We start from the raw sequence: 69776 nt of genomic DNA on the forward strand, positions 1-69776 counted from the left end.
TAGCCAGTACTAAATAGTTTTAATGATTGCTGCTCTCTAATATAGTAGGTCTGGTATGACTAGCCCACCTTCTTTTGCATTTTCCCCCCATTAATTTCCTTGATCTTGATCTTATGTTCTTCCCGATAAATTTTGTTATTATTTTTCCTAGCTCTATAAAATATTTTTTGGTAGTTTTGTATGGCACTGAATAAGTAAATTAATTTAGGTAGAATTGTCATTTTTATTATATTAGCTTGGCTACCCATGAGTAACTGATATTCTTCCAGTTACTTAGATCTGACTTTATTTGTGTGAAAAGTGTTTCATAATTGTGTTCATATAGTTCCTGGTTTTGTCTTGGTAGGCAGACTCCCAAATATTTTATGTTGTCTACAATTCTCTTAAATGGAATTTCTCTTTCTATCTCTTGCTGCTGGGCTTTGTTAGTAATATATAGAAATGCTGATAATTTATATGGGTTTATTTTATATACTGCAACTTTGCTAAAGTTGTTAATTATAGCTTTTTAGTTGATTCTCTAGGATTCTCTAAGTATATCATCATGTCATCTGCAAAGAGCGATTGCTTTGTTTTCTTATTGCCTATTCAAAATCCTTCAATTTCTTTTTCTTCTCTTATTGCTAAAGCTAACATTTCTAGTACAATATTGAATAACAGTGGTGATAATGGATAATGGATAATCCTTGTTTCACCCCTGATCTTACTGGGAAAGCTTCTAGCTTATCCCCATTACATATAATGCTTGCTAACAGTTTTAGATATATGCTATTTATTTTAATGAAAACTCCATTCCTACGCTCTCTAGTGTTTTTAATGGGAGTGGGTACTGTATTTTGTCAAAAGCTGTTTCTGCATCTATTAAGATAATCATATGGTTTCTATTAGTTTTATTATTGATATGGTCAATTATGCTGATGGTTTTTCTAATATTGAACTAGCCCTGCATTCCTGGTATAAATCCCATCTGGTGTATTATCCTAGTGATAAATTGCTGTAATCTCTTTGCTAATATTTTATTATTGCATCAATATTCATTAGTGAAGTTGGTCTACAATTTTCTTGTTTTGGCTCTTCCTGGTTTAGGTATCAGCACCATATTTGTATCATAAAAAGAATTTGGTAGGACTCCTTCTTTACCTGTTTTCCAAATAGTTTATATAGTATTGGAATTAATTGTTCTTTAAATGTTTGGTAGTCAGGGCTCTTTATATCATAGATTTCAGTTATCTTCAGGATAAATTTTTTTGCAAATACTTATTCTGGGCATGACAATATGAGATGACTGACATTGCAGAACTTACAATGAGCTTGGTCCAGAATTGAATAGATGGAGAAGAGCAAACTTGATTGCCTTTGGGAAATTGCATTGTACTTTTTCTTTCTTTTAAAAATTAAAAAAAATTTGGAACTTAAACACCAAAAAACCCAAACACTAAAACATTTCCATACATACCATGTAACATAAAATACAATTCTTTATGAAACTGTGAATCTCCATTTTATCCTGTTCTTTTTTTTTTCCCAAGTATATAATGAATTGTACTCATTTCTTTTAAAACTTTCCTATTTGAACTCTAAGGTTCTACATCATACTCATCAAATTGGTAAAAGTGACACAAATGGAAAGTAACAAATGTTGGGGGGTTCAGAAAAACAGGCACATTAATGCCCTGTTGGTGGAGCTGTGAATTCATCTAGCTATTCTGAAAAGCAATTTGGAAACAATATACCCCAAATTAGCATACCCTTTGACTCAGTGATGCTATTATTTGGCCTATACCCCAAAGAGTTAAAAAAAAATAAGAACAGGCCCCCTAAATAGAAAAATAGAGCAGTACTTTTTGTAGTAGCAAAGAACTGGATACAAAGTGCCCATCAATAGGGAGTGGCAGAACAAATTATTCTATGTTAATGTAGTGGAATACTATTGCATTTTAGGGAATGAAGAAAAGGACACTTTCAGAGAAACCTGAGAAGACTTGTATGAACTGATGCATGGTGAATTGAGTAGAACCAGCAGAACAATTTATACTACATCAATAACATTGTAAAAATAAATGTCTTTGAAGGATTGAAGAACTCTAATCACCATGTTATCAGTCATGATAAATGATTCCAGAGGGCTGATGATGAATTGTACTGTTTACCTCCTGATAGGTGATGGAATCAGGGTATAGAATGAGACACATTTTTGGACATGGCCAATGAGGGAATTTGTTTTGTCAAAGTATGAGAATGATTTCCCAGAGTGGGTCTCCCCTTATTACAAAGGCTCTTTGAAAGCACAGATATCAAGGACAGCCTTTAAGAAATAATTTATTTTTAACATTAATTTTAGAAGAAATTTGAGTTCCAAATTCTTTCCCTTCCTCCAACTCTTCCCTCACTCATTGAGAAGGCAAGCAATATGATATCAATTATGCATATGAAATCATGCAGTAGATATTTCCATATTAGCCATGTTGCAAAAAAAGAAAAATAAAGTAAGTAAAAAATTATACTTCAATCTGCACTCAATTCATCATTTCTCTCTCTGGAGATGGATAGTATTTTTCATTATGAGTCCTTTAAATTGTCTTGGATCATTGTATTGATCAGAGTAGCTAAGTCTTTCACGGCTGATCATCATTACAATATTGCTGTCACTCCTGGTTCTGCTCACTTCACTTTGCATCAAGTGTTCCCAGGTTTTTCTGAAAACATCTCATGGACAATCCTACTAGTATACCATAAGCAATTTGATGGCAGAGGCTGTGTCATTTGCCAGGGCCTAGCTCAGTGACTTACATGTAGTAGGCACTTAATGAATGATTTTTGACTTAAATTCAATTTGTTAAGTAGGAAATATAAATAATAGAGAAATTATAACTTAAAGGATCATAGATTTAGAGCTAGAAGGTGATCCTGAATTCATCTATTCCAACTCCTTCATTTTATGGATTAGAAAACTAAGTCTAAGGGAGTTAAATGACTTTTCCAAGGTCATGCAGGGAATAGTTAAGAGGTCTGCCATTTGAACCCAGAACTTCTGACTCTAGATGTAGTACTCTTTTCACTGTAGCACGCTGCCTGGATCAGCAGAGGCCAAGCAGTAAATCATCAACAACTGTAAACAGACAAATTTCTAGTCCTGTTCTCAGATGTCTATTCTTGGTAGTTTTCTCTCTTATATAAAACAGACTTCCACTGTTGTTTTGTACATTAACCTTAATCTAGAACAAACTATAATTCTTGACTTTTTTTTTCTTCTAGAAATACAGATTGGGGCTCAGATTCTTACAATCTAGCCACTGCTCAGATTCTTATAATCTAGACAATAGCTCACTATTGTTCAGACTCTTTAAGAATCTGGCCAATATGATGGATGTTCTAATAAACCTTGTCTTTGGCTGAAAAAAAAAAGAAAGAAATAGGGATTGATTTATTCAAGTTCTCCTTGGACTTTGTTTTGGTTTAATCAATATTTCTGGGTGTTTAGAGGCACTGATGGAGGAAGATGAGACATTTAAAAACAACCAGATTAGTAGATACTAGTTGAACCAATATAATATAATTACTAATATAATATATATTATGTAACATATACAATATATTATATGTGATGTAGTATTATATAACACATTGTATAATATACAAACTACTATTAAAGTAGAAGATGATCTATTTTAAAAATCTTTTATTCAATCCCTAGGTTTTTCTCTTTTGTTCTCCAGAAGACCAAGTTCAGTCTTTTGAATATTCTGAAGAGTTTACTATAAAATATAGGTGAGAAAAAAAGTATTTGTCTTAGATCAAAATTTTAGGACAAGTGGTAATATGAATATCAGAAGCATTACAATTTCTTAAGATGAGTTTATGGGAAATTTATTTATATTTATTTATATATTTAGCATATAGCAAGTTTTAGTCCCAGCTTTACTTCTCTGGTCCTCAGTTTTTTCATCTATATCTTTCTTTCATATATAAAATGAAAGGGTTGGACAAAATGATTTCTAAGGTTCCTTCTAACATTCTGACATTTGTAATATTAAATTTTTAGTACATAGTGAGAATTTTGCATCTAATATCAAGTGAACAGCGGCAGCTTCGATAGTAGACATATATCTGGCCTTGGAGTCAGAAAGACCTGGGTTCAAGACTTACAAGTCACATAACATCTTAGTGCCCCAGGTTAAGTCTCTTAAGAATATATGTTGTGGAAGAGTTGCTCATTTGCATTTATGGAGAGAATTTCTACACTGAGAGAAGCCTACACCAATGAAATTTCAGGCTTAGACAAGAAAAAATTCAAATTAATGTTACCTCTGCCTTCCAGAAGTATTACTATACAAGATATGCTGTATAATGTTACTATAATTACTGTGTCCCAAAGATTTTGCTATTTTGTAGATATGCTATCTATCCTAATATTAAATCATTTTAATTAACATTTATTTTCCTTGCATTGTACATTTCCAGAATTCTGTAAATAAAAAATTTGCACACATCCTTTCTGTGCTAAATCTTTTTGAACAAACAGGGCCTTCCTGTGTAAACACCTGGTTCTCTCTTTTGATTTGCTGCTCTTTTTCTGTGGATTTATAAACAGTAAAAATTTGTTCAGTAAGATAACCAGCATTGTATACACAACCAAATGAAATGGTGTGTTCTTTGTAACTATTCACTGGAGACAGAGATTAGCATTTATAGCAAAATTTGCTGATGGACAAAAGCAAATGAGTGACACTGAGGCTCTTTTTGCCTGTTTCTTTTTCATATCTGCTGAATGATGGCTGTGAGTGTTGAATTGATATGATCAATTTTAATAAGACCTTCATGGATAGGACTAATTTTGATTTCCCTTCTCAGTCAGAGGGAAATTTACAGTCTTTTAGTAACGATAACCTGGGATATTTGAGATGAGTATGTGGAAATCTTCCTTCTCCACATGTCTGCACACATGTACTTCAGAGGATTAACATTTGGTTACATCATTGGCTAAAAGGCTGGGATGGGACATTCTGCTATTCACATAATACCTTCCAGAATAAGAAGGATTTCAGGACTGAGTTTTTCTTTGAAGTGGGTAGAGGAAGGGAGGAGGAAAGGAGAAAAAGAGTAAGAGAAGAAATGAACAGAACTGCAGCTACCATGGGGTGACTATAGCATCGCCCCAAGGCTGTGAAATTCAGAGAATGCAGACAGCATTTGGACTCTTTCTTCAGGCAGAAACAAATGAATAAGTGTAGAGCATCTAGTCAGTATAGTTGTATAGTTAAAAATAGTTAAAACAGGAATTTGCCAAAAAGGCACTTACCCTCCCATATCTTTATAGCCATATTTCAGATGAACTCCTCCCCTAACCAATCTTTTCACTGCTTCCCTAGAAGTTTGCTCAGTAGCAGCCTCAAGACATTTCCTCCACAGGGGACATAGTACTACTGCTTTTCACTGTCTCTTCTGCATCAGAATTAGGCTAGAGCCTCTGCTCCTTTTTGACCTTATGTCCATAGACAGTCCGCAAGGTCTCTCTTCCCCTCTACCCATTTTTTTTTTTAGGCAATTGGACTTGTCCAGGTCACACAGCTAGTAAGTGTCAAGTGTTTGGTCTGAATCCGGATTTGAACTCAGGTCCTCCTGACTTCAGGGCCGGTGCTCTATCCACTGTGCCACCTAGCTGCCCCACACTCTACCCATCTTAATTCATTAACTTGACCAAGGGGACAGAATTGCTAGTTATAACGCTGGCATGGCCAGTTATTTTGGTTGTAGCTTACAGACTCTCCCTGCTTTTGTTAGGGTTTACTAGCTGATTTATATTGTCTTTACTGTGATTGAATCAGGGGGCAACTGTTCTCAGAAAAGTGGCAGGGAAGGGGGAAACAACATGAAGTGAGGGAAGGGGGAAGCAAGAAAAAGGAGAAACCATTCTACGTGTAGTGCCGACTGATAAGGTACTGAAGGCAATATTTTGCTGAGAGCCAAGGAGATTTATGGTCAGAGAACATTAAAACTGGAAAGGGCTTTAGAGGTCATTTAATAAAATAAAATAAAAATAAAAATAATAAAAATTCCTCATATTATTGAAACTTTTTAAACTTTTTGTTATTCTGAACTTGATAAACACCAATAAACATAAACACTTTTATATAAAAAAAACAGAAAAAGAGGCTTGTATATGAAACCATGGATCTCATAAGGTGGTTTAAAAAAAAAGTATATACTCAATTCAACATGGTAGCTCCAATTCTGAACTGCCTTTTCATTTCTTGTATTTTTTTAAATGCTTCATTGAAACTCTTTTCTTTCTTCCTTTAATTGACAGCACTGTCACTAGCTCCCTTTGTCTCCTCAATCCCTGCCTCCCCTCCCCCCAATTCTCCCTTGTAACAATTTAACATCTTCAAAAAAACAAATCCACACATAGGCCAAGTTGAAAATGTATGCCATATTCTGTACCTCTTTTCCATCACCCCTCTGTCAGGAGATGGGAAGCATTCATTATTTATTATAGATTCTCTGAATCATGGCTGGTCCTTTCCTTAAAACAGAGTTCTCAGGTTATTTTTCTTTTACAATGTTATAGTCATTATACAAATCATTCTCCTGGTTCTACTAACCTCAGTCTGCATCAGTTCATACAAATCTTCCCATATTTCTCTGAATCTTTCTTTTGTCATTTCATATGGTACAATAATATTTTATTACAGTCATATACTGTAATTTATGTTCATCTATTCCCCAATTGATAGGCATCCCCTTAGATTTCAATTCTTTCTTTAACAAAAAGTGCTGCTATGGATATTTTTGTACATATAGGTCCTTTCCCTCTTTCTTTTACCCTTTTGGGATATATGCCTAATAGTGATATTGCTAGGTCAAAAGATACTCAGTTTCCAATTTGCTTTCCTGAATGGCTGTATCAATTCACAGTTCCAACAAGAGTGTAGTAGGGTGACTGTCCTCCCACAACCCCTCCAATGACTATTATTTCCCTTTTTAATCATCTTTGCCATTCTGATAAGAGCAAATTGGAACTTCAGAGTTGTTTTCTATTTCTCTTATAATTGGTGATTTGGAACAGTGATGTCAAACTCAAATAGAAATGGGGGCAACTAAAAATATCTGGTGAGCTGCATTTTGACTTAGAAAACCACATATGAACATTATATTCTGTTGTATTTTTTTTATTATTTCTCAATTATAGACCCTGAACATTTTTTGCATGGTTGCTGAAAGCTTTAATTTCTTCTTTTGACAATGCCTGATCATATCTTTTGATATGGCTCTTGTTTAAATATATTTCAGTCAGTTCCCTATATGTTTTGGTTATCAGGCATTTCTTTGTCAGAGAAACTTGCTTCAAAGATTTTTTTTCCCAGGTAAGTGTTTCCTTTCTAATTTAACTGCATTGATTTTATACAAAAATTTTTGTGCAATCAAAATTATCCATTTTAATTCCTGTGGTCCTCTCTATCCCTTGTTTGGATAAAAACTCTTATACACATAATTTTCCATTTCCACTGTCACCACCCCAGTATAGTCCCTGATCACCTTATACCTAGATTACTTCAATAGTCTCCTAAATGACCTCCCTTCCATCAGATTTTCCCCCTTCCATACCTTACATAGATGCCAAGTTAATTTCCTCAAGCACAGACCTAGCTGTGTTATACTTCCAATCAGTGTGGTATTTTATAATGAACTGTGGATTTGGGATTAGAGGACCTTGGTTTCAGTTTAGGCTCTTCTACTTACTACCTATTTACTACTTACTTGGCCAAGTCACCTCACCGCTTCTCTCTAGGTTTTCATAAAACTCCTTTTTTCCTGGTTCTCCTATTATCTGTCTGACTGTTTCTTCTCAGTCTCCTTTGCTTGGTCTTCATCCAAGTCAGGCCCATTCACTCTGGGGGTCCCCCAAGGCTCTGTCTTGGGCCTTCTTCTTACCTTCCTTTATACAATTTTGTTTGGTCATCTTATCAGCTCCCATGGATTTTATTATCCTCTTTATGCAGAATGGCTATTTATCCAGCCCTAACCTTTCTCCGTATCTCCAGTCTCACAACTCCAACTGCCTATTAGACATCTCAGTCTTAAACTCAACATATCCTAAACTAATTAACTTTGGCCCCTCACCTTTCCCTCTCCCAGACTTCCCTCTTCCTGTTGAGGGTACCATCATCTACCCTGTCTCCCAACCTGGGTATTATCCTTGACTGCTCACTCTCACCCCTCATATCCAACCTGTTGCCAAGTTCTGTTGTTTCTACCTTTGCAACCTCTCTCATATAAGTCCTCTTCTCTCCTCTGACATTGCCACCACCGTGATTCAGGCCCTCATCATTTCACATCTAGACTACTGCAGTAGTCTGCTGGTTTGTTTTCCTACTTCAGGTTTCTCTCCACTTCCAAGTTCCATCCAGCTGTCAAAGTGTTCTTTCTAAAGCACAGGTCTGACCATGTCATCCCCCAGTTCAGTCAACTCCACTGGCTCTCTATTACCTCCAGTATCACGTATAAAAACCTCTGTTTGGTTCTTAAAGTCCTTCATAACCTGGCCCCTTTCCAATAGTTTTATATCTTACTCCCCTTTATGAAATCTAATTAAAAAATTTTTTTGTTAACTATATTTCAATATAATCGGTTTACTTTGTAATCCTATTTTGTTTTATGTATTTAAAAACATCATTCTGAGGAGGTTCATGAGATTCCCCAGGCAATCAACGGGGTTCATGACACAAAAAAGTTTAGAATCCCTGCTATCTCATTAAGCATGAAATGTTAATAATAGATTCAGGGCACTGTTCTGGCACAAATATACAAAGGTAATAACTAACATTTTGTAGTGATTGACAGTAATAACTCAGCTATTTAGACAGTCCATTATAGTTTACAAAGCACTTTCCTGCTTTCCCTAGTCCTGAGACAGGTATTCTAAGTATTGTTATGCCTCATTTATGAACTAAGGAAACTGGGGCCCAAGACTTGGTCAAGGTCATACAGCTATTATATATCAGAGCCAGGACTCTAAGCCAGGTCTCTTGATTCCAAGTAACTGCCTTATTTTCTCCAATCTTAAGTTAATTTGTGCAAAAATGGTTCTTTAAAAAAAAAATTCAAAATGTTGTCATTAATGTAGTTAAATTCTGTTTTCAGTGAGAGGCAGTGCGGTACAATGGAGAGAGCCCCGTCTCTCAGTTTCCTCATCTGAAAATGAGGAGATCTAAAGTCTCTAGGGTTTCCAAAAGCGCATCCCAAAGGTACTCCTCCTTCTCCTCCTCCACTACTACTACTACTACAATCACTACTACTACTGCTGTTACTACTGCTACCATTACCACTACCACCATCACCACTACCACCACTCACATTTCTATAGCAGAAAGCGCTTTGCAAATTTTATCACATTTTATCCTCACTACAACCCTGTATGGGAACATGCTATTATTATCCCCATTTTACAGATGGAGAAGAAACCGAGGTGAAATGATTTGCCCACACTGGTCGTATCTGAATAGGTCTTTGAAATGTGGACTACAGGTCTAGCCTTCTGGCCACTGTACCTCCTGCGGGAGAGCAGGTGAGTCCCCCGGGCGGGAGGGTCGTGGGAGGGGGGTGGGTTGGAACAGGGCCCGGCCCTCGTACTGCCTCGGGATTGGCGGGGGAACCGAGGAGGCGGAACGGATGTTGTGGCGGTCCGGGCGCCCGTCCGGCGGAAGGCAGCGATTGCAACGCCGGCGAGACGGAAGGCGCTTGACAGCGGAGGGAGCAGGGGGCGGCCATCGCTTTGTGCTTGTCGGTGGCTCTCGGAGGCCGAGGCCGGGAATCGTGTTCTTCGCCGTCAGGTGAGGGACCGGGCCCGACCCGCGTGCAGGGCCGTGTGTCCGTCACCTTCTGTTCTCGGGACTCCCGGGCGGGAGCCGGCGCCGAGGCCCGGCGCGAGCGGGGTGGGACGTGCCTCGGACCCCGAGCCGCCCTGGGCTTGGGCCCTGGTCCCCGTGTCAGGCCGGCGTCTGGGCGTACGTTGGGGCCCGGGCGCGCTTCTCCGAGCCCCGGACAGCGTGGGCTCGGGGGCCGCTGCTTTGTAGCAGCCCGGGGCGCGGCAGTGACCAGCGGGGCTAGGGAGGTGACAGCCTCTGTCACAGGGGTAGGGATAGTCGCAATTGTGGCAAGTCACTCCCCGCTCCCGGCTGCGGTTTCCCCCGCACCGTTTCTGTCGCAGGACGTTCGCGGTGGAGCGCTTCTTAAGCGTTTCAGCGCTATAGACGTGTTATTAATAAGCGTGACATCTGACGCTGCTGTGGGCTTTGCAGAGCGCATCTTATTTCGTTTTATCCTTAGTAACACGGAAGTTGCTTTCTCTGATTACATTTATTGTTAGTTGTAGAGTACGAATTTCATATCAAAGGATTTATAGAACAAGAAAGGAACTTAGACATTGTCTAATGTTTTTATTTTTCAGGAAATTAAGGCGCAGAAAGATTAAATGATTAGCATAAGCTCACACAAGTGGTGATAGACCTCGACTCACGATTCCAAATCCATGATTGTCTACTATGCCACCCGTTTTAGCCCAGTCTCTTGCTGTTGGATTTGGTTTTTGTTTTAGATACTTGTGAAGGTTGGGGGTGGGGTGGGGCGGGTCAGGGATCAGGTTTTCAGACCTGGTACAAAAGTTTTTGTGACTTTACTTGACACATTTAGTTGGAAGGAAACAGACTTTTATAAAATGCTGTAAAGGTTTTAAAGCACCAGAGTTTCTCAGACTGAGCAGTTGGGAAACTTGTTTTGAAACATATTGTGTACTGAAACCATGATATTATTTTCAGAAATGAACCTGGTCTGGAATTTCAAATGTTTTCCAAATTAAGGTAGAAAAATTATTTGAGTTAAGAAATGAGACCAGAAATTTTTTTGGATGGTCCCATAGTAAGGATTTTATTTCTAACATTTTCTCCACCTGAGGAGAGGCATGTTCATTTGAAAAAAAAAAGTCATTTTGTATCAGTGAAGAGTAATAAATCTCATTGAAAAATTTATAGGGGATGAAGTTATTTGAAGTTAAGACTCAGTGTCTCTGTGTATATTCCAGCTGTGTCTGGTAAATCAGTTTTTCCATAAAATTAAAGTTAGTTCATTTTGTTTTGTATACTTACTTTTTTTTATATGATCATTGATTTTTTGCAGTAGCACAGAATTTTTTAGTTGGAACCTCAATGACAGGCTGCCTCCAACTCCCCAAAGATCTCTATTTTAACAAATCCAACAAATTTTCCTCAGTTTGCAGTTAATAATTTTAATGAAAAGGACCAGTTTTTTCAATTTGGAAAATAGTGTAAAACTGAGGCAAATAATGCTTTCTGTAGTTTTTTTTTAAATTACTTTAGTGTTTGTGGAGTTTTATGTTGTAATAGAAATTTGGGCATGAAATATGACTCCAAAATTCAGCTTTTGGTAATTCACTTTGTTATCATTTGAAGTAGTGGTGTTGTTTTGAATCTTAAGAATCAGTATTTCATCCTATGATTCACTTTTTCTCTTCATCTACATTTCTTTTAAAATTTTCTCTGTGTGGGAAAAAAATCCCTCAACAAGAAGTTTTAAATCATTTTTAGAGATTCTTTTCTTGTTTCATATTTTTCTAATACATTTCTAGTTGAAAAGTTTTTTGATTTAACTTCTTTGTGTAACTGTTTTTTCCCACTCAGCATGAATAAGTACTCATTAACAATAGTAATGATGATAACTGACATTTATGTAAGGCTTTAAAGTTTTCAAAGGGTATGTGTGGTATCTCATTTGAGATGGACACCAACACTATGAGGTTAGTACTTTAGGTATTTATAGATAAGGAAACTGAGATAGAAAGTTCAAATGACTTGGTCACACAGCTAGTAAGTATGAGTCATACGTGAACTTTCCTTATTTCCAAGTCCAGCATTCTATTTGCTATACCACAGTACTGCTTTGTAGAGCTAGACAATTTATTTTTCTTAGTACTTATTTTTATAAGCTGCTGTTCGCATTTATGGTTTGTTTTTTTCCTATGTACCTAGTTTGTAAAAAATTATTTAACAAACATTTATTAAGCACTTTGTGTGTAAGTACTTTGTATAGTAGCATAAAAAGTACTTTATGTATTGCAGTTTATATTGTTAGATTCTTCCATTCTTATATATGAGAAATAATCTTAATGTAATTTCTTTAAAACTTTAAGTTGCAGAATAGGTACTGATCTACTTTAGTAGAAGTTGTTTCTTAATGAGAGTTTCCTCTGCTGATGAAATGACAGGTCTAGTCCTAAAAAGAATCTTAATATAAATATGCTACAGGAAGAATATTGTTGGGGTTTGATATTGACACAGACTAGGTGAGCTGAAGCAGTTTAGTTGCATTCAATCACAGTGTCTCTTCAGGTTTGAGAACAGTTGCTTCTAGTAATTTTTTGGGGCTTTTTACTTACTTCAGAAATTATATTAATCAGATTGAACTAAATTTTGGAGAAATGTTATAAGGTAGCAGTATCTCAAGCCATTTAACATCATAACAGTTTGGACATGGTGATCAGATATGTCATTATTGAACACTTCAGAATATTGGCCTACTTTACACTTCTGCTGTTTTTGAATTGTAGCCTTTTATCATAATGCTTGTTCTGTCATATTTAAACAAGTTGTTTGAAAGAAATTTATTTTGAATGATCATGTCTTTTTGAGTTCAGTTGCATTTTAAAATGTTATTCAACTATAGTAAAATACTTTTTCCTTTGAAAGTTCTAGAAAAATATTCATTCTTTTGAAATTTGTAGTATGTCACTGATGTATTAATAGACATCTCATTAATGAACTAACTAACATGTTATACATGCAATTAAGTCAAAACACCTAAGTGATTTTTGCAGGTTAATTCTTGAATGTGGAATAAATCCATCACACTAATTAGCTATTGCTTTAATTCTAATGATATGAAGTTGGCTTTAATCACCTTTACAAATTGTGAATGGAAAGTAATCCAGATTTTTATGATTGCCTCAGCATTTATAGCAGTACCAAATTCAGTTTCATAATCTTACAATGAAATGTTTGTAGAAATTGTCATGCAAAATATTGATTATAACTTTAGTCAGAAGGGCAGTTATTCATACATCTGTGTTTAGACACAGAAAATGCTGACATATACACTATCCCCAAACTCTTAATTTAGTTTCAATCTTCAATAGCTTAAAACTTCACCAATATTTTTGAAACACCCTGTATGTCATAGGGTTTCAAAGTTTCAAAGCCTGGTTATCTAGGATCTTCTTTATAATATATCTGACATATAGTCATCCAGCCTTTACTGAAACACCTTGAATAAGGGGGAACAGACTGCTTCTACAGGCAGCCCATTTTTCTTTTGGATAGTTGTGTTAAAAATTTTGCCTTAAGTTAAGCCTAAAGCTTCTTCTCTGCAACTTCTACCCATTTCTACTAGTTTTACTATTTGAGACTAAGCTAAACAAATTTAATCCCTTCTATATGATAGTTCTTCAAATACCAAAAATTCCCTATAATTCTTCTAATCTTCATACTTAAAATCTTTAATTACTTAAACCAGTCATCGCAGGGCAGCTAGGTGGTGCAGTGGATAGAGCATTGGCCATGGAGTCGGGAGGACCTGAGTTCCAATTCGGCTTCAGACACTTGATACTCACTAGCTGTGCGACTCTAGGCAAGTCACTTAATACCAGTTGCCTCACCAAAATGAACAAACAAAAAAACCCCCCGAAAACCAATCATCATTTAGCCCTTTACTTATTCTGGTTAGCTGCTTTTGACACATGCTAGCCCAAGAGTTCTAAACCATACCCCTTCTAGAATAATATATTTTTTAATTGCACAAAATAAAATACTTGGGATGTCAAAAGAAATTATATTGAAATAGTTATCAAAATATTTTTTAAAAGTTCATGAACTCCAGACTAAGAATGCTTGCCTAGCCTATCAGAGCACTTCTGTGGCATCCAGAACTGAACACATTATTCCAGTAGAGAACAGTGGCTTGTTACCTTCTTATTCCTAGACACTCTACCTTAGCTGTCCTGGCTGTCATATCACCTTGTTGATTTATGTTAGGTTTATAGTGCACTAAAATGCCCATATATTTTTCACAGAATCTGCTTTTTAGTTATTCTTCCCCATCTTATATTTGTGTGTTTTTTGGGGTTTTTTTGGTGAGGCAGTTGGGGTTAAGTGACTTGCCCAGGGTCACACAGCTAGTGAGTGTTATGTGTCTGAGGCTGGATTTGAACTCAGGTCCTCCTGACTTCAGGGCCAGTGCTCTATCCACTGCGCCACCTAGCTGCCCCCCATCTTATATTTGTGAAGCGAATTTTTTTAACTGAAATGTAATGCTTTACATTTATGACTGTTAAACTTCATTGTAATAGATTTTGGTCAAATGTTTTAGCTTGTTAAAAATCTTGAAATTTGACTTATTCAGATTGTTGGTGGTCTCTCTTAGCTTTGAATTATCTGAATATTTGATAAGCATTCCATTATGCATTTATCCATATCGTTGTTAAAAATGTATCTTTCTAGTTCATGTCTCTCCACTTCATCACAAGAATAGCATGAAATACTTTATTAAATGCTTGATTGCAATCTTGCAAAGCTGTATCTACAGCATTCCTTTCTTCTGCCAATTTAGTAATCCTATACAGAAAGGAAATAAGGTTAGTTTGGCATGACATATCCTTGCTGAAGACACATTGGTTCTTTGTGATTACTGCTTTCTTTTCTAGAAATTCATTAACCACATCTTTCATAATATGTTCTAGAATTTTGCCAGAAATCAAAGTCAGTTTGCAGACCCTATTCTCTTCCCTTTTTTGAGAATTGGAACATTTACCTACCCCATGGTATTTCTGTTCTCTACAATCTTTTAAAAGAAAATTTTATCACTCTCTTTTTTTAATATCACCTGATTTCCCAAATTATACTTCTTCCCCACAGAGAAGAATAACAGAGTAAAAGAAAGAAGGGAAAATAGTTAAGTGAAACTAACCAATATATCGACCAAGTCCAATATTATGTGCAGTTTTTCACATTCTGCAAAGAAGGAATTGAGGTTCATTTCCATTTCTCTTCTTTGGTGCTAAGCTTGTTTCTTATAATTTCTTAGCATTCAGGTTCTGTTGTTTTTGTTCCATTATTGTCCTAGTTACGTTGTAGTCATTGTATGTGTGTGTATACAAACACAAACACACATATATATATATGTATTTCTGTTTCTGATTTGCTTCTCTTTGTATCAGGTCATGTGTCTTCCCATTTCTCTGTATTCATAATTTCTTACAGCATGGTAATATTCATGTAACATTCTTTATGTTTAGCCATTCCCCAATTTATGAGCACTTATTTCTGGTTCTTTGCTACTTCAAAAAAATATTTCTCTTAATATTTTGGTATAGGATATGTCTTTTTATCATCGATGTAATTAATATTTTAAAAGTAATCAACAATGGCCCAGTAATCACATCTAACATTACTTTCAGCACCCTATGATGTAGCTCCAAATTATAGAATTTTAGATATTTTATGGTATCTAAATATCTCAGTTTATGAGAATACTTTTGGTTCATTTTCCAAAAGGAAATAATTCCGTTTCTAGTTAAAATAATTTTACTTTCAGCCCTTCATTTTTCATTTAAACCTTTACTTAGAAGTTTGAAGTTGTTACAATTAAATTTAAAAAATTGAAACTTCAGTTTAATTAAAAACTATTGCTTTCTTATACCATAGCTTGTTCAGCCATTCTCCAATTGGTGGGCATCCCCTCAACTTCCAATATTTTGCCACCATGTAAAGATTGTTTCCCAGCTTTCTGCTTTCCTTCTAATTTTGATTGCATTGGTTTTGTTTGTGCAAAAGCTTTTTAATTTAATATAATCAAACTTATCTGTTTTACATTTTGTAATGTTCTCTATCTTTCTTGTTTGGTTATGAACCTGTAACTCATTTAACTTCTTTAAGAATTTGGATGCTATATCACTTGGTGCATATATGTTTAGTATTGATATCACTTCATTGTCTGTGGTACCTTTTAGCAAGATGTAATATCCTTCTTTATCTCTTTTAATTAGGTCTATTTTTGTTTTTGCTTAGTCTGAGATCAGAATTGCTACCTCTGCTTTTTTTTTTTACTTCAGCTGAAATATAATAGATTCTGTTCCAGCCCCTTTTCTTTACCCTGTGTGTGTGTCTCTGTGCTTCAAGTGTGTTTCTTGTAAACAACATGTTGTAGGATTCTCATTTTTGATCCACTCTGCTGTCTGCTTCCATTTTATGGGAGAGTTCATCCCATTCACATTCACAGTTATGATTACTAATTGTGTACTTCACTCCATCCTATTTTTCTTCCTGGTTGTCCTCTCTCTTCTTTTATCCTTTCCCTCCTTGACAATATTTTGCTTCTGTCGCCCTTTCTGGTCTGCCTTCTTTTCTGTCAGTCTTCCCCTCCCTTTACTTAATTTCCTCCCTTCCTACTTTCCTGTCAGGGAAGATAGATTTCTATACTCAATTGATTGGGTATATTATTCCCTCTTTGAGCCAATACTGATGAGACTTCAAGTGATACCCATCACCCACCCTCCCATTTTTCCCTCCACTATAATAGGTTTTTCATGCCTCTTCATGTGAAATAATTTACACCATCCTACCTCTCCTTTCCTTCTCCACTTAGCATACTTCTTTTTCTCATCCTTATACCTGTACCCTCCATCTATATATATTTCTTCTAGCTGTACTATTAGTGGTACAATTTTTAAGAAATACAATATCATCTTCCCATGTAGGGATGTAAACGGTTCATCTCAATTGAATCTTGTATGTTTTCTTTTCCCTTTTCCCCTTTTTTGGTTTCTCTTGGGTCTTGATATTGGAGATCAATTTTTTTGTTCAATTCTGGTCTTCTTATGAAAGCTTGAAATCCTTCTATTTCATTGAGTGACCATTTTTTTCCCTTGAAGTATCATGGTTAATTTTGCCAGATAGGTGATTCTTGGTTGTCATCCTAGCTCTTTTGCCTTCCAAAATATCATATTCCATGACCTCCGATCCTTTAAGATTGCAGCTGTGTAATCTTGTGTAATCCTGAGTGTGGCTCCCTGATATTTGAATTGTTTCTTCCTGGCTACTTGCAGTATTTTTTCCTTGACCTGATAGCTCTAAAATTTGATTATAATGTTCCTTGGAGTTTTTATTTTGAAATCTTTTTCCTGAGGTGATCAGTAGATTTTTTCAACACCTATTTTGCCCTCTAGTTCCAGGATATCAAGGCAGTTTTCCTTGATAATTTCTTGAAAGATACTGTCCTGGTCTTCCTTTTGATTATGGCTTTCAGGTAGTTCAGTGATTCTAACATTGCCTCTCCTGGATCCATTTTCTAGGTCACTTGTTTTTCCAGTGAGGTATTTTGCATTTTCTTCATTTTTTTCATTCTTTTGAATTTGATTGATTCTTGATGTCTCATATAAACATTAGCTTCCATTTCCCAATTTTAACTTTTTTGTCACCTTATTTTATTTTTATTTTTTAAAATTTTGTTTGTGTTTAGTTTTCAACATTCACTTCTATAAGATTTTGAGTTCTGAATTTTCTCCCCCTCCTTCCACTTTCCCCTCCTCAAGATGGCATGCAATCTGATGTTGTCTATACATGTACAATCATATCAAATGCATTTGTACTACACTCATGTTGTGAAGAAGAATTAGAACCAAAAGGAAAAACCATGAGAAAGAAGAAACAAACAAAAAAAAATAGTATGCTTCGATCTGCATTCAGATTCCGTAGTTCTTTCTGTGGATGTGAATAGCATTTTACATCATGAGTCTTTTGGAATTGTCTTATATCCTTGTATTTGCTGAGACCAATTCTCACTTTTAAGGAGCTTTTTCCTCAGTTAGCTTTTGTACTTCTTTTTCCATTTGGCCAATTGTACTTTTTAGGGCATTGTTTTCTTCAGTGGATTTTTGTATCTCCTTTTCCATTTGGCAAGTTCTAGTTTTTAAGCAGTTTTTTTCTTTTTCTAAGCTCTTCAGTATTTTTTCATAATTCTCTTGCATCACTCTCATTTCTTTTCCCAATTTTTCTTCTAAATCTCTTATGTGATTTTTAATTTCTTTTTTTAACTCTTCCATGAATTCTTTCTGGGTTTGAGAACACTTTCCATTTCTCTTTGAGGTTTTGCCCATAGGGGTTTTGACATTGTTGTCTTCTTCTGAGTTTGTGTCTTGATCTTCCATGTCACCATAATATCTTTTTATGGTCAGATTATTTTTTGTTGTTTTTGTTTTTGCTCATGATTTTTGGCCTTTTTCCTTTCTTTTAAATTTGAGCTGTGCTCCTGGGGTGCAAGGGATACTATCTCAGCCTTCTTGTGTCAGGGACTGCAGGCCCTGGCTGTTTACCTGCTGCTGCTGCACTGATGTTGCCCTGAGGCCCATGGGGGACCCTCCTGCCTGGTGCTATGCTAAGGGGGGTTGGGGTGATGGCTGGTACTACTGGAGGCTGTAGGGGTCTGGCAGCTTACCTGATGCTGAGCCAGGGTCCTAGTGCTCGTATTTGGCATATGCTGAGGCTGGTGGAGTGTTTTTTTTTCTTTTTTCTTTTGTTAGGAAATGGAGTTAAATGACTTGCCCAAGGTCACACAGCTAGGAAGTGTTATGTGTCTGAGGCCAGATTTGAACTCAGGTCCTCCTGAATCCACGACCTGTGCTCTATTCACTGTGCCACCTAGCTGCCCCATGGTGGAGTGTTTTTGTGTTTCCCCAGGGCTATACTGATGTACACTGGAGGCTGCTTGTTTGCCTGGGTCTATGCTGAAGCACATGCTGTTTCTCAGAGCTGGAATCTGCCTATTCTTCTGGCTATGCTGAGACCTGAGGGGGTCCTGGTATTGTTTTTTGCCTGCTCTACTGCACTGGGACTCAGGATCTCCCACTGGTTTGCTGAGGTGGAGCTTAACTGCTGGCTTGCTGTGATGCTTCCTGTCCTGGACCGAGCTCTCCTTTTACCTAAGTGAGACAGACCTTTCTTGCCGATCTTCCAAGTTTCTCAGGCTAAAAGATTGTTTTACCCTGTCTTTTTACTGGTTCTGTTGTTTCAGGATTTGTTGGGGTGCTCTTTTATGGTTGTTTGGAGGTGAATGTGGGAGAGTTACAGCGACGTACTGCTTGTTACATCATCTTGGTTTCCGGAAGTCTCTTGCCTCTTTTTTTTGGGGGGGGGTGAGGCAGACAGGGTTAAGTGACTTGCCCAGGGTCACACAGCTAGGAGGTGTCTAGTGTCTGAGGCTGGATTTGAACTCAGGTCCTTCTGACTCCAGGGCCAGTGCTGTTATCTGCTGTGCCACCTAGCCACCCCAGTCTCTTGCCTCTTATTGAATTGTCCTCATGGATATATGGTAGAGAGAATCTTCAGAGGTTTCAGTACCTGTATGCTTTAGGGTAACTACTTATTGACCCTATGTAGGAGATAAAGGACATCAGCAGAGAGCTTTTACGTGTTTTTTTCCTAGCCTTTTGATATGTTTCACTTGTGTGGGGTCACTTCCCTGTTGCCCTAAACCTCACGCCATTTCCACTCAAGGGTAGTTTTGTAGGATTTTTGCTTTTAAAATGTTTTTTAAAGTTTTGGTATCATAGAATCTCAAGTGGAAGGGACCTCAGAGGTCATGTTGTTTAATGTATACTTGAACAGGACCTCTTTCTTCAAACCTCCATTGAAAGGAAGCCTGCTACTTCCCCTGGCAGCCACTTTTGGACACTTCTAATCATTAGAATGTGATTTTTTTATGACTGGCCTCAAATTTTCTGCTTTACAACTTAGACCCTATAGCTTCATGCCCGTAGGTAAAACTTAGTGAGAAAGGAGTATCACTTTAAGAATTGAATACACTTACTTTAAGAAGACAAGTACAATTTTAGCCCAGAATTTAATTTTGAGTAATTATGTATTCCAGAGTACCAAATTTTATCCTAAAAAGTCCAACCACTGTTAAGAAGTGGAAAAGAATGAAGGTTTTGAAAAGGATGTTTGTTTCTTTTGTAGAGGGATGTGGGACTAGGGTCATGACCCACAGTTTAAGAAGCATTATAAATCTCGAGGGCAGCAGAGTATAGTGGAAGGACATTAGATTTTGAGTCCAAATACCTGAGTTTAATTTAGTCTCTACTATTTACCACCTGTGTCCACCTTGGATTCACTTTAGCTTTCCTGGAACTCAAGTTTCTCGTTGGTAGAATAGGGGAGTAAAATGAAATGGATTGCTAAGGTCTAGCTCTTGAGTTCCAAGAGAATATTTGCTCTCTTAGAATTTGAAACATTAGTAAGTGCAGTGTCTATTTAGCATGGGCATGAAGGTGAATAAGTTAGGGAGGTGTAAAAGATTGCCTTGCCAAAGTGCAGGCCCAGTTGAGGATGTTTGGAGCAGTTGTGATTTGCATTGGTACCCACATTGGTGAGATCACCATCTGTTTGAGTATCAAACTAGGTAACTTTGTATTATTTTCCAACTAGATATCTTAACTAATGCCACATCCTTCTTTGGCTCTCTAAATGACAATGTAAATGTAAATAATCATGTTAGATTCCATGTGCTTAAAATTACTTTCAAAAACAAAGCATCAGAGACTCATGTTGACCTTTCTCTGAGCTAATGTGAGATCATTTTCTTAAAATTTCTATTACTCATTTTCTTCCTCCTTCCTTGTGGGAACTAAAACTGATCAGTTATTGTTCATAATTTGTAATTTGAACTATGTTATTTCTGATCTTGCTAATCTATAAACGAAATCCTATCCAAAAATATTTACGTTCCAGGTTTTTATACCATGACATCTGAGTTCATTTCAGTTCAACAACTATCTTTTAGTACAAGGTTCTCAAAGCTTTTCTATTTTGCTGTAAGTGAAAGACTGGATAAAACTTTTATTGTTGGGTATTTATTGTTGTTTAGTGATGAGATGAAGGGTCAATGAGTATGACTCAGGTTGGACTATGACCTTTTCTGTAGCTCTTATCTCTTATTTTTCAACTAAATTCATCATAAAATAGAGACCTTTGTACATTTGGAATCCAAGAGCAAGAACCTTATTCTTTTCTGGACTTTAAGCAGTATAGAAAATCAATTTAGAATTCAATTGACCAGCTGCACTTAGGGCTAATAAAAGCCTGTCTTCTTAAGGTAATCAGAAAGGGAATCTTTCAGTACTATTCTAGAAGTTTGATAGGGCTCAAACTTAATGTGAACAACATATTCCTGGCACATAGTAGGTATCTAATAGATACTTGTTGATTAATTATCTCTGTATCTTTCTATTGTCTAATCTACTTTGCCTGAAATTTCTCTTTCCTCACCTCAACCCGTTAGAGTCTTAGTTTCATTCCCAGCTCATGTCTTGTATCTATTTTGTATCTGTTTCTATATATTATATATTTATAGGTTGTCTCCTGTGGTTAGATTGTAAGTTTTTTGAGGCCAGTTGCTATGTCTTTGTAGCCCTAGTGCTTAGTACAGTGTCTGGTCCATAGTAAGTGCTTTAATAAATGCATGTTAATTGAGTAAAAATAAAGGTTTTAAGAAAAAGGAAAATAATTATACTATTTTTTACACCTAGAACATTTGTTGGAGAATGATTAACCTTTTTTAAAAAATAGAATGATAGACTTTTGAAGTAGGTTAGAAACACTTTTATTTACATTTTCACACACATACCCACCCACCCACTCAGTATTTCAACGATCTGTCATTTCATGGTTGTGATTATGCCTTTATCCATATAGACTACAACCCTTCCATAATTTAGTAGATGGTCTTTGGGGAGTTGCTGTGGCTGAAAAAAAAATCAACTGGTGATGAGCCTCTCAAGACTTATCTAGGTTGGTCCTCAGCAGACCCACATATAATCCATCCACTCAAAGCATTTCCAGCTTGATAGAACCTTCCAGAGCTGGAATTCTGCTGACTAATTTTGAAACTCCTTCCATGAAACAGTGAGGAATGGGGGGAGGACTGTGTGTGTGTGTGTGTGTGTGTGTGTGTGTGTGTGTGTGTGTAAGCATAGTAACTTCTAATCATATCCATAGATCACATACTTGCATAATCAGTCTCATATATGTGATTATCATTGTTTAGATATTCCTATATACATACATAATTATTGGAAAAATTTTTATAGTTAATTTTATGGTAATTTCAGTTTGTTGTTACTCTTATTCACCCAGTCAAATCATATGCTGAATTTCTCTGCAGACTGTTTTGAGGTAGTCTGACCCTCCCTTGAACATTCTACTGTATAGGGTATATTTGCAGCACTGACTTGTAAATAATTCATTCGATCACTGATTACACTGGTATAGATTTTAGGATTATCCTCAATCTTTTTTACACGAAATAGTGGTGATGTTGGTGTTTAAAAATAAATATATTAATATTACATACTTCAAAACTCAAAATTTGTTTTTCAGACCCTTTAAAATTTGGATATGTCCTTCATATTTGACTGGATTTACAGTGGTTTCAGCAGTGTACTACAGTTTTTAGGTAATGTAGATTTCTTTCTTGCCTGCTATTATTTACCTTTTCTGATCTCTGTTGATGAAACTTAACTAACATATTAGTGCCTACTTTCACAGTGTACCTTAGTTATAAAAATATGAGTTGTTGAATAAGGCTTGCTTACTTAGTTGTGCTGATCAGTGACACTTCCTTTTAACTGGCTTCATTCTATGCCTTAAACTTTTGTTTTATTTTTTGCTTAAGCTTTGACTTTTCTATGAAATTTAAATTCTTTTGATTCATTTAAAAAAACAAAATTTAGTGGAGATTATTCTTAATTTTAATATTGTAACAATCTGTATCTGAGAGTGTTCCTGTCTCCTTCAGAGGTTCAAATTATATCCTAAATTTGGTTTTTGTGATCTGTCTCATAATTAACTGGCAGAATGAATGGTATTTAATAGACTATAACAATTCTCAAAATAATTTTAATCTTCCTTGTAAATATTTTCTTCTTTCACAAACAATGCCTTGGTTAAATGATTAAAATTGGGTTGTAAGTGCTGAGACTTGGATTAAAGTGGTAACAATGTGTGAGGAAAAACTTTTAGTTATTGCATATTTATTACTGTGTCGAACTTCTATATTCTGAGACATATCCTTTTGTTTTATTTTAAAATAAATGTGCATTATATGTGGCATAGTGTTACACTATAGGTCAGATATCAAATCCTACAAAGGTAACTACAAAAAACTATCTTAATTTTTTTTATCCTACTGAAATTTTGTTTTAGTAGAGCATAGAATCCTTGGGTGTTAAAACTGGAAGGGATCTCATAGTTCAACTGCTTCATTTGACAGAGGAGGAAACTGAGGCCAGGGAAAGAAAATGTCCTGTTTCAGGCCATGTACCTAGTGCCAGAGCTGAGATTTAGAATATAGGTTTTCTGGTTCCCATTGTAGGTTATATAATTTTAGATCTGGAAGTAAAATGTTACTTGAAATAATTGGGCCATCAGTTACATATAAGAATCTTTCAGCCATTAAAAAATTGTATTTTAAAAATTCTAGAAACTCTTAGAATTTCATCATCTGTATTTACCATTTTAAGTGGGGATAGTAATGCTAATGGCATTAATGTGTGTGATCTTTATATAAAGCATTTTACTAAAAGAATGTTAAAAGAAATATTAAGACAGGATTTAGAGCTAAAAGTATTGTCATTTTACAGAGAATGAAGCCTTATTTCAGAGAGGTTAACTGAATTTGCCCCAAGTTCATACAGGCAGTATGTATTAGAGTTGGAATTTAAGCCCAGCTCTTCTGACTCCAGATCCAGTACTTTTTTTACTATACTTAGTTGCCTCTTTCAGTTCAAATCATAGGATCATGGATGTAGAACTGTAAGGGAACTTAGAAGTTGTTTAGTCCAGTCCATTCAATTTATACATGAGAAAACTGAAGTTTAGAGAAGTGAAAGCATCCCCCCCCTTCCTACCCCTTATCTTCCCAGGGTCATACAGATAGTAAGTAGCAGATTCAGAGTTCAAAGGCAGTCCTTTAACTCCAAATTCAGCTGTTTTTCCATTATAGCCTCACACTTGTAGTTGCCCTGTGACTAGGCAGCACATGTATAACAGTGACCTCGTTATCAGGATGATGAGAAGTGAAGTGAGTTGTCAGTAGTCATGTGGCAAATAAGTGGCAGAGGTAGGACTCAAATCTGATACAGAATCTGAGGTGGAAAGGGCCAGCCACACCTGATCAGGAATTCCCTTTACCCTATTACTTGCCAACTGGAAGCCTTTTTGATGCCAATATACTTGACATTCCCAGTCACCTCCTTGGCCTTTCACACACTATTCCCATGACTCTTTTTCAAAACATAGCTTTTCCAAGTTTTCTGAAACATAACTCAATTCTATTCTGACCTATACTTTGTTGACTGTATTAATGCAGATCATTAGTGCTGAGCTGTGTAATCCAGCCAGCCCATTGAGGACAAATTTGAGAGCTGGAGTGGAAAGAAAGGGGCTTAGACTTACCAGAGATCATGTGATGAATGAGTTAGTAGCAGGTCAGGGACCAGATCCAGGTTTCCTGACTTCTGGTTGAACTATATACCATTTTCACTCTCTCCAACTTAGCTATAGTTTATTTTTGAGTTATGTTTTTTTTGCCATTTGGTTTTGTACTGATGTAAAATATCTTGTATTCTGTAATATAAAATAAGATAAAGAAGAAAGTATATAAAATCTTGATCCCCTAAGCCTGGAGAATATAAGCCTTGGTTCTACCCTCTGGGAGCAAACAGAATAAGTCTAATACCTCTTCTTCATGACAGTCCTTCAGATATTTGAAAATAACTCTCATGTCCTTCCTGAGTCTTCCCTTCTCTTCACCAGGCTCCGCATACCCAGTTCCTTCAACCAGACTACATCAGAAGGCAGTCCTTATACCATATGCAGATATCCCTCCTCTGTATTCTCTCCAGCTTATCAATATCCTTCATAAACTGAGGCTTCTAGAACTGAACACAGGTCCACGTTTTTATGAGGCAGACAGCTGGGAATTTTAACTTGAAGCCTTTAATAGTAATAATAATAGCTAACATTGATACTTCTTTTTAGTGTTGCAAAATACTTTACATATGGTGGTATCTCATTTGATTTTGATTCACTAAACAGCACTGTGAGGTAGGTGCTATTATTCCAATTTTACAGATGAAGAAACAGGCTCACATTAAAGTGACTTGCTTGTTATAACTAGTGAGTGTTTGAGGCAGGATTCGAATTCAGGTTTTCTTGACTCCCAAGTCTAGTATGCCATTATCAAAAATTTATTGGTTTGCGGGTGACTGGGGGAAATCTTGGACACAGTCACATTTCCTAAAAATATTCTATGGGACAAGACCTGGAAATTATAAAATTTTGCATGAACTTATTCATGATTAGCAAATAGGTTATTCAAGACTGTAATTGCTCAGTACTCTAGAATGTTCACATACTTGATTATAGGAATTATGTGGTGATCAACCATAAATTGTTGAATTATATTTTCTACTCTTTTCACATTTAGCTGAAATTTCTCAAATTAATAGCTTGATTTTTTGATTTCATAATTATATGTAGTCTCATAATTTGATCATACTCTCAGGAGAATTTGACACTGTGCTTCCAGACTCTTTTTCTTAAAAATCTCAGCCCAACTTTTATTCTGCTAATCATATATTAGTATGATAAAGCCTCATTTTTTTTCTCTTTTTGCTTTGCTTTATTACATACAAGACAGGGAATAGATGTGTGTGTCTAGGTTTTAAAATGTGGTTATTTTAAAACTGAGAATAGATTTAGTAATGAAAAATTACTTTGGAAATCACAAATACATAAGGAGGTGTGGAAATATCTTTTCTGGTTCTGTTTTTTTGAGCGTGTAGAAGTTTATTGAACAGAAAAAGAAGTTAATTATTTTAGCTAGCTAAAAACTGTTGATAGCTATGAATTAAAGAAGAAAAACTGACTCTTGTAGATACATATGTGGACTTACTATCAGTTTTGCCAATTGTGATTTCTCTGCAGGACTGTACAAGAAATCTGGCAAATTGGTATTTCTTGGATTGGACAATGCTGGAAAAACAACACTACTACATATGTTAAAAGATGACAGGCTTGGACAACATGTACCTACATTACATCCCAGTAAGTGAAGGTCCTTTACTACCTGGCATTTTAGAAATGATGTGGTTCGGTTCTTATTACAGTGTTCTAACTTAGCATATGATAAATATGTTGAGCCTGTTCATAGGAAGTTTGGTATGATTTTGATGGAATAGAAATCCATTCTGTCAGTTAATAACACTCTGCAACTAAAATAGTTAATTAAAGGTTTCTGTCTCATGTGTTCTTAGGGCTTCTAGGTCACATGGTAGTTATTATCCAGAGTCCAAATAGTATAGCTGAACTAATGAACTAAACCATAGCCTACAGTAGCTGGATGGTTGGAGTAACATCCTTAGCTGTGAAGTCATTATGAATTGTCTTTATGAATTGCTAACCAGTGCCAGTTTCTTCACTGTCACAATCATAGTGATGTTTGGTTCAGAAGAGTTTTTAGACAGTGTGATGATGAGGCCTTATGACATAGTGGATAGAGTGCTGGACTTGGAGTTAGGAAGACCTGGTTTCGGATCCTGCCTGATAGACTCACTAGCTATGTAACCGTGGGTAAGTCACAGTCTCCTGCATCCTCAGTTTTCTCATCGGTAAAATGGAGACAGTATATATATATGTGGTTCTTACTTAGTGGCTGTTGAGGATCACATGAAATAATGTATAATTATAATAATATTGTATAATTATGTATAAAAGTATAAAATACTTTTCTTTCAAACCTTAAATTACCTTAAATGTGTAAATGTCAATTATTATTGTTATGGATTTTTAAATACATTTTTAAAATAAGTAAATTTACAATGCTGTGTATTTTGAATGGCTGAATTCTTTTATTTACGTAGTGTTTTATAGCTTAGAAAATAATTTTATATTTTCTAACAAAACTTTTGCCCAGATTAGCGGGGCAATATTATTTTTTCCATTTTATATATGAAAAAATCGATGTTCAGATAGGTGGAGTGACTTGCCTGAGGTCATATAGTTGGTAAGTAGCAGAGCTGTCTTTGACTCATGCCCAGATCTCCAGATAAGAAGTCAAAGCCCTTTCTTCTAATTTGGAGATCAGTCACCGTACCCTGTCATGTGTATAAGGTTATAAGGATTATTTCATAATACAAAGTAACGTTCAGTGATGACATCACTCAAAATATAATCTAATAAACAGATACTCTGTGCCTGGACAAGAATGGTACGTAGTTCAAAGATAAATTATGCCACACAATCATTGTGTAACCCCTAAGTATATTGCTTTAATCCCTTCAGTATGAAACTGGGTAAAAGTGGAACAATACCAATAACTACATCAGTGTAATTACTTAGGTGTAGTAAATATATTCATACAGCCAAGAATATTGTAGAAAAGATTTGGGAAAGAACCAAAATACTGAAGTAAGCTGAGTTCTTCCTAATCCCATCATACTGTGGCTATTTATTCCATCATTTTTGCCAGCTAAGTAAGATTTTCTGAAATTGTCTTTCTTCAGAGGAACCAAAAGGGAGTTCACTCCTTTTTCTCTCGCTTCTGCTTTCTACATAAATTTTCATATATGCTGCTCTGCTACTTTATAGCCCAGTTTTTACTGTAGTATGGAAGGAGTTGAGATAACAGGAAAGTAGCTGATAGGCATCAAGGTGTTGAGTTGTACAATATCCTCTTTTTCTACAAATCCAGGGGAAAATACTATATACCTCGTTGTCAACTTCTGCAAGTGTGATAGGGGCTTATGAGAGGTTGTTGTAGGTGACAACACTATATACGATCCTAAGACAGAGACAAAAATATAGTGGACACCTAGTTTTATCTTTTTGCTAGAAAGCAGATAGTTACTAATAAGTCCATATTATTTTTTCCTTTATATCTCTTAACATAGAGATTACAGAGCACATTTATTTTACCGGAATAATGTTGGCGAGGAATTTTTTAAAAAGATCAGTAAAATACTGTTAATAAAGGTCATCAATTGAGATTTGGAGAGTAATTGCATTGTTAATGGTGAACTTTGATATGAAGCAATATTTGTCTTCCCTATATAAGATAGTCATCATTAGAGAAATAGATTATTTTATTGGTATCATTTAAGATAAACTGAGCAAGAAATTGTAAGATTAGGGTGATTTGTAGCAGGAGGAAGAGAGGAGTTAAAAATTAGAGATAAATATGCTAAATTCACAAATGAACAACTTTTCTATCCTCTGTTCCAACGTGGAGTCCTGTTCTTGACAAGGTGAAAGAATAAAAGTATGGTTAACTAGAAATAAAGTAGGTTTTTATTATTTTGTTTGGTTCTTAAATATTTAAGATTCATTTCTTTAACCATTAAGTAGTGGAGCAGGTCATAAATCTATGGTACAATATAATATTTATAAAATATTTGTTGTTTAGCATCAGAAGAATTGACCATTGCTGGCATGACTTTTACCACTTTTGATCTGGGTGGACATGCTCAAGGTAAGCTATCATTATTGTCTTACCAACTTTGTCTTATTTTTAATGAACAAAAAGAGACCACTCACTTCCAGTGCAAGATGAGTCCTCATTTCGTTCAAGCAAGTGGAGGAATCTGGTGTTATAATTCAGAATTTATTATCTCTCCCTCCTCTGCCAGATCATGTTTTAAAAGCAAAAAGTTCATCCACAAACATCCCCCTTCTTCAGTTTTTAAGTTAGTGGCTGAGTTGCTACTTGATTGGAAGCAGCGTAAATGGGATATGTTGCAGTTTTGAGTGATGTGTACATAGTTTAAACTCAGTATGTAGTTTTTTTTTTAATGTAAGTGGTAGTAACTGGTAAAATACTTCCATTTTAAGTATGTTATGCAAAAATTAATTTTGTAAAATAAACTATATGAAATCTGTTTCTGTAGTATTTTGATTAGAAGGGATGGCAGGAGTTTTTTTGAGGCCTTAATAAAATGTTTAAGAAGTGGCATAAGATACGTCAGAAATGAATGTTATTGTGATTGGGAGGGATGGCAGGAGTTTCTCTGAGGCTTTAATAAGATGTTTAAGAAGTGGCATCAGACTAACATCAGAAAGAATGTAATTTTTGTCCATTTTGCTAACTTGAAGGCTGAAAATAATTTGGAAAAAACATTCTTGTTTCTCTCTTTTTAGAAAGATATTGAGATCTCTTAAAAATAAACTTAGAAAGTGATACATCACACATAATGATGTTTAGATTTTTATTTTGACTTGTAAGTTTTTGCTACTCTTATTTTAATTAATTAATTAATTAATTATAGGGATTCATAGTCTACTGAGGTGAAAATCCTCTTCCCCTCCCATCTCTCCCTGCATCCTCATCCACACTCTGTTCAGTACTACTGCTCCAAACTCCTTTTTGTCCTAGTCCTCTCCTTTTATTGTGCTCCTTGGAACTCCTACTTTAATCCTGATATAATCTTACCATTTTAGTGCTATACTTAGATATGAGAAAAGTTGGGTCTGAGTCTCGCTTCAAGATAGTTGCTGTGTGACCCTGGGCATTGTCTCTTAGGCTCAGTTTTCTCATCTGTAAAATAGGGGTAATAATACTCTTAACATTGATTTACCTTTAAGATTTGTGAGGATTAGGTGAGATAATAAATGTAAAAGTGCTTTGCAAACCTTAAAGGACAGGAAAAATGCTCATGATTCCCATTGTTATTATCTTCTTGAATTTATGAAAGCTTAGCTCTCTCCAGGAGACCCTTCATCACTGGCCACCATCTCCCTGCAATTCTTGTTGCTTATTTTGTCATCTACATTCCTCCATGTCACATTCTCTCTCCAAACACTGGACCAGGAGGAAGAGTCAGCAGGCTTGTTGCCGTTGATATTCTTTTTCTTGTCATCTCTCAACAACTATTAGGTCATTTGAGGTTTGCTCCATTTATTTTTATCATTTGGTTCAGTTCCTTATATAATGCTGAAATCTGCAGATCTTTGGTTACTTTGTGTTTCTTAAGATGTTCAGTACCCAGTCTTTCTTCCTACTTCACTTACACGTGGAGTCTTCATTATACGTGTTTTTTTTTTATTATACATGTTGATGGCCCTCAAAGACTCTGGTTTTCTAGTTTGTCAACCTCCTCAACTTCTCGTTCTACCTTAGCCACTTGTTGGGATTGTTATATCTCAATCTCACTATCGCTATCCTGTTCTGTCTTTATGATCTTAAAATTATGAGAATCCCTTCTCATAATAATTTCCTGTTCTTCCATATCTTCTTTTGTCTTACTTCTCCTAAACTTGTTCTTTGTCTTTACTGAGACTTCCACCTCCACCTTTTCTCCCAGATTAAACTTGTAAATAAAATATTCAACTATCTTTCATCCATGAATCTTTTGCCTTCTTTGCTGGTGCAGTGGATTCAGGAAGACCTGGTTTCAAATTTGGCCTCAGACACTTATTAGCTGTGTGATGCTGGGCATGTCATGTAACCCTTATCTGCCTCAGTTTCCTCAAGTGCAAAATAGGGATAATAATAGTACCTACCTCATGGGGGTTGTGGTAAGGATCAAATGAGATATTTGTAATGTGCTTAGCACAGTGCCCGCATATAATGGGCTCTTAATACAAGCTTGTTCCCTTCCGTTTGGCTCACCTCTACCTCTCTTTTCCATTCCTGTTCCTGTGCTGCTGAACTGCACATTAATTTTATTCTTCCTTGATTGTTTCTCTGTCATACTCTACTAAGTACTGTTCTAGACTTTCTCTTCTTTCTTCATACTTCCTAAGATCTGTTAACTTCCTCTCTCAGGTGACATCACCCCTTACTTGCCGAAGAAAATCAAGACCATCTGTCCTGAGCTTCCTTATCTTCCCTGTTCTGTACTTCAAAACCCTCCCATTAACTTTTTGTTTATTCCAGTGTCTGAGGAAGAGGTAAGCCCATTTCCTTGACAAGACTAAACTCCCTTGTGCTCTTGATTCTATCACCTCTTGTCTCTTCTGGGAGGTAGCTTATCATATCACTCATCTCTCTCTCATCTTCTTATCTATAGGCTCCTTCCCTTCTACCTGTAAACATGTCTAGCTCTTCTCCAGCCTTAAAAAAATCCAAACCTTCACTTGACAATATCAGTAAAAAAGAATCTATTTACCCTATTATCCCCTCAACTTATTGTTATGTATCTCCTCACTTTAATTGCCAGACTCCTAAAAGAATCCCCTGCACTTATTGCTTCTCCTTTATCACCACCTATTCCAAAACCTCTTGAAACCTGGCTTCTTACCCCACAGTTTATTCAGTAAGCATTTAAGTAAGTGCCAGGTATTCTTCAGTATTGGGGATTCAAAGAAAGGCAAAAACAAGTCCCTGCTCTCAAGGAGCTTACATTTTCCATAGAGATAGGGAACAGTATCTGCACAGTTAAATACATACGGAGTAAATGCAAAGTAATTGGGAATGGGGGGACTGGGAGATCAAGATAGGCCTCCTGTAGGAGGTGGCACTTGAGCTGTCCTGTGAAAAAAGGTAATGATCTCTGAGGGAAAGATTAGGAGAAAGAGCATTCCATGTTTTAGGAGCAGCCAGTTCAAAGGCAGAAATGCGTAGGTGGAATGTAAGGGAACCAGCCAGCAGTCTACTTTGATAGCAACATGGAGTGCACAAAGAGGAGTATAAAATCAATTTGAAAAGATAGATTAGAGCTAGATTATGAAGCTCTTTAAATGCCAAAGTGAAGAATTTGTATTTGTGTTTATATTAGAGCCATTAGGGAACCACTGAAGCTCAAGCCCCTGAATGACGTGGTCAGACTTTCATTTTAGGAATTTCAATTTGGTTGTTCTGTGGGGGATGGATTGGCTAGGAAAGAGGTTGGAGGCAAAAAGATTAGTTAAGGGAGGAATGGGGAGAGAAAAGAGAGAACACTGCTTGGCATCAGTGCTAACTAGGACCCTTCAGACTCCTGAGTTCCAGTCTATCTTTTTGACTTCATTGGCTCTTACTTCACTTGTGTCCTACCTTTCAGCCTAACTGCGCTACTTCCGTGAAGTTGATGTTTTGCCTCCTTCTGTATATTCATATAGGCTGCACCTGGCACTTGGCATCCATATTTCTCTCTGTCTGTCAGAATCTCTTTTTTCCTTCAAACCTCAGCTCGGATGCCACCTCTTCCATGAAGCTTTCATTCCTATTTCCACCTCAATCTGAATGTTCTCTCCCTCCTCAAATTACCTTGTGTTAACTTATCTGTCTACATATTGTATTTCTTAGTACAGTATAAGCTTCTTTAGGACCAAAGCTGCTTTGTTTTTATCTTGTTTTTTATATCTAGTGCCTTTAGTAGGTGCTTAATAAAAGTTTATTAAATTGAATGAAGAAAACTATCTTTCCTTAGTTTCTTCCCATTATTGGTGTAAAATTTTTCACCATTAAGAGATAAACTGGTAAGTGAACATTTTAAGCTCTTTAAATTTTTTAGAGAGATTTTCCTTCCATGAGCTCAAATTGTTTTCACATGTGGTCTCTTATCTTTAAAACATATTTAAAGTAATTATTAGCAAAAAATTAGCTCCACTTTACAAGTGAAGAAAATGAGAAGTTAAGACTTTACCAATGGTCTTAGACAGAACTAGGGTTTAAATGAATGTTCCTGCATCCTTGTACAGTGTTTTATTGCTCAGACCATAAAATCATTTATAATTTTTATATGTAGTAACCATATATAATAGTAACTAGGTGACATTTACCCTTAGATGTATTTTTGCTTGAGTTTTCCTACAATCATATTATAAATTTAGACAGCCATGTCTAATTCCTTATTGTTTTCATTAGCTCGAAGAGTGTGGAAAAACTATCTGCCTGCCATAAATGGCATTGTTTTTCTCGTGGATTGTGCAGACCATGAACGACTGTTAGAATCAAAAGAAGAACTTGATGTAAGTTCCTTGTCCAAACATAAATAACTAGGCAAAGCAAATACAGAAATGATTGACAAGTCAGGTGTTAGCATACATACTCTGGGATGAAGCCATTTAATAATTCTTGTGACTGAGAGGCTATTTTTCTTCTACTCCTAAGGGAGAGAGCAGTATTGGTAGTTGGCCGTGGTGTTTTTATTTCTGAAGATGAACTGTTAGGTCTCATCCTCAAGATTTGAAGAACTGGCCATTTCATCGAGTGCCTTGCCAGTCTTAGAACTAAATCATTTTGTTATTTCTTGAGAAGATGTTTAGATTGTGAAGAGGTATCGCTTCCATTATTTTGAATTCCTAAGAGAAAAAAATTCAAGGGCATTTCTAGTTCTATATTACAGATGGCCATGATGTCTCAGGGTTTACTTCCTCAATTAATGCAGCACACTGAGGTAGTTCTAGGCCTGGGGTATTCTTACTTAGTAATGGAACACAGACATAAGGTTTACAAGGCATTTGTGCACATGGAAAGGATAGTTTTAGGTGCAAGGTGGCTTATGCGTCTATGTGATTATAATATGTGTAATTATTTCTGCCTTGCATAATTTTGCAAAGTTATTGTGAGAATCAAATGGGTTAACTTATGTAAAGACCTTTGCAAACTGTTAGCATACTATATATAAGTTTAGCTGTATATAAGTTTATATATGTAACATAAGAAAATCTCTTCCACTCTCTGTACTCCATTTTCCCCACCTGTAAAATGAAGGGATTAAACTAGCTGGACTCTTAAGTTTCTTTCCATTTCCAACATTATGACTAAATATAGTAGTCTTGGGGAGGCCGAGTAAAGTTGAGAGAAGCCAGAGGGAGAGGATTCAACAAAAACGCATTTTCTTTTCACAGAATCTTTCAGTTAACTGAGATATGGTCATGGGTTGACTAAATAAAGATGACTAGATGGCCTTTTAATGTAAGGGCTTGGCTACTTCAGATTCCTAGTAAATTAAACACTTTATGATAGCCCTATCACAACATGGACTTCCTATTTCTTTCTAGTCTCTTATGACAGATGAAACAATAGCTAATGTGCCTATTCTCATTCTTGGAAATAAGATCGACAGACCTGAAGCCATTAGTGAAGAGCGGTTACGAGAGGTGTTTGGTCTGTATGGTCAAACAACAGGAAAGGTAATTTTATTTTCTCGTATCAACTTAGACTTTTCTAATTCTCTGCTGTATGAATATTATCTTAATTAGTATTGTCCAACTGAATAAATAAATTTATTTAGTTGTTTCTTAACTCACTGAAAACCTGTCACCTATGGTAATTCAATTCAACAGTTATTTATTAAGCAAATTTTTTTAGCAGTTCCTGTCCTCAAGAACCTTATGTTTTACTGGGGTCTAGATTTTTGGTTTATATTCTACCACCAAAGAAGATCATCTTTAGATCATTTTTCTACATTTTACATTTTATAAGTGAAATTTGGAATAAATGAAACTTAAACCGAAAAAAATCTCCATGAAATCTGATAATTTGGGCTGTGGTCTTATAACCTTAATTTTTAGTATGTTCTGAGATGTTTTCAGTATTATCAGTGTCTGTCACTGGGCTCAATACCATTAAGAAAAATTCAGTACTTGAAGAGTTAATGGAGGAAGCCCCCTTTCCTACTGAGTTATTAATAAATTTCTTTTATGTGTAAAGTTCCTTAGGGTGAAGAGCTACTGTAACATAATATATGTATTATGTTAAACACCATATATTTCAATTTCTTTCATCCAGGAAATTCAGTTTTAAAAATATTCATTTGCCCTATTGTATCTACCCTAGGTGCTATAGATAGATTAAAAACACTATGTAGCCCCTGCTTTCAAGAAACTTAGTTTAGTAAGGGAGATAAAGACATGTAAATAACCCTTATACATGTTGTAGTATTTAGGTTCATATCAGAGGGCACAGGGGTGTCCTGAGAGTCAAAGAGGGAGAGAGCTTTTCTAAGCTGGGGGCGGGGGAGTGAAATTAGCGGAAGAAGGGTAGAGAATTGAGGAAACCATCATGGATTGCCACCTATCTGTAATGCAGTCTGTTTTTGTTAAGAGCAGTGAGCTTTCTGAGAGTTTTTATAAAGTATTCTTAAGTCAAGACAAGCAAGCGTTTATTAAGTGCTTACTACATGCCAGGCACTGTGCTAAACAGTGGGGATACAAATGCAAACAGAAAGAAAGACAGTCCTTGTTCTGAAGTACTTATATTCTATGGTGAAAACAGCAAATAAAAGGAAGCTCAAAAGGGAGGAGGGGGTATGTGGGAATGAAGGTACCCCAGGAGGGAGCATTGTAGAGAAAAGCTGTGGAGCCAGAGAGCAGCCTGGAGAGGAGTAAAGACATGGCTGGCCTGGATAGCCTTAAAATGGAGGTTCTGGGAGGAACCAGTTCATAAGAGGGAGAATATTTCAAATATGAGAAATCCAGGGGTTGAAAGAATTTTCAGCACAAAGAGGTTTCTTTGGCATTGTGGAGAAAGTTGGAGGACTTTCGGGTATGCAGTAATGTCATGTAATGTAATGTAGTTCTTAGAATGCCAGTAATTCCAAGTCCACTGACTTTATTTGCTATGCTTTTTATTTCATTTTGTTCTATTTTATTTTAAATTAAGTTAAATTTGTTTTTACAAAACTGTTTTATCTTCCTTTCACCACCACTCCCTTCAAAAAGAAAAATATAACCCTTGTAACAAAAATGCAGAGACAAGCAAAACAAATTCCTGCGGTGGCCATGTCAAAAAAAAAAGTCTTAGTCTTCACCTTGAGTTTCTCACCTCTCTGAAGGTGGGTTTTGGTGCAGTTTTTTAAAAAGTCATACTTTCAATTCTTGTATGGCTCTTTGTTCTGTTGGTTGGTTTCACTATGCCATAGGGGACTGAAATGTAGCACCTACTTATATTTGAAAGGAATGTTATCTACATTTAGAAATGAAGATGTAAGAAAGCACTGATTTTTTTCCTCCAGTTTTTTTAAAAAATACATTAAGAATATTCACTTTGTTGTATAGTGCCACTATTTTGTCAAGATTATTTCAACCTAATGTTTATTTTTCTCTTCTAGGGAAGTGTTTCAATGAAAGAGTTAAATGCCAGACCTTTAGAAGTCTTCATGTGCAGTGTGCTAAAGAGACAAGGCTATGGTGAAGGCTTTCGTTGGTTGGCGCAGTACATCGATTAATGCCAAATCCACATCTGTCTTTGTCTGAATACTAAGTCTGCTTAGTCATTTGATCACTCAGCATACATAACTTGAATTCAATAGACTTTTGTTGGTTATGAAAGATAAGTTTTTTAGATCATTAATATTATGTAAACTATTAATTGTGAGCGTGAGGATTGAAAACTGATTTCAGGCAAGTTTGGATATCACATTGTTAGCTTTCTAATCCTATAAAATAATTTATGTTCTTTTACAATTTATAATTTGACATTTGCACCCAGCACCATTTTTGGACAGAGTGACTTTCCAGTCCAGTATGTTTGAATGCACTTTTTAATAGCTAAAAACTACAGATATGTGAACGGTATTTAATGCTCATCATGTTAAATTTTTTATGTACTTTTTTGGAACTGGTTTTATAAATTTAGACTATATAACCACCTGTCTTTAAGGTACAATTAATAATTAGCTTATTAATTGCATGATGCCTTACAGTTTTTAATAATATTCTTATGCAACGTCATGCAATAAAACAAAATCGAATTTTTGGCATATTTGGTGGGGAAATGTTTCATTTTGATGTGTCTTAGTGAGGATGTTCTTTGAAAATATAAGTGTGATATTTAATGGACAATAGGAGATTGTTTTAGCATACTGATATTATAAATGTTTAAGTTCCAATGGGCTTTTGAATTTATCTTGGAGGATTTTTGTGGCAGAATGCTTCTCTAACCTCTTTCTTCCCTGTGAACTCTGTATGTTCTTTAGTCACTAGTGCCAAGAGAATCCATTTTCAAATAGTGAAACTCTGAACTCCTGAAGGAAGATAACTTTCTTGACTTATCACATGCTTAATTCTTAGTTTTAGTAGGCCCTTAGTTGTATCACAGTTGTTTCATTCTGAAGTACTTTTAACTGTGTTGGTGCTTTTTTAAGGAACATGTCCTCATTGTAAGAAACAAGTCGCCAATCTTTATATATGATGAGATCCCCAAGTCAAATTAGAGGCCGTCTCCTGTATACAATTTTAGCTTGGTGGCCTACTTGTTTGCCTTAGTTAAGAGAAGCAGCTTGTTATTTACGTTTTATCATCAAGACATTTTACTCAGTGGATTTTTTGCTTCTTGTCACATTCTTCATGGCACTGAAGGAGGATTATTTCTTGCTATGGAAAAAACCAAACACTTTTCTAATCTTCTTACTCCTGTTTTGGACAGTTTTTTTTGTTTATAGCACCCAGGTTTTCATCTGCACATGTAATGTTTGTTGTTCTCTAGCCCCTCTACAAGCCTTAGTGAAAATTACAGATAACATCTGATAAGGACTTGGTAATTTTATCAAGGTATTTTTCTGTTTTCTCATATTCCCTTCATTAGTACAGTAAGACACAAGAGTGAATAGATAATGCTCTATACTTCAAGAGAATTTTAAAGTATATGATTTTGTTCCTTATTATACAAAGATCTTACTTATCAGAATTTAACTCTGGTATAATTGAAATTAAATGTTTTCTTAAGCCTTTAATGGTGTAATCCTGAGAGAAGCCTTATAGTACTAAAGTAGAAAATGTGACCGTTATTCCAGATAAACATACAACAGTGCTGCTAGTGAGATATTTTACATTTTTACACTGGGGAATCTAAACTTTGTGGAATCATTTCTTACCTTGAAATTGGATTTTAGTCGTTCATATCTGCCAAGTTTCGTATTTAGTTCCTTTCCAAGAAAAACTAAAAGGGCTGTTTCCTATATAGCTGATAATGCATCAGTAACAGGCTACATTTCTAACTTACTTAGGACATTATACTAGATATTATAAAAGGAGATTGCCTCTAAAGTGCTCACTGAATCTGAACAAGGTGATTAAGATTAACTTCCATTTGCTGATGGCATCTCATGTACGTTGAGGACATAACTTTCTCCATTTCTCTTGATGTCACCATAATTTAAGAAGTTAATAGCTGACACTGTAAATAGGAAAACAAATTGTTTCTTTGTGTAAAATAGTCTGTTCAAGACTTGGACTGCTCTTATTGTGGAATTGACACTTGGTAGAAAAGAAGCAGACAGGTTCACTTTATTAAAAAAATGTACATAAGCAGTGTGAGCCTTTTGCCAGTGAGGGTAGGGGGTATTCTTGTGACCTAAGCCTGTGGAAATGAAGCTGGACAAAGCAATGATAGCTGAAATTCCCTCCTCTTCCCAGGAGACATATCTATAAAGCCTTTTGCTAGCTGATCCATGAGGCAGCTTTGAGAGGGGCCCCCCGAAAGCTACTTGTGCTATTATTTCCAATACACGTAAGCAAATTAAGGTAGCAGAAAAGAGCAGAAGAATATGTGTGAGTATACTTGTGATATTTGGGGATAAATATTAGTGCTGCATATATGCAAATTCTGTGCTTCACACTGTACAGTGCTAGTTTAAAATGTGGTTGTAACCTCTTGCATCCATACAAATTGGGTGCAGGCTAATCAGGCAGCATTCAGAAAATCTAAGCTAATTTTGAAAAGTAGTATGTATAAAAACTCAGTTCTAAAAACTGTACTTATAAAATGTTTCAGATTGACATTCTTAGCATAGCGTCTCATGTTTCATTGACTACTATTAAATTTATTTTGGAATTTAGGCTAACTAGAATGACAGACTCAGTTTCATATCTGAACTCACCTGCTTAATTTTTTAGATGGAATAGATTATAGGATATTAGAAATTTAGAGACACAGACATTTCCCAAGGCATGTGGAAGAATTTTCCCTTCCATCTAATCTCTTATTAGTTTACTTGAAAACCAGTATTGTCTTATGTGTGCCAAAGATTTTTTTAAAGTGTGCTTCCAGATATTACCTATATAAATCAAGGGTTATTTGCACATGTGAAGGCACTGCCATTTACAGAATATGCCATCATAATTATGAATTGAACTTCGTATTTGTAGTTTTGAACTGGCTCACTTCGCAGCAGGTTCCACAGGTGAATTTGCAGATGGATGAATAAGGTGACTGTTGTAATAACTTCCTTAACTTCTGCAAAGTGATTTCACTACTCATTCATAATTCTGCATTTTTACGTGTTTCAGAATTAACCACTAGTGAGACAACTAGCAATATTTATAGTGTTTTGACAAAAGAATTTTAGGGTAAATGTTTACATTTTCTGAATCTTGCTGTTTGACATAATATTTGGTATGGTATTTCATTCCTGTTAGTCACAGGATTAATTGACTTGGCTGTATTGTCAAGGAAGTGGACAAAAGGGCATTTGGAAAGTATATTTGAAGGAAAAGAAAAAAATTCATCTCACATACTTTGTTTCCATTTTTATTAAGAACGTAGTAATTTTACTAAGAATTTATTTTGCCCTTTTTTGCTTCTGGAAGTTGTGAATATCTAAAAAGTTACAGTGAAATTTCAAATCAGCTTCATGGTGGGGAAAAAAGTCTTAAAGATAAGTATGAGTTGGCAGATAAAAAATAGTTAAAAAAAGATTAATAGGGCATTAAGTGTAACTTGGAGTAAAACAAGATTTGGTACTTTAAGTTTGAATTAATGAGGCTTGACTATAAATCCAAGAGGTCAGGGAATTTTAAGCCACATACTGAATTCCCAAAGCCATGTGCATATGGGCCCAGTTACTTCCATTAATGCCCACCCTTTAGAGATGCAAATGGCTGCTTTTAAGACTAAGACAAGCTCTTTGAAAAGGCAGCCATGTCATTCCTATAAAGTATTCAGGATTTTGCTAGAAATGTGTGTGTGTGTGTGTGTGTATGTGTACACACACATGCATGTATGTATGTCTGTATCCATATATCCATCCTTCCGTTTAATCATTCAGCCTTCCACACCTTGCTCTCACCCCTTCTCCCAGGCCACCTCCCACCATCCAAAAATGTGATGGAAAATATTAAGGTTTACACTAGGATGCAGTGCTGTGTTCATGGTGTTTGAGTTCTAGATGTGCCCTTAGCTTCTGCTTATTTTTGTCTTCTTAAATTAGTACTTTTATGTTCTAAAATGTGATTGTGCTGACATCTTGTTTAATAGTACCTTTCGAAATATCCTGACTATCACACAGTATCTTGAAATTATTTGGGGTTTTGGCCAGTCTTTCAAAGACACAAAAATAAAGCAGAACCAAGGCATTCTTACATTTCTTCAGAAGAACCACATACCATATTGGGTTTTAGGGGAAAAATAGAAAGGTCTTTCAGGTGGTTTTGTCAAAAATTATTTCTAGAAAAGGAACATTTGAATGGACAGACTTTTTTAGGCATGTGTTTGAAATAAAAATTTTATTTTTTTTTTCAACATTTGGTGGATAAGGGTGGGTAACACACTAGTTTTGAATGTTAAAAGCCACTTTAGAATGAACATTTTTAATTCTTGGAATTTCACACCTGGTTACTGTGCTATAATAGCTGCTCAACCAATACACACCAGGTCCACGTACATGTGGCTGAGTTTGTTTTAAGGCTACTAGAAAGTATTTTTATTTGGAAATAGGACATTAACAGACACCTGGAGTGGAAAGCCAATGATTTGTTAATCACTAACCTCTTTTGCACTTTTGTATACCACTGCTTGCACTAGTATCTCAGTGTGGAATTTTAACATTATCATTTTGGAATGTGAATAAATGTTTTAAACATAATATATATAAAGAATTTCTTGTTTACTTTTATGTATTTTGCAGAAGTGTAGCAAACAGATGGTCGAATGTTTTTGAACTTTGTTGTGTTATTTTGATTATTCTGTTCTGTTATCTCATTGCACACTTTGAATTTGAGTGCCAGGAATAGCAAAATAAAACTCTAACCTGAACAATGAAGAATTCTAGTGTAGAGTTCCATTTCTAATTAGTTGTGTTAATTAGCATTCTTTGTTAGAAGTGAATGGAAATTCCTTGGACTTTGGAATCAGAAATATGGAGGAATATCTTTTCCCAGCTAATATCTCATTGATTTGGTCTTTGAATCTGGTGCCTTGTGACACTTGCCCAAACACAGATTCCCAGCCTACTTTAAAAAACTAAAAGCATACCATGGCTGAATCCATTCAGTGTTAAATGGAAGTTGGAAAAGTAAGACAACCAGTTGGTTTTGTCTCTGTCATGCAAAACAAGCATTGACTGATTTTCCTGCTTTGCTAACTGAACCATTCATTCAGAATAACCAAACTAATGATATATTGATGTACATTCCTTAAGTCAGAATTCAAGAGAAATAGAAAATGAAGACAAAGCAGGTAGTTAATGCCAGCCTTATATATCTGCCCACATCTCTTTAACTTAAATCTTACCACTAACACTCAAGGTGATGCAATGATGGATCTTTTGTGTTGATTTTTTGTAATTGACACTTTTACTGGAGATTGGTGAAAATAGATGAAACTAGGGTAGTCAGGCAGTATTAATTCTATTAGTTCCCTAAATTTAAAAGTTTTCAGGTTTTTAGCTTGTTCTAAAAATAATTATTGAGTGGAAATTAGGGTTTTTGATTTGTTGTTTTAAGCGTAATGTCCAGGTAGTGGGCACACTGAAATAATAAGATCCAGAAATAGGCTTATTTAAAACATTTTATCTGACTAATTCCCAACTAGATAATTGTGTCACTCAAATTTAAACTAAAAGTAATACAAATATTACAGCCCTGTGGAAAAATGGGAGTACTTTGGATATTATATAGTGAATAAATGAAATGCCTTACCTTGGAATTTAATTCAGAGCATTGTCTGTTGTTAGGGACTTAATAAAGTGATTATAAGCTGTTTTATTAATCCTTTCTGTTCCTCCTATTGACAGCCCTGTTAACTAAATTCTCTGTATTATAATAACATGGAACTATAAACAACCTAGTAGTTTGTTAAGAAGTAGAGATGTTTTTTCTTCTTAATTGTATGAAAGGTGCTTCTACTGATAACTTTAAAATTTTGATTAAAAGGATAAATCTTCTGTCATATCCCTTCTATTAAATTCCTTTTTATGAAACATTTGCCAATCTGACATCATGGGAACAGTATTTAGGGGTGGGAAAGGAGCCCTTCTTTTCTCTTTTCTTGTAAAAGAAATAGTGTATCAGTTGAAAGGCAGAAACAGCACAGCTTTTAGGGCTATCCATAGTTCACTAACTTTTATCTTATTCCAGGAGGTTAGTTTTGCAAAATGGAGAAATAATTAAGTGAAAAAATAAGTAAATAACTCTTCCATAAGTCTGAAATCCAGGTTTACACACTTCAAAATAGTGGTTAGTTAAGGTCAGTGATAAGTGTGTTTGTTATGTGTTGGCATAGATCCTGTTAACAATTGCTCCATTTAAAAAAGAATGGCTGTTTTCCTAAGTTATATTAAAGGTTAACTTTTTGACTTCATCAAGGGTGCATCTGGGCTTAAGACACTGCTTTTTTATGATATTTTAAATTAAAAGACCAAATGAGATAATGTTTGTAAAAATACTTAGTTATCGAGGTTGTCATAGAATTATAGAATCTAAGAATTGGAAGGGACCCCCGAATTTCACCTTGTCTAATCTATTCCTGACCAAGAAGCCCCTCTACAACATGCCCAACAACATGCCCAGCTTTCGTGAAAAGACCCAGAGGATGCAGTGGATGGAGCACTGGCCCTGGCTTCAGGAGGACCTGAGTTCAAATCCAGCCTCAGACACATAACACTTACTAGCTGTGTGACCCTGGGCAAGTCACTTAACCCCATTGCCCAGCCAAAAAAAAAAAAAAGACCCAGAGGAATGGGAAATCCACTACTACCCAAGGCAGTTCATAACATTTTAAGACAGCTGCAATTGCTAGAGATTTTTTCTTACATGGAAATGAAATCTGTAATTTTTGCTTAATCCTACTCATTCTTCTTTTTGGGGTCAAACAGAGCAAGTCAAATGCCTTTATTATAGTATAGTCCTTGAAATACTTGACATCTATCATGTCTCCAATAAGTCTTCTCTTATTGGCTAAACATCCACATTTCTCTCAACTGATTCTTGTGTGGAATGGTTTCAAAACTCCTTGCTGGTCTGGTCATTGAAGGCTTTGTGGTTGATCAAGTTCATTCTAAAATTTGACTCTTAGAATTGTATACAGTATTCTGGATGGAGTCTGACTGGGACAAAGAGCAGTAGCAGAATTTCCTTACCCTGCCTACCAGTTTTCTAGATATGGTGCCTTTTAATGAAACCTAAGGTTGAATTAATTTCTTTGACTGCTGTAGTCCTCTATTCAGTTCAGCAAGCATTATTACGCATCAGATATGTGTCCTTGAACATTGACTAAATGTTGACTAAAAAAGCTTTTGTAATCCATTAAAATGCCTAGAACTTTGGACACACTGTTATCTAGCTCTGCCTCTCTCCCATGTTGTACTGATGTAGTTGAAGTTGGAGATTTTTTCTTTTTGTTTTTTGAACCTCATTGTATGACTTTACATTTAACTTTATTAGATTTCTTCTTACTAGATTCATTGTTTTAGCTTGTCCTTTCAATTTTTAAATTTTCTTCTTTGATCCTCCTTTTCCCTCAGCATAGCTTAAAATGTCCACTTTTTTTGTTGTATTTAAGCATTAATTACCAACCTCTGCTCATTTTGAGCTATAGCACTGTTTAAAAAAAGTAGTTTTTTGAGATATATTTTGTTTTGACACATCTGAACTTTCTAACCAGCATCCAGAGAGGATCTCAAAAGGTGCATTCTTCCGAAACAGGTAATTAAAAACTGCATGATCTTGTAGTATGTATCACTTTTCACTTTTGAATTTGCAAGTTGTTAACAGAAAGGATGTGTGCTTTAAATTGAACTACAAAGTTGGTAGACATCCCATCTACGGCTTCATCTAAGGTGCTGATAAAAATGTTTGATGTAGCCGTTTTAAGGAGTATGGTACCAACATTGTCTTCTGTCTTTGACCTGAGTTTTGTTGCCTTTTTGGGTTGTTTGTATTTACATTGTTTTAGTCATTTGAATCTTTCTTCACCTTGCATTGCTGCCTACAAGTTAGTCATGTTTATCTGAATTCTTCAGGTTTGTCTTTACTTAGAGTGTTTTTGTTGTCTTTTATTCATTTCAATTGTGTCTGATTCTTTGTGTTCCTATTTGGGGTTTTCTTGGCAAAGATCTTGGAGTGGTTTGTCATTTCCTTCTCCAGCTCATTTTATAGGCGAATTAAGGTAAACAGGGTTAAGTGACTTGCCCAGGGTCACACAGCTAGGACATGTGTGAGGCCAGATTTGAACTCAGGAAGATGAGTCTTCTTGACTTCAGCCCTGGCACTCTGTCCACTGTGCCACCTAGCTGCCCACTTACAATGTAGTGATGTTCAATTTCATTCATATACACAATTTGTTCAATCATACTTGAGTCTTTGGGCACATGGTTTGTTTTCAGCTTTCTGTCATCACAAATAGTTTTAATGGGATGGCATCTGTTTGCATCTTCATAATTTCATTCTTGAGAGCTTTCCATCCTTTTTGGGCTGACTTCCCTTGCAGAATTCTAGGCCATGGAGTCATATCCTTTTTCCAGAATTTTTTGGAATATTTTCTCAAATCTGTGATGCATACCATAGAAAGTCCAACTTTCTTCTTCTTTATCATGAATTCTAAGGTGAAGCAGTCCCTTTCCCACAAGATTACCATTATTTCTACATCAATAAGTAGTTCTTCCCTTCTTGGTCAGAATCGGGAACAGAATAGCAGTTTTCCTTCTGCTCCATGTTTTGAAGGATTAAGACAAGCTACTCTGCTTTTGTCAAATAGAGCGCTCCAGATGTTCAGGAAATTGAAGTTTTCCATCAGTAATATAGCATGCCTTCTTGCTAGGCTTATAATCTGCTTCTCAAATTCATCTATTTTCTCCTCTGGTCTAGGTGGTCTATAGTATACATATGTGAAAAGATTGTTTCTGTTTCTCCCTCTGTTCATCTTTATGCAAGTCTCCACCATTTTTCCTTTCTCAGGTCCCAAAATTTCTTCATGTGAGTATATCTTTTTAAAATTAGATTTTGTTTCTAGTCAGCAAAAATGTATCTCTTCTTCCCATATGTCGCCTTTCTCTAATAGCATTTCATCACATTTATATACTATACATTCCCCAATTAATGGACACCCCCTCAATTTCCAGTTCTTTGCCACCACAAAAAGTCACTATATTTTTGTACATCCTTAGAGTTTGTTTTGCTTAGAACTCATTCTTTCCTTAAACTACCTTTCTTCTTATCCCCCCTCTCCTTTCTTGCTTTTTCTTCCTTTTTTACCTGTTGTGTGAAATTTTTTTCTGCATACTTCCTTTGACTGGTTCAGATGAACATAAGATTCAAATGCTAATGGTTCCCCCAATAATCCTTTCCCCCTGATTTGTATAAGTTTTATATTTGGGCTTACCAATTATATGAGATAGTTTTCCCTCCACCTTTTCTCTCCCATTTCCCCCCTAGTTTGTCTTTCCTCTTCCCTTTCCTTTTTTCTTTTATGATCATCAAAACACAACAAAATCACTTCCAGGCCTTCTGTCTTATTAGACTTCTTCCATAACTTCTGATAATAACAGGATTCTTATGAAACATGTATCATCTCCTCTTATCAGAGTGTAAATTAGAATGTAGGCCCTCTTCTTACCCTGATATATATTCTTCCTGCCCTGAAATGCTCTATTTGGGGCATTCCTAGCCAGACCCAGTAACCAGTGTCTATAGACCTGTATGTCGGTCTTATGCCAAACTGGTCTGGAAAAATGACTCACTTTGATTTTTTTTTTCCTTGGATTGCATGATCAGGGTTTGGTCTGGTGCACATTCTAGATCGGAGGTTCCCAAACTTATTTGGCCTACTGCCCCCTTTTCAAAATAATTACTCAGCACCCCACTGGAAATTTTTCTTTAACCCTTTTGCGGCTTTAAAAAAATTTGTCATTTCAAAAAAAATCTACAATTTTTTTTTTAAAAATGACACATCTTAAATTTAATAATTTATTTAAATTTATGGGTTTTTTCCTACATTGAAATTTTGATGATGCAATATTGTGTCATGTAACTGTGTGGTATCGTATTGTAAACAAGTCATTATATGCACATATTCCTTCCAGTGTATGCTGGACTTCCTGACATGCTTGCCTGCCAATACTTGCTTTTTTTTTTTTAAGGCAACTGGGGTTAAGTAACTTGCCCAGGGTCACACAGCTAGCAAGTGTAACACTTGCTTTTTAAGACCTGTTGACGGACTTGACCACTGATTGGTTATAACTTGCATTTTGTATGTATTTGGAAAATAATGTAATCACTACAACTTTAACTCTGTTATACAAATGTATTAATGGTTTTTCAAAATTCTCTTTCCTTATGCTTCCACCACCCCCTTATTTTTATTCAGTGACTCCCCACTTGCACCTGAGGCTACTATTCCCACCTGGATTATTCCGGCACCCCCCAGGGAGCAGTATCACCCACTTTGGGAACCCCTGTGATCTTTTGAAAGGATCTGGGTACTGTACTTCTTCCTGCTACTCCTCCACGTTGGCTCCACCTTTATATCTTTTTTCTTTATATCTTTTTAATATATAGTGCTCCTCTGCCATGGCCTCTTACCTATTCTGTTCACTTTTAAAAAGGTATACCCTTTCAGAGATACAGAGCTCAGATTCTGAGTCCCAGATCATATGAAGTCTTAGTTATAATCATGGGATTATATTTGCCTCCTTGATCAGGATCTCTAGTTTACTTTGCTTACTACCCATATTTTGTACATTTGTCATATGTGTCTGAGGATAAAGATTTCATTGCTGGTTCTTTTCTTGGATTTGGAGTACTGTATGTTAGTATGTGTGTCCACCGTTAATCTCTAAGTGATCCCGCTTGACACATGAGCAGCTTTGGCCCTCCTGTTCCCTTTTGCGTTTAAATTCCTTCCTTCAGTTAGAAGTTGGGTAGCATAGAGGAGAGAGTTCTGGACTTGGAGGCAAATTAACCTGGGTTAGAATTCTGCCTTAGACACTATCTGTGTGGCCCTGGCAAGTCACTTAATTTCTATACCTTAGTTAACTAATTTTTAAAATGAGCATGGACTAAATGGCCTTTTTTGATCTCTTTCAATTGTTCTAAAACCTGTGGTCCTGTGATTCCCTTTGATCAGATTTGCGAGACTGCTCACAAATATATTATCCATTATGTGTACACCATCCATGGCCTCCTAGGATTTTTGAGGAAAGTGGTTTATCACCTGTAAAGCAGTATATAAATGTGGCTTATTTAAAAACAACAACAACAAAATGTTACATAAACGTAAGTTTACTTCAAGACTTCCATGAATCTGTGATTTAGTTATATGGACCTGTAGTTGGCATTGCAGATGGCAGCCCATCTACCTCGTGCTCTTCAATTCTTGTACATGTCTTCCCATGAATCCTCCACAGTGGGCCTACCCACTGTGTTAGGGGACCTCCTTTTAGATCTCTTGGCATTGCTTGGATACAAATGGAGCATGTAGGCTGTCCTGTTATCCATTGCTCACAGGGCATGACTGGGCTACCTACCCCTCTTAAGGTCATACATTTCTTTGATGATAGATAACTTTTTTCCTGCTTCCTGGTATATAATTCATTATTGTCAGTGTACTCTGTCCTATTATGTCCATCATGCATTTCTCTGTTTTTCCAGGACTGTGGTATTTCATGACATAACCAGAACAATATTGATGTTAAAAAGATGGGCTTTTGTTTCTTTAAGAAGTTTGGGGTCCTTTAATGACCTACACTGTATAATTTTCCAAATACAATCTTTCTCCTCCTGTGCTTCCTATTTATTTCTGGACCTAGCTCCTTGTCTGTTTGCAGTGTGAGTCCTAGTACAGATGGGCCAATTCTACAGGTTATCCATACAATTGTGAATCATTATCTAGATAACAGGCAATCTTCATTTACTTGGTTTTTCCCACAGACAAGAAAAACCCTTTTGATTGATCATGGATCCCATTTAGGAAGCTCTAATGTAACAGTGTCATCCCCATATAGGAGTATCTGAAGTACCTCACTATCCGTAAGGAATCTCCTTTTTCAATTAAGACTTTGTTTGAACTTCCCTATTTTATGCATTGCTTTATTATTAACATTAATAATCAGAGTGGCGTCAAACATTTTCTTTGTTCATTCATTGGGTAGAGGTAATTTTGATTCAGGTTCAACCCATGTTGGACTAATGACCAATGAAATCCTTCCCAACTCTGAAAGTGTGTGGATTCTATGATTCTTTCAAGGGATCTTATGTGATTTAAAAAATATGTGTGGGAGCATTTAAGGTGGCATTTTGTTCCACTGAATTGAATGTAAGCTGTAATCCCTACTTAACATCTAGAAAAGCAATATTTGGGGAATGTGGTCTGAATCAGCTTTCACCCTGTTGCCCCTCACTTGATTGTTATTACATTCCAGTGCTACTAGCCCATACACAAGACTGTCTGATCCCCTTAAATACCTACAGGAAGCCTGTGACTATCCCTAAGTAAGGGTTGTGAAGGGCTGAAGATGGGATTCTTCTTTGGAATCTTAAGTTACAATCTCAAGATGAAGTCAAGTGACCCTAATTTCCTATTCCCCTTCCAGCCTCAAAGTGAGGTTGTTGATTATTCCCACAGCTTGTCCTGTTGAGTCCTGAAGGAAAGAGTGCAAAGGCTGTGTTCTTCCCCTACTGATATGGAAGGTGTTGGCAAAAGAATACGCTCAATGCCTGCTTCTGGGTCTGAATTTCCAACTAAACTTGGTTTAGGAGAAAATAATTAGTGCCTGGAGGGCAGTAGACTTTCCACCTCATTGATAACATTGGCCCAGGCTGTAAGTGTATGTGTGCCACTCTAGATGGCTCTGCGTCTGTGTCTTTTGGTTTTCACCGTGTCCATTATTTACCGAGTACCATATGCTTTGTCCACAACTACTAGGGAGAGGTACAGGGAGGGAAGGAGTAGGTGCTGATGGACTCACCTTTTTGCTGGGGGAAATAGGACACCTACATGGAAAGAGAAATGATAACCCAAGAGCTAAATAAGTGATGTAGACAGCTCTGTGGGAGGACACAGATGGAAGATCTGGTTATACTGCCTGGTTGGTGGAAGTAGGTAAAAATTTCCTTACTCCTGGATCTCCCTACACCTGTAGCTTCGCTTTTGTGACCACAGAGAAGCAGGTTGCACAACCTTGATACTGATTGGAAAGTTGCAATTCTTCTTCATCCCACTGCTCAGGGGGCCCAAGCAGCTGGCAGATGTGTGAAGCTATTTAGAGAACACGTAATTGAGCATTGGCTATGTCACAGCAGGCCAGCTTCTATTTTGGTCAAGGTAAACAAGAAGTCAGAAAACAGCCTGCCTGAAACTCAAGGCCCCTTCTCTGTACCCTGCTAAGTCTTATAAGGAACATTCTGGTTTGGTTAGGGTCTCGGATTTCAGTTTGCACCCTGAATGAACAGGTCTCCCCACTTCCTCGGTTGCATTGTATTTGAAACACATTTTTAAATTCAATAAATAGTTATTAAGGACTTTGGGTGTTACCAGCATAAGCTGTGGCTCCTCATCTCAAGGAACTTAAGAGTTTGGTTGAGGAGAGAATAATAACACATTTACTTAGTACTTTATGGCTTACAAAGGAATCTCAAAGCAAGACATGAAACAGTGCGATACAACATAGGTGATTGTATGCCACAACAGAACAGGTTCAAACAACTTAGATTTTGTGGTCTAGACCAGTAGAAAGAACACCAGGTTTGGAGATGGGAAGAGTACTTGATTGCCCTTGATGAATTCAAGTCTCCTGGCCCAGATATCTGGTATACCCTCACCTCAGTCTGAAAGAACTGGCAGATGTGATTACCGAGCCGCTGAATGAAGGGGTACAAGATTGGGGAAGAGCTGAGAGAACTGAGTCGGAAAACTATGGTCCTGTGAAGTTGACTTCAATTCCTAGGAAAATTTGAAAAAGGATCATTAAAGAGATGGCTAGTTAGAAAAGGAAGCAGTGATTATTACAAAGAGCTCCATGGCTTTATCAGGAACAGGTCATTCCAGACTAACCTTATTTTCTTTTTTTATGTGGTTACTAAATTAGTAACTAGTAGGTCAAGGGAGTGTTGTAGTTATAATTTTCCTAGATTTCAGCAAAGCATTTCATAGAATCACAGAATTTTAGAGTTGAAAGGGATCATCTTGCCTATCCATATGTGAAAGAAATCTCTAACTATAATATACTTGACAAGTAATCATGTAGTCTCTGCTTAACGAGGGAGAAACCAGCACTTCTCAAGGCAGCCCATTTTTCTTTTGGATAGCTCAAGTCGTTAGGACATTTCTCCTGACCATGAGTCCTAACAAATGTGCCTCTTTACAATTCCCACTCATTGCTCCTGGTTCTGCCCTCCGGGTCGCAACAGAACAAATCTAATCCCTTCTCCACATGACAGTCCTTTAAAAACTGGAAGATAGCTATCATGTCCTCCCTGAGTCTTTTTCCAAGTTAAACAGCACCAAATGATCCTCGTATGACATGGACTTAACCAAGGCCCTTCACCATTTGCACCCCTCTGGATGCTCTCCAGTTGACCAACATGCCTGTTAAACTTGTAGCACTTGGAGAACTGAACATGGTTCTCCAGGTGTGGTCTGACTAGAGCAGAGTCCAGTGGCACCAAAGAGGTGACTATTCCTGAAAGCTTTGCCTATATTAAGATGACATTAGCTTTTGTGGCTGCCGCACCACACTCCTAACTTAAAGATTGAGTCCAAAGTCTACCCCAGACCTTTTTTTACAAACTACTGTCTAATTATGATTGCTCCATCCAATACATGTAAAGTTGATTTTGAGAACCCAAGTTTAAGACTTTACACTTATTTTTATTGTATTTCATCTTATCAAAAAATCCAGTGTTCTAACCTGTCAAGAACATTCTGGATCCTGACAGTCATCTGGTGTTATAATTAAACTTCCCAGCTTTGTGTCATCTGCAGATTTGGTAAGACTTACCTAAGTAATTGGTAAAAATGTTAAATAGTTCAGGACCAAGCAAAAATCCTTTGGACATTTACTATAGACCTGCCAAGTTGATATTTAACGAATCACCAGTGAGGAAAGGCAACATGGTGCAGGGGAAAGTGTTGGATTTTGAGTCAAAAGCGTGAGTTCAAATCCTGGCTCTGCTGCTTGCTGCCTCTATGACATTGAGTAAGTCATTTCCCTCATCTGGACCTGAGGTAAAATAAAGAGGACGGGTGAAGTGGACTCTAATGTTCTTTCCAGTTCTAAGTCTATGGCCCTGTGACTACTCTTTTGAGTACATCCAATTAATCGGTGCAGCTGGGTACTGTAGTGGATAGAGTGCAGGGCCTGAAGGCAGGAAGACTCCTCGAGTTAAAATCTAGCTTCAGAAACTTACTAGCTGTGTGACCCTGGGCAAGTCACTTCACCCTGTTTGCCTCTGTTCCCTCATTGTAAAATGAGCTGGAGAAGGAAATGGCCAACCACTCCAGTGTCTTTGCCAAGAAAACTCCAAATGGGGTCACAAAGGACACAACTCTCACAGAGTTGGACATAATTGAAATGACTGAACAGCAACAAAAATTCAGTTCTAAATCCAGCTAATTGTATTATTATCTAGTCTACCTCCCTCTACCTTTCCCCCAAGAAGGTCCTTTATACTAAATCAGATGCCTAGAGAAGAGAAAATTCAAGGGGAGAGTGATAGCTGTGTGAAGGTCTGTCACATGGAAGGGGAATTAGACACTTTCTGGCCAGACATGTTTCTGAACAGAGAAGAGGTGATCACATCTTCCTTAACTACATGATATATTGTCATTGAGTATTGTTTATATGCTTTTGTTAGCAAGTGTTCTGTTAGTCTTATTTTTTATTTATTTTTTTAGTCAATTGAGGTTAAGTGACTTGCCCAGGGTCACACAGCTAGCTAGTCAGTGTCAAGTGTCTGGTCAGAGACTGGATTTGAACTCCAGCCCTCCTGATTTCAGGGCCGGTGCTCTATCCGCTGCGCCACCTACCTGCCCCATATTTTGTTTCACTCTCAAACCTGAACTACCAGACTGGCCTGAATCAGGCCTGCACTAGAGCATCACCTGTCAAATATGTATGTTGAAGTGGAGATTCCTTTTGAGGGATGGCTGCTGAGATTCCTTTCAACTCTAAAATTATGAGTCAGGAGAACCAGGTTTCAGTTTCAGCTGACACATTGTATGGATAGGAAAAAGTCATGTGCTCTTTGTGAGACTCAGTCTCCCCATATGTAAAGGCAAGGAGAATGGATTAGAACATTTTCACATTTTCTTACAGGATGATATTGTTAATAATGAATTATGCACTCAAAACAAATAACAAAAATCATCAGCGTTTGATTGGAAAAGGAGGTGGGTTGGTCATGTAGTGAGAGTGAGGGGTTGCAGATAACCTGCTTACTGTGCTAGTGCTCACGTAAGGTTCTGAAATTTGCAGGAAGGCCCCATGTACACTGGGGAGACTCCCAATGGAGAAATAATGGGGAAAAAAAAGATGAGGATCACACATGATGAGAAGGCATGGACCTGTGCCACTAGAAGGAATATTCACATTGGTGAGATGGTAGATCAATTGGAACTACCTTTCCAGCCTCATGGAATATTCCTCTTCCTCCCATAAAATGCTATACAAAAAATAAAACTGGTAACATGCAAAACATTTTTCCTCACTAATAATTCCCTGCAATTCTTTGACCTTGTGTGCTAATATCTCAAAAAAAAAAAAACAAAACCAAGCACCTTGATTTCAGACAATATTCATTTTTTATAATGCATGAAGTCTATAATACCAGAAATACTGTACCCAAATAAAAAATTTAAAACTAAGGCATTTTTTAACCTGAATCTTACCTTCCACTGTGTCAGATGAGGGCATTGTACTGTAAACTACACTGCTGTAAACCTCTCCACCTTGGCTGCCCTCTGCAAACCAAGGGAGAGGTTTCTGGGACTTTAGTCGCTGGTGTTGGAAGATGCTGAGACTGGTGAAGTCTCTCCATCACCTTTGGCACTCTGTCCTTCATGGCTGGTGGATGGCATTGGAGATTGTGCACCAGCTTGAAATAATCCATCAGCAATGTCTGCTCTGTGTGTTGTTTGAGATCTTTCAGGGTCACAGACTGTGGGACTACAGCAGAGGCTAGTTGATGTTTAACCTTGAGGCTGTGATTGATAATGGGATCTGCAGTCTCCATGTCTCTAGCCAGCTGGTTGATTATGCCTAGTAGGATACCAGCTGCTCTACAAACTTGTGCACATCGCACCTCTCATTTTCTTCTCTACTGTGGGCATAGCTGCAAATGTAGAAATGAAAATGAGGTAATTAATAAAATCGCTCAGATGCTTGAACTAGTAAAGGTGAGAAATAAGAATGTTGAGTATTGACTATATCTTGTTTGTATATTGTCTCCTCCATTGGACTGTGACATCCTTGGGAGAAGTAACTCTTTTTTCTTTATATCGCTAGCACTTAGAACACTGCCTGGCATATAGTAGGTGTTTAATAAATAATGACTGGCTGTATATGTGACTATGATACATGCAGTACATGGACCATCTGAGATGCTGGTTGGAAATAATCTGAGACTTCTGAAACAGGTTGACCCCTTCCCCCCAAGAACATTTGGCCAGCCCCCTGTGGACCACTCTCCTTAGGAGATGAAAGCTCCATTATCATCCAACTTCTGTTGGCTTTACATTATGCTAAGCCAGAAGTAGTGGCATATCCAGACACAGAAACTAACACAGAAACTCTTTTGCTAGTATCTCTCTGTGGTACAAGAGCTTTTGTAAAGTCTTCTTGGGGCATAGCATAGGCTATTCTTAAAAACCTTGGAGAGGAAAGGGAGAATGGGGAGGTAAGGTCACTAGCTCCTTTTTTTTTTTTTAAACTTCTAGCAACTTGAGATCCTAAGGATATAATCTTTCTCTGTTATATTTGGACGTGGGACCTTGGTGTTCCATTCATAGGTTGTTGAAATGGCTGCTGACCTGAGATACAGGAAAAGACTCCTGTGCGTGAAGTCGGGTAGACTAGAGCCTAACCCTTTCCTGCTTTCTCAGTGTCTCCCATACAGCATTCCAATCACTGTCCCGATTCTAGGAAAGGATCCAGTTATCTCTTAGAAAAGGGACCTAGTAACTGGGGTGATCTTGAGGAAATCAAGTCAGCAGCCTACAGACACTAGCCTTGATGAGAGAGGCTGCTGAGAATGGAACTTTTTCCTCTTGTAGAAACTCTGGCCAATTCCTTTTCTTTAAAATCAGTTTTATTTTAAGTTGTGAATTGTCTTTTCCTTTCCTTTTCTTTCCCCATCCATTGAGAAGGCAAGAAAAATGAAACCCATTACCAAGATGTGTATCATGCAAAACAAATCCCTGAATAAGCCATGTCCAATAAACAAAAAAAGGGAAAAAAAAGAAAGGAGAAGAAAATGTTCTTTAATCTGCATTCTGAATCCATCAATAACATGTTTCAGTATGAGTCTTTTGGAATGGTAGTTGTTGTATTGGTCAGCATTACTAAGTCTTTCAAAGTTGATGATCTTTACCATGTTGCTGTTACTGTATAAATTATCCAACATGCAAGCAAAAGTGATTATCTTACATTACCCGTGGGTTTTTTTTTCTGTTTATAAAGGAATCTCTCCAAATGGTAGATTCACTGTGCAGTAAGTAACAAATGGATCCAGGATCCAGTTGCACTCAAGAGCTTGTTCTACCACTCAGCTTTAGTTCTGTAGGCAGGAATTCATACATCAGTGGCACCAAAATTGTGAGAGGGGCTATAGCAGTCACACTGCTCGTACTCTTCAACCCAACGATACCACTGCTGGGACTATGGTTATTATTAACAGGCATGCACGTGCGCGCGCGTGTGCACGCACACACACACATATACAATAAAAATAAGTCAATTATGGCGATAATGATTACTAACATTTGCAGTGTACTTAAAAGTTTGCTAAGTGACTTACATATATTATCTAATTTCATCTGTACAACAACTCTGCAAGGGAAATACTGTTATTACTCCCATTTTACAGATGAGGAAACTGAGGCTAAGTGACTTGCTCAGGTTCACATAGCTAGCAGGGTTTGAACTCAGGTCTTCCTGACACCAAGTCCATTGCTCTATCTACTCTGCCACCTAGTTTCCGCAGATGAGAGCTCATTGATCTGGATATATGCAGGCTGAGAAGGTAGAGTACTGACGTCCATAGAATCATGAAGAGGATGGATTAATAGAGGTGGCTCTTAAGGATAAGAGATTTTGTCTTGTGGGCTTTAGTTTACTAATCTGTAAAATAAGGGGTTGGACTACTGGATATCCCCTTTTCAGATGGGATGGTTTAGATGGCCACTGAGATCCCATCCAACTCTCAAATTCTATGATTCTGTGACGAGGTGATTTCTAAGGTCCTTTCCAGTTTTAGATCATATGATTCCCATCTGCCTGCTATCTGGGAGGAGCATTGGGGTGGGGTGGAAGAAACCTTGCACAGGAAGCAAGAAGATCTAGGTCCTAATATCAGCTTTATCACTAGCTCACTGTTTAACTTTGGACAAGTCATTCTCCGTCTCTAGACCTCAGTTTACCTTCTGTAAAATGAGGCCCAGGCTTTGCCATTTACATACCACCTGGGTGACCTTGGGCAAACCAATTAAACTAGGACTCAGTTTCCTTACCTCCAAGATCGATCGATCAATCAGTCAATCAACATTTATCAAGCGCCTTGTATTTATCAGGTCCCTTTCAGCTCTAACGTTCTATGATTTCTCTATGAGTGTATATGAGTGTATGAAAGGACTTTGGGGGAAAACGCCTTGTATGTGTGAAGTATTTATTAAGGGGAGAGAAAAAAGGGAAGTAGGAAAGCAGCACCTGAGATACCCACTACGAGACTGATACCAATGTCTGATGCCATGTCATAAGCTTCTTCCTTTGTATTTGTTGTTAACAGGTATCTATCAATTCAGTTAAATGATTCTTCATTAAGTGCACTATATGTACAAGCTGCTATGCTTGGCATTGGGAATATAAGGATGAAAAACCCTACATATTCCCTGAATTTAAGGAGCTTACGTCTAATTCTCATTCATTCTAGTGTGATTTTCACTGATATAACTAATAGTGATTTCATTGTGTAGAACTTCTGTGTAAAATATTCACTAAATCTATACCCTTTATACAATTTACTAAAACTCTGTGTGCCCTTTGACACAGCAATACCATGGAAGCCAAGATCACCATATGTGAAATAGTGTAGAGAATGGGAAGAGAAGAGGGCTCAGGACAGACCCTCGATGAACGCTCCTGGTCAGCAAAGATCCAGCAAAGGAGATTGAGAAGGAGGAGAATCAGGAGAAAGCAGCAACATATAAACCTAGGAAGGATAAAAAAAGACGGAGATTGACAGTGTCAAAGACTATAGAGAGGTCAAGAAGAATGTCAGTCATTTTTCAGTCGTGTCTGACTTCAAGACCCGTCTGGGGTGGCATGGTTTGCCAATTCCTTCTCTGGCTCATTTGTTTTTGAATTATAACTGTTTTTATTACTGTTTCAATACCATAAAGAGAAATTTCCATACATAATTTAAAACATGCAAAAATAACAGAATTGTATATGAAACCACTTAATACCACTTGCACTTGCTCTAAGTATATAATTCTGTATTTTCATTTCAAAGTAGTTCTGCTTGTTTTGTTAGTAGTTGAGCTTCCCTTGTGTGAATTTACACAAAATATTACAATGGCCCTTTAAGACATCATTTTTACTATTATCACATTATTATTACGTTACTAACTCCACCTTTCATTAACCTCCCTTTCTTCCTCCCAATTAAGAACACAAAAAGGTGGAGTAGTGTGGGGAGTGGAATAGGGTGGAGAGTTGTAACAATTAAATCCACAAAATGGCCACATCTGAAAATGTATGCTTTTTCCAACTTGTGTCCATCCCTTCTGTCTGAAGGAGGGTAATATCTCTAGAGTATTTTCAGGTTTTTGTTCTCCAGCTCATTTTACAGATGAAGAAACTGAGGCAAACAGGGTTAAGTGACTTGCCCAGGGTCAAACAGCTAGTAATTGTCTGAGGCCAGATTTGAACTCTGGAATATGAGTTTTCCTGACTCTAGGCCCAGCACCCTATCCATTGTGCCACCTAGAATGAGGACTGAGAAAAAAAAAACATTAGATTTGGCATTTATAGACATCATTGATAACTTTGGAGAGAGTGGTTTCAATTGAATGTTGGAAGTCAGAATCCAGAATGCAGGGAGTTTAGAAGAGAGGAAAGGAGAGGAAGTGGAGGCATTGATTCTAGATAGTTTTCTCAAGAAGCTTAGCCACTAAAGGCAGGAGAGATAGCTAGTGAGATGGAGGGGGAGAAATGGACAAATTTATAGGTAGCAGGGAAGAATCTCGTAAGGAAGAGAGAGTAGGAAAGATAGAGGGGGCAATCTGCTGAAGAAGATGGAATGGAATGGGATTAAGACTACATATAGAGGGGCTAGTCTGGGCAGGTAGGACCACCTTTTCATGTGAGACATGGGTGAAGGAAGAAATGGTGGGACATGGCACCCAAATGATGTGAGACAAGGAGAGAAGAAGGAGCTCCTGGAAAATGACCTCAGTTTTTTCAGCAAAATACAAAATACAGCTCTTGTCTCATTGTTTATAAATATTTCTGGAATTTTTTTTTCCTTCAGAGGGGCAGCTAGGTGGTGCAGTGGATAGAGCACTGCTCTGTCTGGATAGAGTCGGGGGGGGACCTGAGCTCAAATCCAGGCTCAGACACATAACACTACCTGTGTGACTCTGGGCAAGTCACTTAACCCTAATTGCCTCACCAAAAAAAAAAAAAAATACAAGGCAAATTTCTCAGCTGAGAGGGTAGGGGAACAGGTGCCATGGTAGACTTGAGGAAGAATGAAAAGATTTGGAAAAGCTTTTGTGGTGAGTGGCATAGACAATCAGTGGGGAAAGTATCAAAGGATTGCCTTGCTTCAGCAAGAATCAAGTTGAGATTATGTAACATAAATTTGTGGTGGACCCAGTTAGCCTGGCTTCACCATTTCAGAGGAGAGATCAGAATAAAATATCAGTATAAGAAATTTGAGGAAGAGGAGATTACTTTCAGCTGGAGGAAATAGCAAAGGCTTTGTGGAAAGAAAGGCACCTACATTTAGCCTTGAATGAAAAGTATGTCAATTGGCAAAGGGAAGGAGGGAAGGAATACATTTAGAGAATGGGAGAGGCCTTCACGAGTGCGGGAACAGTGAAGAGTCCAATTTGGTTGGAACATGGAGGGAATAACAAGGAGTAGAATGAAATAAGGCTGGAATAGTAGGTTGAGCTGGGTTGTGGGGAGCCTTGAATGCCAGGCTAAGAAGTTTATATTTTATTCTATGGACAGTAGGAAGCCTTGAAGGTTTTTGAGTGGAGTGACAAGGTCAGACCTGGACATTAGGAAAATCACTCTTATAGCACGTGAAGAAGACACTGGAGGCAGGGAGATGAATTAGAAGGCTTTTGTACAGCCTTAGAATTCAAGTGATAAAACTTTCTTCTATGTGGTTTTTAATTAGGGGGAGGGCAAGTCCAGCTGCTTCTACTCAACAGCTTTTACTGACTGATATAAAAAGTGAGTCCTTAGGAGTATTGATATGTTGTTATTGTTGTGTCTCTAGTTACTGACTGGTTCGAATCAACCAGACGACGTAGAGGCCAGACTGGACTCAAATTCTGGGAAACAGGGCATTTTCTAGGACAACACAAATAATTCTTTCACTCAGCAAAAAACGTTTCTGGAAACCGGATCACTCAAGCTGTTTTTCTAATAGCTGTTTATTTATAGTCCCTCTTCCTCAAGGATAAGAATGTTCAGTAATTATATATTGTCACCACTAGCACCAGCACGCGCCAAGCAACACCAACGACTTCTGCATGGAGACCTCTTCTTAGGAGGGAAGGGCAGGTTATATTATCCCTATTCCCAAGGAGTGATTAATGTTAGTTAATAATAACCAGTCTCCCTGCTTCCATTCTCTTTCTCTATAATCCATCCTACACACCATCACGTTTATCTTCCTTAAATACCTTTCAGCATATCATCCCCCTACTCAGATCCCTACTACTAGGGATTCCTAGTGGCTCCCTATTGCCATGAGGACAGTCCAAACTCATTATCTCATCATTCAGGATCCTTTACAATATGGCACAAGATCCTCTTGAGAAAATAAATGAATGAATGCAACAGCATCTATTAAGTACTTCCTATGTGTGAGGTACTGTGCTAAGTACTGAGGATACAAATACAAAAGTGAGAGAGCCCTTATCTTCAAGGGCTTATATTCTCCCTGTAAGGGGCCCTTCCCTGGCTACCACTTTATATGTGATTTCTCTCCCTTCACCTCCTAGAAGGTGGTGGCCAGGGGGGGATTTTGGTCTGAGGAGTCACAGAGATGGCAAGTTGATACATAAGACAATTGACATTCCTTTTCCGAAAGCGTTGATAATATAATATAAATACATGATATTATATAATACAATATATGATATGAGAATATGATATGATATAATATGACAGGCCTGGCCAGTGGAAGCCCCTTCTCTGATCATGCAGAGCATGTTCTGCCTGCTACCAGACCACATGGAAGAGGCTGGGAGGCTAGCGATGGGAGAGCTTCCTATTCTAAAGGCATGATAACATACAAAGAAAAGGTCCTGTGTCGTCCCCCCCCCCCCAATTTTAGAGCATGCACAGGTGTTTTGATTATTTCTGATTTCCTTACCAGGTGGAGAAGCCTTTCAATGGTTGCTAAGGTAGAACTGAGAAGGTTTCATACCTGGTGAAGGCATTTTCTTTTCTTTCCTGCCTGGCTGCATTTGAGTGAGACAGGCATACCCTTGTCATCTGGTTGGGGGGGAGGCCTCGGGCCCTCCCACCTGGGGCCCATATGTGGCTCATGAATTCAGCTTCTTTTATTTGCCTCTTTGGATTTGTTCTCTCCTGGTTTTAGGTTCAGAAAGAGATGTTGTCCTAAATGGGTGCAAAGTGGAAGTAAAAAAATGGATTAAAGCCTACAGGCTTTAGTTATCTGGGATTGTTCTATGTTCCAAAGAGCTTGGCTCCTGGGGTGAGAAATCTTCTTTTGAAGAAGAAATACATTTAACAGCTAAGGCTTTGAGAATAGACAGACCCCCAATCATGGGAAGAAAAGGCACGACAGCCTTTTTTCCTTCTCAGTTATTCTGAGTATATAAAGTATGAATCTCTTGCCTTTTTAAAAGCAGCTATAGCAATAAATCTCTGGGCTTTCATTGAAGAGAGAGGTGACTAGAGCCCATTCTTCCTCTTAAGGAGAAGTGGCCTCAGCTGAAGCTTCACAACCTTGCGCCCAGGGAAGCCATAGCAGGCAGGGACCAGGGGACCAGAAGCAGTTCACCAGACACAATATGCTATGCCCAAACCTAGTACAGCCTACATTTCCATCAGAGACTGCCTTCTACTGTGTGATGAATAGGGAACGGTAGGATGATATCTCCAGAAGGCGTCTAAATTGCCTTTATATGTATGTACCTTGGTCGTGTAAGCATTCCCTGTATGTGTACTGATGCACACATGTACTCTGGGCACGTGTGTTCTCCCCTGTGTGTGTGTGCGCACGCCCCCTTATCTGTGTGCCTTGCGTGTTTCCATTCTTCCCAGGGATGGTGTGTGGGTATCTTAGGGACAGGATGAGGGGAAATTCTTTCTTGCTAATTTTCTTACTCTACTATTCCATGAAATACCTTTGCTTTAAATTAATATGTCTTTTGGTTGCCTAGAAAAAATGAAACACATTGGTGGGGACTTGTGAGCCATGACTCAGAGCAGAGGTGGACCCATAGAGTACCTTGAACTTTGTCTGGAGGGCCCATGTGTAAGTTGGGATGTAAATAAGTAACCCTCAAGTGGTTACTTTTATATTAAATTTATATGAATGTATTATTTTATATATTTATAATATTTTATGTTAAATTTACATTTATATATTATTTTATAATATATTTCATAAAATATATTTTATGTTATCAGTAATTATTTGTTGCTTGAAAAGTTTATGGTAGAAAGAGTTCTAGATATGGAATCAAAGAACCTGGATTAGGATCTGGACTCTGCCATTTACTGTCTACTTAGCCTTGAGCAAGTCACTTAATCTCTTAATCTTTAGTTTCCTTACCTGTTAAAATAAGGAGGTTGGCAGAAAATTGGCAAGGATGACAGAAAATGGAAAAAGTTAATGTTGGAAAGATTGTAGGAAGAAGATAGGCACACAGATAGGCTACTGGTGGAGCTATGAATTGGTTCAACTGTTCTGGAAAACAATTTTCAGTTATGTGAAAAAAGTGATTAAATTGTCTTTATCCTTTGACCCAAAGATGTACTGTTGAGCACATACCTCAAGGAGGTGCCTCAAGCCCCCGTGATGTTCAAAAATAGTCACAGTAGACAAAAACTAGAAACAAAGTGAGTGCTCATGCCCATTGATTGGAGAATGGTTGAACAAATTGTGGCTCATGAAAGTAACAGAACATATCCATACCAGAATAAATGATGGTTATAAAGATTTCAGGGAAATGTGGGAAAATTTGTACGAAATGATACACAGTGAAAGGAACAGAACCAGTATAAAATACGTACCATGATGCAGTTAATGTAAACAAAAAAGCCAATCTGAGTGATTATAATGACCAGTTTTGGCCATGGAGAAGTGTGCGTCCTTCCTTTCATTAGAGAGGTTGGAAGGATTACGGGGGTGGGTTGTGTATGTTGTCAGGCAGTCTCTGTGTTAGTTGGCCCTGTTGGGAGGAATTTTCTTTGTTGTGGAAGAGGGTTCTCATTGGACAGGCTATATCCATGAAAGACATTGACAAAAGTGACTTTTAAGATAATAAAATAAGAGGAAAGAAGTTGGAATAGATGATCTCTGAGATGCCTACCAGCACTAAATCTGTGATCCCACTATTACTAATAAAAGGATATCAATATCCATTATCTTATTCAAATAAGCTTTTTTAAAAAAACTTTAAAATCAATGGGGATCATTATCCTCATTTTAAAGATGAGAAAACTGTGGCTTAGGGAGGTAAGGTGATTTTCTCAAGGTCGTACAGCTAGTGAGTGGGAGAAGAAGCATTAGTTGCCTAGTTAAAAGCAAAGCAGCCAAGTAGGAGTACTTCTGGGCTGCAACCCAAACAGGGCAGTGCCCCTAGACGGAGCCTAATCTTGGTTTAAAGAGGGGGGAAAGGGCTGTAATTGCATGTTTAAAAATAAAACCAGCAGCTAAACTATTTATAGGTAAAGCAGCCTCCTGGCAGTGCAGAAAACCTTAAGTAGAAATTTAGCTTTTTGGCCACATAGCAAAAAGTGCTATGGAACATATATGTGTATCAGAAAATAGGCAAATGTTCTCCCCTCCAAAAACATCTACAGAGTCAAGAACAACTGGCATATAGCCTGCAAATTGCTAGAAGTTCTAGTCTTGGCCGGCTGCTTACCTTTGGATAAATATACATCTGGAGCTGTGTCTAGCACAGGGCAAAATGGAGCTTCCAGTGGAGCTATGCCAGAGTGTGCTAACATCCAGGGGGGTATGCTGCCTCCTTGGAGGGTGCTGGTCCTCTTTGGGAGGGTGGGCTTCCTGCCTGTGGCAACAACTGTCTGCCTTAACTGTACTCTGTGGGCCTGTGCTGCTGTGAGGTACAATTACCCTCCAGACTGCTACGCTCAGGATCCCATCACCATGGATGTTCTCTCAGGGCCTTACCTTTTCCACCTCTCATCCTCATAGGGATAAGCATTGTCCTTTCTGGAAAATAGGTTGTACTTTCTCTCAGCCTAGCTGTATTTGCAGTCAGATTGTCCTCTGTGCTATCGCCATCTCTTTGGCTCTTTCAGCCTCAGGTATGTATTATCTGAATATCCAGAGACTCAGGTTTTCCCCTGGAGAGTCAAAGGAGAGATGAATCATGTTATTAAAGGGGACCCTAGGGCAATTGTTAGTGGAATGACTTAATCCTGTCCCCATCTCCTGGTCCCACTCACCCATGCCAGGAAGCTTTAATTTCTATGGACTCACTTTCCACTACAGCTCTCCCCCAACATACGAGGCTCAATCCTGACTCCATACTACCCTATTCAAAAGACATATAGCATTCACTTAATGTTTAGTTCTCTCTTTCCATTGACATTTACTGAAAATACATTTTGGATTTAATTGTGTGATTGTTGTATCCTCCTCAATGTAAGCTCCTTGAAGGTAGGAACTCTTCGTTCTTTTTTCCCCCTAGTGCTTAGCACGGTGCCTGGTACATAGGAGGTACTTAATACGTGCTTATTGATTTATAATCATGTGCTATATACATATGTATACATAATGATAATATACAACGGATACAAATCTATTGCTTGTACTATTGGCTGTACTGTTTATATCCTTACTTGATTAAATGAATGAATGAATGAATGAATGAATGACAAATGACTCTTTTTTCACTTTCTTCTTTACCTCTGTCTCTAACCATTTCTCTCTCAGAATCACAATCTAAGAATTGAAAGGGGCCTTCAAGGCCATCTAATCCAATTCATCTGACTAAGAGACTGCTTTCCTACCTATCCAGGTATGGGCATCCAGCCTTCCCTTGAAGACCTCTGGGGAGGGAGAACTCACTGACTTCCAAGGCAGCTAAAGCTTTTCTTTAATGCCATTTGTCTTCTCTTTTTGGCCCATTCTGACTGGTTCTATTCTCCGGAGTAATGTAGAACAATCTAAACCCTCTTCTACATGACAGTGCTTCAAATACTTGTAGATAATCAATCAATCAACATTTATTAAGTGCCTACTGTGTGCCAGGGACTGTGGTCAGTGCTGGATAACTCTTGTGTTCCCCCTTCAATAGGGTCTTATGCTTTGAACACTGTCTCTTTTTTTTTTCCTTAACTTTTTTTTTTTTGCAGGGGGGAGGCAATTGGGGTTAAGTGACTTGTCCAGGGTCACACAGCTAGTAAGTGTCTGAAGCCACATTTGAACTCAGGTCCTTCTGACTCCAGAACTGGTGCTCTATCCATTGTGTTACCTAACTGCTCTTATGCCTCTCTTAATGTAGTTCAAGATCATATTAATTTTCCTATTTGCCACATCATGCTGAGAGCTCATGCAGCCCACTAAAACCCCCAGAACTTTTTTTTTCACATCAACTTGTCTAGACCCAGTTCCCTCAATGCAATCACATAGCTGATCTCCTTGTTCTCTCCTCTCTCTCTCTCTCTCTCTCTCTCTCTCTCTCTCTTCTTTTTCTTGTCTCTCTTCCTTCTTATTGATTTCCCTCCTCTTTCATTCTCTTCCCTGTTTCCCTTATCTTCCTCTCCTTGCCTTCTCTCCTCTTCTGCCACTCCTCTCTCTTCTCCTGCTATTCTCTCCCCCAGTCTCTTCTCCTCTGACTTCCTTTGCATCTTCCTGTAGAAGGGAGTCAATGTGGCATGGTGGCTAGGGACTTGGAGTGAGGAAGACTTGCATTCAGATCCCTCCTCGGGCACTGGTGTGCTTGGGTGCGCACTTGGTGTGCACTGTGACCTATGACCCTGGGCAAATCACAACCTTTCTGTGCTTCAGTGTCTTCATTGATAAAATGAGGGGTTTAGATATTATGTCTCTTAAGCTTCTCTTCCAGCTCAGCCTCTACGACCCCTTACATGTGAGGAGGAAAGAGGAGACAAGAAGCTAAGCCCGAGCAGTGAAATTAAACCAACTTCTCCCTTGATGTCTGAGACGTCACTCGTACCCTGGGAAAGGGTGGTGGTGTGAGGGCAGTGTTTAAGTCATCTCTGTTGATAAGGATCCAGGTTTGCTGGGGCTCCACTCTGGCAGTCCTGGAGGCTGCTATAGAGTGATGCTGCTGGGAAGAATGGTGGTGCCCCTTAGGATCTGGTCCAGCATGTCCTCTAGCTTCCACCAGATGGCACCCCAGGCCAGAGCTTGTGTCTGTGAACGGAGGTTCAGCCCCATACCCTGACAGCTTCCGGGACAGGCGGGAAGTTTCTGTGCTTTGGAAGTGTGGTGGCATTATCTCTGCCTGGGTCCTAACGGAGCTCGGAGAGGATTGCTGTCCTGACAGCCCCAAGGTCATGGATGCTGCAGAGCTGTGCTCCCACCAGGCAGAGGCCTCTGTGAGTGCTCTTAATAAAATACCAACTTCTCTGCAAACCCTGGGAAGTGTGACCTTGCTCCTCCCGCGGTCAGTCCTCCCTCCTTCCTGCCGGGGCTTCTGTTAGAAGAAGGTTGTGAACACACCCTGGGCTTGTTCCAACACCACGATCCCCAAACCCTGTACCCTTTCCCTGTGTCAGACATTTCTCAAAGGCAGCCGTACATTCCCTACCCCTTGCCAGTTCCCCAAAGCCATACCAATTTTAATTCACTTTATATGAATAATAATGATGATGAAACATGATGCTCCTTGTGCTTCCAGCTATGTATCTGCTCATTCATTCGTCATTTATTTGGTGCCTAAAGTAGAAAGAACCTTATGCTAGGCACTGGGGGAGATGGAGGAGATATAAAGTCTTAACATGGTACTTGCTTTTGTAAAATTTACAGTCTATTAAGGGGGTAGGGGCAAAGCACACATGAAAATAATTAATATGTAAAACAACATCATAAATGCATCACAGAGAGGTGCAAACAGAGTGCTATGTAAGGTCAGAGGGGGAAGGGTCTTACTGAGTTGGGGAATGGGAAGGAGAGATCATGAAGGCTATCTGGAGGAGGCAGCACTGAACAGGACTCTTAGGGGTATTTAGGAGTTCAATAGGAGAAGGAGAAGGGTAATACAGTATGAAGAATGAAAAGTATACATCATGTTTAGAGTCTAAAGAGTGGTCTAACTAGAACAGGCAGAAGGAAGTAATAGGAAATGAAGCTGGAAAGGGTTGTGCCAGACTGTGAAAGGTCTTGAATGCCAAAGGAGTTTAAGCTTTACTCAGTAGGCCATAGGGAGCCACTGAAGACTATTGAGCAGAGTAGTAACAATCAGAGCTATTCCTACCTCCCAGGTTGCTGTGAGCAAAGTGCTTTGTAAAGCTTAAAACAGTAAGTCATTATTGTTATATATAAGGGATTCTGTCAAGCATTAACCAGTCATTCAACCAATCAGCATTTTTCAAGTATCTACTGTGTGAGGCACCTTGTTTGATGATGGGGATATAAAGACAAAAAAAAATGAACCCTACCCTTAAGGAGCTTATATTCTATCATAAGAAACAATATGTACACATGGGTAAAACACAAAGAAAGTAAATGAAAGGTGTTTTGATTTTGGGGGGAAGGTTAGACACTAGCAGCTGAGAAGATTCGAAAAGGCCTGATATAAGAGGTAGAATTTGAGCTGAGTTCAAAAGAAGTTACAAAGGGAAGAGGGTGGAATTGAGAAATCCTGTAATTTGGTTATTACAGTGAGTCTAGGCCCTGACAAGGAGGTTCTGTATTAGATAAGGGCTGTAGGATTAGAGAGGGGATTGATGTGAGAGATGTCATGGGGGTAGACTTGACAAAATGTGGCAATCGATCAACTTGTCCCCCTCCCTCCCCTCTTATATCCAAAGATGACCACCCAGTGCCAAACATGGGAGATAGGGTGATTGGTGAAGTCAGAAAAGCAAGTTTAGGGGGAAAGGAAATAACCGTAGCTGTTTATTAAGTTTGAGATGCTGGTGGGATATCTGGGTACTTGTGTCCTGTAAGCAATTGGAGATGCTGCATTGTTTGGAGTTCAGGAGAGGGCCAGGGTTTGGAGATATATATATATATATATATATATATATATATATATATATATATTATGTGTGTGTGTGTGTGTGTGTGTGTGTGTGTGTGTGTATGTGTATCTATATATGTCTATATATCTATATATATATATATATATGTGTGTGTGTGTATATCTATATATATGTGTGTGTATCTATATATGTGTATATATATGTGTATATATAGATATAAACACACACACATATACATATACATATATATTTATTTATTTAGGAGTTATCTGCATAGAGATTGGAGTTGTAGCTGAGGAGAGTGGAGAAAGAGAAAGAGAGAGAGAGAGAGAGAGAGCCAGAGAGAGAGAGAGAGAGAGAGAGAGAGAGAGAGAGAGAGAGAGAGACAGAGACAGAGACAGAGAGACAGAGAGACAGAGACAGAGACAGAGACAGAGAGAGAGAGAGAGAGAGAGAGAGACAGAGAAAGAGCTGGAGGGAACATCTACCTTAAAGGGTCAGGCAAAGGACAGTGAATCAGCAGAGATACTGAATGAGTGCTGGTGAGTCAGATAGGAGGAGAATCAGCAGAGGGTGGTGTCTTTTTAGGGGGCAGTAGGAGAAAGAAGACAATAGGAAGGTTATTGGTGTCAAATGCTAAAGAGAGTTCAAAGAGAATGAGGCCTGTAAGTGTATGTGGGACATAGGAAAGTTTACACTGGTAGGAACTTACAGCTCTATTGGTAGCTGGAAATCATTGCCCTGCCCCAACTGGGCTGGCCTCGAGCAGAATCCAGGAGAAACTGAGCAAGTTCCTTAAACATGAGGCTCTGTTCTTAATTCTGAGCACAGCCTTTAAAACTAGAGAGTGCCTAATCCTCGATAAAACCTATTTTAACAGCTGAGAATGAATGGTTTTTTTGGGGGGAGGGGCACTTTTTGTTCCATCTCAAAGTTCTGTTGCTTTCATGGAAAAGGAATTTGAGATGTCTACAGGAGATGAAAGGTATTCCTATCCCAGTTGACCTCCTTCTCCAAAGGATGAAAACCCCAGAACTCCTATCCTCAGCACCTGAAGGTGACTGTGTTATAGATTACATATATCTATATGTATATTATGGATTATATATTGAGAGTTATGAGGAACCTGAGAGGTCATGTCATCCAACTCATTTGACTATGAGACTTTCCCAAAAGCACACAGGGAGCGGGAATTTGAATCTAGGTCCCCTCACTCCAGAGCCAAGGCTTATTCCACTGTGTAACTATGCTTTTCTGGCTAGTTTCCAGCCTATTTCTTTTTAACTAGACCCTCGCTCCTCCATACAGAGCTGAGAAGAGGAATAAAGTGCTTGCCCGGCACAATCTCATCAGAATACATACTCCTAAAGCTATTAAATATTACTTCCTTTATTAAATATTATTCCCCTCTTTTGTCTAATCAAACTGATCTTCTTACTGTACCTCACAACATTCCGTCTTCCATCTTAGGGATGCGCCTCCTCCCCATTTCTACCACTTAGAATTCAAAGCACAGCTCATATTCTGTCTTCTGCATGGGGCCTTTCCTGTCTCCTTTCCTTCTCCCAATCCCCCACACTGCTAGGGCCTCGCCTCTCAAAAAAATTACCTTGTAGTCATTGTGTATATATGTATACACACACACACAGTTATTGTGTATATATGTATACACACATACATACATATATACACACACATATATATGTATATATATATGGAGATATATATATATATATGTGTGTGTGTGTGTGTACATATATATATGTATGGAGAGAGAGAGAGAGAGAGCTACATGGTGCAGTGAACAGAGTTCTGGGCCTCGAGTCAGGAAGACTTGAGTTCAAATTCTGCCTTAGACACTTACTAGCTGTGTGACTCTGAGCCAAGTCATTTAATCTCTGCCTGCCTCAGTTTCTTCAGTTGTGAAATGGGGATAATATAGAACCTACCTCTCAGTGTTGTCGTAAGGATCAAATGAAATAAACTTTGTCAAGTGCTTAGTGCAGCACCTAACACATAGTAGGTGCTTAATTAATCCTTCCTTCTTTCCTTCCTTTCTTCTTGCCCTGACTTCCTGCTCTGTGCTGTGTGGGGCTTTCCCTCATAAGTCAGTCACCAAATTAAAAAAAAGAGATCTATGGCTTCCAGTATTGATTGGCTCCTCTAATTCTTCTGTGAATCTCCTTTAAATCCAAGCACTCGACTGCTTTAGGAGACCGTTACGCTTTTGGGTCTATTCGAGAGAGTTTTCTTATAAAATGCCCTTTTGCAGCCTAGTAACTGCTCTGAGGAGTTCTGTGCCCTGGGCCTAAGCAGAGCCAGCTCTATCTCTCTTCCACATGACAGCCCTTCAGATACCTGAAGACAGTGATGAAGGCTCTCTTCAGCCCTGAATCTTCTCTTAATGCTCCTGGGAGGAGTACTTTCAATCCCCTACACTTCAGGAAGAGGGAGTTTATCAGTACTATCAGTATCTGATAGGAGGCCTAGAGCAGTCTAAGCCTTCCATAGGAAGGCTCTTTAGCTATCAAAGGGAAAAGTGCTTAGAGAATAATATGGAAGTCATAAGTAGCACTGATTAGAAGTTGGAATGGACTTGAGGTAATTGAATCCACTCCTTTTATTTTGGGGATGAGGAAACTGAGGTAGTGGTTTTCAAAGTGTGGTCTGG

The 69776-nt window shown here is 37.6% G+C and overlaps 1 protein-coding gene across 1 annotated transcript; it reads left to right on the forward strand.

Moving 5' to 3' along the window:
• Positions 1-9702: 9702 nt before the first annotated feature.
• SAR1B (secretion associated Ras related GTPase 1B) lies at positions 9703-42206 on the forward strand. The gene is made up of 7 exons (XM_020991220.2): positions 9703-9830; positions 22494-22569; positions 26103-26222; positions 28579-28644; positions 32959-33062; positions 34098-34229; positions 36149-42206. Exons 2-7 carry the CDS (start codon positions 22512-22514, stop codon positions 36263-36265), a joined length of 597 nt encoding a protein of 198 aa, XP_020846879.1. The 5' UTR covers positions 9703-9830; positions 22494-22511; the 3' UTR covers positions 36266-42206.
• The last annotated feature ends 27570 nt before the right edge of the window (positions 42207-69776 follow it).

The sequence above is a fragment of the Phascolarctos cinereus genome, unplaced genomic scaffold (assembly GCF_003287225.1).
Source record: "Phascolarctos cinereus isolate Bilbo 61053 unplaced genomic scaffold, phaCin_HiC Scaffold_2;HRSCAF=192, whole genome shotgun sequence".
Lineage (NCBI taxonomy): Eukaryota > Metazoa > Chordata > Mammalia > Diprotodontia > Phascolarctidae > Phascolarctos > Phascolarctos cinereus.

Excerpts from the sequence above, each read along its gene's own strand:
- SAR1B (XM_020991220.2), top strand. The coding sequence starts at position 22,512 with ATGTCCTTCATATTTGACTGGATTTACAGTGGTTTCAGCAGTGTACTA. Across the intron at positions 28,645-32,958 it reads TCTGGGTGGACATGCTCAAG|CTCGAAGAGTGTGGAAAAAC; the intron begins GTAAGCTATCAT and ends TGTTTTCATTAG. Across the intron at positions 34,230-36,148 it reads ATGGTCAAACAACAGGAAAG|GGAAGTGTTTCAATGAAAGA; the intron begins GTAATTTTATTT and ends TTTCTCTTCTAG.